This window comes from Phoenix dactylifera, chromosome 2 (genome assembly GCF_009389715.1).
Source record: "Phoenix dactylifera cultivar Barhee BC4 chromosome 2, palm_55x_up_171113_PBpolish2nd_filt_p, whole genome shotgun sequence".
In the NCBI taxonomy this organism is placed as follows: Eukaryota; Viridiplantae; Streptophyta; class Magnoliopsida; order Arecales; family Arecaceae; genus Phoenix; species Phoenix dactylifera.
The window spans coordinates 6,005,546-6,066,493 of record NC_052393.1 but is presented as its reverse complement, the minus strand read 5'-3'; the positions used below and the strand labels follow the sequence as shown (position 1 = coordinate 6,066,493).

The 60,948-nt window shown below is 38.5% G+C and overlaps 5 protein-coding genes and 1 long non-coding RNA gene across 7 annotated transcripts; 4 read left to right on the top strand and 2 right to left on the bottom strand.

Moving 5' to 3' along the window:
- Positions 1–2,235: 2,235 nt before the first annotated feature.
- Positions 2,236–12,964, top strand: LOC103711763. The gene is made up of 7 exons (XM_008798030.4): positions 2,236–2,563; positions 2,656–2,757; positions 2,840–2,954; positions 4,617–4,732; positions 5,642–5,830; positions 7,885–8,027; positions 12,528–12,964. Exons 1-7 carry the CDS (start codon positions 2,439–2,441, stop codon positions 12,707–12,709), a joined length of 972 nt encoding a protein of 323 aa, XP_008796252.2. The 5' UTR covers positions 2,236–2,438; the 3' UTR covers positions 12,710–12,964.
- A 1,548-nt stretch (positions 12,965–14,512) lies between these two features.
- On the bottom strand, positions 14,513–18,771 carry LOC103711762 (cinnamoyl-CoA reductase-like SNL6). Of its 2 annotated transcripts, none has more exons than XM_008798029.4 (5): positions 18,449–18,771; positions 18,181–18,341; positions 17,019–17,207; positions 15,137–15,471; positions 14,513–15,045 (listed from the first exon to the last, which is right to left on the bottom strand). In XM_008798029.4, the coding sequence occupies exons 1-5, from the start codon at positions 18,579–18,581 to the stop codon at positions 14,952–14,954; spliced, it is 912 nt and encodes a 303-aa protein (XP_008796251.1). In that variant the 5' UTR covers positions 18,582–18,771; the 3' UTR covers positions 14,513–14,951. The 2 variants fall into 2 exon arrangements, with proteins under 2 accessions (XP_008796251.1, XP_026662261.1); XM_026806460.2 differs by having other exon boundaries at positions 18,181–18,367; positions 18,449–18,542.
- Positions 18,741–23,569, top strand: LOC103711761. Its single transcript, XR_604833.4, has 3 exons — positions 18,741–18,752; positions 19,544–19,546; positions 23,490–23,569. It is a non-coding gene; the product is annotated as an uncharacterized LOC103711761 (long non-coding RNA).
- Positions 23,570–27,448: 3,879 nt separating this feature from the next.
- On the top strand, positions 27,449–32,270 carry LOC103711760. The gene is made up of 4 exons (XM_008798028.4): positions 27,449–27,787; positions 27,879–28,017; positions 31,699–31,784; positions 31,916–32,270. The coding sequence occupies exons 1-4, from the start codon at positions 27,497–27,499 to the stop codon at positions 32,042–32,044; spliced, it is 645 nt and encodes a 214-aa protein (XP_008796250.2). The 5' UTR covers positions 27,449–27,496; the 3' UTR covers positions 32,045–32,270.
- An 11,053-nt stretch (positions 32,271–43,323) lies between these two features.
- LOC103711759 lies at positions 43,324–44,870 on the top strand. The gene is made up of 3 exons (XM_008798026.4): positions 43,324–43,966; positions 44,095–44,267; positions 44,419–44,870. Exons 1-3 carry the CDS (start codon positions 43,415–43,417, stop codon positions 44,522–44,524), a joined length of 831 nt encoding a protein of 276 aa, XP_008796248.2. The 5' UTR covers positions 43,324–43,414; the 3' UTR covers positions 44,525–44,870.
- An 8,537-nt stretch (positions 44,871–53,407) lies between these two features.
- Positions 53,408–56,514, bottom strand: LOC103711757 (uncharacterized membrane protein At4g09580). The gene is made up of 4 exons (XM_008798025.3): positions 56,144–56,514; positions 54,749–55,019; positions 54,065–54,235; positions 53,408–53,852 (listed from the first exon to the last, which is right to left on the bottom strand). Exons 1-4 carry the CDS (start codon positions 56,317–56,319, stop codon positions 53,688–53,690), a joined length of 783 nt encoding a protein of 260 aa, XP_008796247.2. The 5' UTR covers positions 56,320–56,514; the 3' UTR covers positions 53,408–53,687.
- Between the last annotated feature and the right edge of the window lie 4,434 nt (positions 56,515–60,948).

Here is a 60,948-nt window from a genome sequence, read left to right as displayed (position 1 = left end):
GAACCAATCCAATAGGTGTGCCGGAGCTGGTCCAAATATTTCCTAAATTAAAGTTCTGATTGTAGGTTGAATTGAAAATGTATTGCTAATTCATAGGCTTTGTAACCACGAAGCCTAGCCTCAATGCAAATTACTCACAAGTTACAAGCCTCGACATCAAGCTCATTAGGTTCAAAATGCCAATCACAAAGCACCTTGATGGGACTCGAAACCCTAACTACTTTAGCTATGCCCGGTGGGGCGTGCTACTTGACTTTGAAACAAATGTCGGGCACCCCTAGATTTTGTTGCCAATTTTTTTTTTAACCAAGATAAATTATTTTATTTATTTATTTTTGGAGAAGAATCAAGTGCATGTATGGAGAAATGATCAATATCATAATATCAAAAATAGTAGGGATTAAGCAAAAAAGAAAGAAAAAATGATGTAGAAAAGAAGAAAATAGAAGATATCCTGAGAAATTCATCACCAGATTCAAAGATAAATAACTTAAACAACTCGATTCGTAGTTCTCTCTATTCATTCTTTATTACATGACTTTGTACAGATTTATACAACTTTTCTTATGTTTTATTTAATTACGACTAATTTCTAAAAAATACATGAATGAATTATAAATAATGGTGTAAAAAAAAAATGAAAGACATATTCCACATTTATAAATGTATACCAATTATCAAATATTTAAGAATATTATTTGGCTAAACTTTAACTTCTTGGCTTACACTGCCAAATGGACCAGGCATATGAACTCTCTAGAATAAGCTAATATAATTTGATAGGTCTGTCACACTTGCATCAAATTAACCATTGGTTTAAGATGCTCGCTTGCTGCCCAAGTCTTCTGGCGGTTGTAGCAATCCATAGACCTTTGTTCCATTAACCTCCTCGCCTCCTCCTAACCGGGGGTCAAAAAAATTCATACAAAAAGAGCTCTTGTTGTTGGTCGCATACATGTATAAAAACAATGTCAGTGTGGCCCAAAAACAATCAGCCCAGTAAGTATTCACGGCCCCTTGGGCCCTGCCAGCCTGCTTCCATTCACAGCCCACACCCACAATCCCTTCTACTTTTTTAATGTGAAAACCTTAAAGACCAAATATACACTTCATTTTCTTTAATTTTTCATCAGGATTAGGATCCTAGTGGAAGCAAGGGGACAGAAAAGGCAATCTGAGTAGCAAATTTGTTTCTTTTATGCGTTTTCGAACGCAGTATGGTCTTATGGTCTCAGAAATTCTTTGAAAAATCTCACATCCAAATGACTGACATGTCACAAAATTTGTAGCAGCAAATTGTATCATTGCTCGATGTTATAGAGTTACATCAAGGACAGCCAGTTTTTCAGACAGTGGATTGATGCCCAACTCAAAGTAGAACAGGTTAAGGGTTTTATGGAACCAGAAAGCTTATATAGTATCCAAATTTAGGTGCTTGATTAGATAGGCTCCTGAAACCTAGTTGGAGTCGGTTGTGGTCTTCTGGTAATTGAAATTGTATCGTCATATGCATCCTAAATAAATTTTGTAATAACTTGGTCACCTTGATGGAACAAATCAATCACATTCATAGCTCCAGCCAAAAAAAAAATCGTTCTAAGTAAAATTTTATCAAATAGACTCCCCTAAAATCTTCTTGATGAATTTCCAGCTCCAATAAATTAACATTTTTAGTGGCCACATTCAACACCAACAGCAACATCAAACATCACCTCTCTTTGGAGGAATCCGTCAATCCAAACTAACATTGCAAGCTATACTACCGCTTCATAAGTATTCAAATAAGATAATTATTAAATTCAAAGATATATATATTTAAATCAAAATTAAAAATATATATATTTTATATACACTTGCTCAGTATCTCAATGCATATCTTTAAGTCTTAATCTGTTTTTTTGGGCCGCTGAGGGTACAATATTTAAACTACGAAGGGCCCATCAGAGCCGATTATAGGCCAAATCTCAGGTCTAAGCTATATTTATTTTTAGCCGAGCTTCGGATGGGTCTAATTAAATTTGATATTTTCTATTCTTAGACATATTTGAGGTAACTATTGAGTGCACAAAAGTTACTTAATAAAAAAATATTATAATTACTAAAATTATTTCAATTGATAATATTATAATTATTTTCAAATTATTGTAAGTTGCAGCGCTAGCCCGGTGCTCGGACGCGGTTCGGATGCGGGCCTTTCTATCTTCTTGGACAAGGCCCAAGTACTCTCGCTTCGCTTTCTTCCCTCTTAAGTCTTGAGCATGTCTCGGCCCCTAATCTTCCTCGCTACGTCAGGGCTGATCTCACTTGTTCCAATATTTTCTCGCAACCAAAAGAATATGTTCGGTTGCTCGTCTCCGAGATTCACTTCCCACTCCCCGGCATCATTAAACGATCGAACCGGAATCCAAAAAGATCTGTAGGGAGAGTCGGCGATCGCCATGTGGGTGGAGATCGTCTGCGGTCTGGTCGTTTACAAGCTTCTCCGGCGAGTCTTCTACGGCGACGACGCCGTCCCGGACGTCGATAGCTCCGACTCCGACGCGAGCTTCGCCGTCGCCAAAAGGTCCCCAAATCCCTATCGGTCGCCCCCCCCCCCCTTCGAAACCCTAACCCTAAAATAGCTGCATAGCTCATTTGATCATTTATTTCTCCCAGGTTGGAGAGGCTTTACGGTGGGAAGACATTCGTTGGGCTTCGAATTCCCGATCCTGACACCGGCGTCCGGCAGCATATTGATGTAGTTCTTGTCACCAAAAGGCTAGTTCTTGCTCTTTATTGCAATTTATAACTTGTAATTTCTTTGGTGGAGGGAGGAAAGAGACTAATTTTATGGTTGCAGGGAAGTGATGGTGGTGGCAGTGAGGAACTTTTCTGGGTTCGTGGAGGTTGGAAAGGATGGGAGCTGGGTTTGTACCGGTGACAAGAAACATAAGCCGGAAACCCATCCGGATCCTGTACGTGTTACGTGTTCTTGAATTTTTACCTCATCTGTTGTAGTTATTTGATTCTTATGGCTAATTCTGTTAGATTTTACAAGAGTTATGCAACAAACTTCAATTGAAATATGAATGGATACTTCAAGTGTCATGTGACGAGGTGAAGATTTCAATGCGTATTATTTTGGAATTTAGAGCTACTGGAGGATATCCATATTCGCTCTCACTTTTTCCCATGCACTTGCTTCGCTAGTAGAAATTAACTCTATTCATATAATTGTACAACTCTATTGAAAGCATTTTCTACATCTATGTCGACGACAGTCATAAGGTTGCTGGCTGCATGTGATGGCAGTATATAAAGCTGGAAACAAATCTATGTGGTATATGCCTTTTATTTTTTTTTGAAAAGAATATATGGTATATACATTTGAGAACTGATTGGTAACAGACCAGCCAACGAATTCTTGGCGATAGTTGAAGAGGCTTTTAAGTTGTACACTATGTTGCATGGTTGTTGGTAGAACATCTCTAAACTTTAGAGTGGGGATGGATGACAAGGCAACAGATGAATAATTACATTTCCATTCCCCTCATAATTGCAAAATCCAAGTGCAATGAATAAAAAAAATAGTAAGAATAACTTCGTAGTCCATGACCATCCTTGTCCCAACTATCATAATCCACTACCTGATACTCCTTCGCCATTCATTCATTAAAATGCATCATTCTCCATCTGCATGAACTATTCACAACTCCTTTTGCACAAGTTCCATCGATATCATCTCAACTCGTCCTGTCCTTTTTTCTAACCTTTTTTATAAAACTAAGCTCTATCCTTGCTGGTTCCTTCTCAGATATTTGTTGAAAATGCCATTACCATCTCAGATGCTTTTCAACCTTTTTAACTCACATAATTATAAGGAACTATTTCATAGTTTGAGATTCTTACTATGAAGGACTACCAACCTATAATCAACCATCTACGTTAAACGGCATCTTCAGCTTTACCATTTTGTCTCTCTTATCAGATAAATGGCACCTATCTAAGGTAGCGCAGCTACTGCAAAGTCTCTGGTCGACTAAATTTCAATTGCTTTGAAATACATCTAGATCAAGCTTTATTGCAACCATACTTAATTGAACAACCTTTGTACGGTTAGCAATATATCAATTATTTCTATTTATTTCTTTCATCCTTGTATTTTTTACTTACAAAAATTACCAAGTAACTAACTGAATTAAAAAAAATCACCAGATAAACAAAATAGCCTTTATGAAATTTTCAGGCCTTTTAATCAATGGAACGAATAAGTTATATTTGTTTGGATCTAAAACTGATAAACCTCAAACCTTGAAAAGCAATATTTGCCATTTCTTAGCTTCTTTTAATGCCAAGAATTGAAGAAGAATCAAAATGTTTGCAACATTCTTGTTTTTTTTCCTGATGCTTTTCCAACTTCTATATTACTCCCTAAACATTGTAATATTTTAGTTTCCGATAATATGAAACAAAATTATTGAAATGGTAAGAATCTTGCATGCTTCACATGGTCATGGTTGATTTTACATGTTTGTAAGTCTTTCAGGTGTTGGAAATTAGAATACAAATTGCTGTTCTTTGATTAAGCTTTCTTTTACGCTCTTGTTGATTCAGTCTAAAATAACTCTGTATTTCAGATGCTTGAAATCAGCAGACAAGTTGGAATTCTTCAATTGTACTTGGAACAAAGGGGGGTACCTTTGCCCAAGGGGCACATAATTGGCAGAATAGTGCTGCCAAATCCAAACTGCAGGTGTGGATGAACATGTATCAGCACTATTATTGTTATGGCATCACATGTGTAATTTCTCTTTTCCACATGTATCTTTTTAAATGGTTCTGCCAGTTGAGTGGAGCTGGAATTTTTTACATGATATGCTTCATGAAGAAACATTTTTTTATGTCATATGGTGCCCAAATATTCAAAACTAGTGTAACAACCTATGGTTTTATGTGCACACTCTGCAGCGCATACTTTTCTATTCTAATGAGCTTTTATTGACTAGATGTTCTCAATTTATCAGGTCAAAATGACCATTAACAACTGTATTTAAGCATTCCCCTTATAACCTTTACAAATATTACAGAAGTGTATTATTGCATATATGTGCAAGGTTGCCCCTTTCTCTGCACTTTAATTGTTCAGGCATCTTTTTTAAACCCAAATCTAGTTTAGAGTTTTTGTCTTGCAAGTTCCAATCTGTTAACTTTAACTGTCATTTTATATTGCAAAGTTTGACCAGTTTTGTGTCTTTCGGGGGAACCATGAGATGTGGGTAAAAAAATGTTTTAAAGACCCTGCTAGGGTTGGTGTGATATTAAATGCTTATGATATGGATATGACTTGATGTACACAGTTGTAATTTTTTAGTAATTGGGTCTTTTAGAGCTTAGATTTTTTTGGGTTGCGGGAGGGGGCGTGGAGTGCGGTTGAACTCTTGAATTGTATGTGTGCTTGGTGACCAAGCTGCTTAGGTTTATAGCTTCTCAATAATGTATGCTTGTATGACTTAAAACTGAGAGAATTAGGTATAAAAATTAAATAAATTTACTTGGCTATACATTTTCTCCATTCTTAAGTCAATTATAAGTTAATAGTTGCCCTTATATATTATCCTTTAATTTACTCAAGCTCATGCTTCGTGTTATGTTAATTCTGTAGGCCTACCTATTCTATTGCTTTTCAACCGGAGGTTATTTCTTTTGACAAATGGAGAGAGCTCAAGCCAGAATGGAAAGGTGGAGTTACCAGCTGGATTAAAGATGCATTTCATGGAAGCAAGGGTGAAATGCAGGATGGGTCATATCAGAAACTTAGTTTTATTCTCAGTACATCACCAATGTGGGATTGGTATGTTCCTAATGACATGCCTGATCCATTTTCTATTTCTGTTAATGTTGTAAAAGGAGCTTGGAGATGCATTTTGCCGGGTATCGTGATGCTTATTCTGCTTTTCTCTTGGATTGATGCATTCTAGCTAATTATCTGTTTTAATTGTTATATTTAATAGTTATATGTCACATTTGAGCATTAGAATCTATGTCAGTGTGTCAATGTGCTGTTACTTCTTCAATTCCTCTGACCGCATCTATTTGTAATGAGAGATCCTGCCCATGCACAGTTCCTTAATGTGCTGACAGGACACCATGTGATTAGAAGAAATGGACAAAGTCTGGAAACCACTTTGCTTTGGAGACTGCTGCTTCTCTCATACTAGCATGCCAGTGCATAAAGGTTGCATAAAAAAGTGTGCCTGCAGTATTTATGTTAATCTATGAATGTTAGGAATTTATGAATGTGTGCAGATTGGAACATATCAATTTAAACTGTTGAGACAGAAAGGATTTGGGTCTGCCAATTTGATCATTGTCAAAGATGAGGGCTTTAGGTAGTGGAAACAGCAACTGATTTCACTGATAACAGCCCACCCTGATTTGCATAAGATATCCAGAAAAACTGATTAACTAAATGAACACGAGATACATGATCGTTTTAGATGTGCTTCACATAGAAACGACAGTGATTTACTTAAAATTACTTCATACCCATGTATCGTTGTCACTAGCTTAGTGGTCCAGCCATTAGGTACCCATCTTCTTAAGAAAAGGGGTTGGATTGAATGTTAGTACGGGCTGGATTGTTCTTTTTCTTGAGAACTTACTCCACATTGTAGTAAATCTATACGAAATTCGAAGTTGAGATTAGTACTATGAAGTAAATTGATTATTTATTATTTCACTCTCAAGAACATGGTGAACTACAATAATAGAACCCCTAGAAATATGTATTGCAAGACTTATTGATTTGGGTTTTCAAAACCTTGAACCCACAGCCACAATATGTCCAATGCTCCAAGCCCCTGACTGAAAATGCAATGAGCTTGTTGTAGGAATTTTTCCATCTATGCTAATACTAAAATAAGTTAAGATGTGACAAAATGTTTATAACTAAAGATCAATTGTAGTAGATTTTTTTCCTTTTTAGATGGCCGGCATCATCGTACTCAGAAAGACAGTTTCCTGTGCATCTTTCATCTAGGTAAAGAAGTCAGTTACAGTAAAACGGGCAAATTTTTAACCTAACTAGGAATCTTGTACTCAAATTTCTTTACTTAGAGGTTTTGATAACTCTATAGTTATTTATAGCTTATTCTTCTCGAACATTCTCAGATATCTCACCTCATCTCATGAGATTTCAGGCTTTAAAATATGAAAGCTTTATATCTTTCTTGCTCAGCAAATTTTGCGACCAAAGAGAAATCATATCTATGAAACTTATTGTAGAATTGCTTACAAAGAACAAGACATATAGGATCTCTTGCTTTATTCCCAATCTGATTCAATCTTATTTTATAACTTAATTGTATCTGACAACAAAGTCCCCACAAGTCATCAATGTATTTAGCCATCAGAGATTGTTCAACTATTCTTTCTTTCTTTTTTTTTGGTTCTAGAAGTCCTTGTTATATGATCGATCAAATAAATTTATGTCATTTCCTCACCAAAAAAATATTAATCATTGAAAAATAACAGTGGGACTTGACATTATCTTAGAGACTAATATGTTTTGAGGAATGGCAAGCATCAAAATATTTTATTTGTTGTACTTTCCAAATGGACGTCTGGTCATAAATTACCTAATTTATTGTTCATTATTATTGATTTACTTATATATTTGTATGGGAAGATAGTCCATGTATGTATTAAATGTGCTACTGCAGGTGCATTTGTATCTGATGTCTTCATTTGTTTTGAGCATTTGGAAATTTTAAATGTCTCATCTTAGTTTCATTTCTCTTCCTGTTGGCATATAGCTTAACTCCATATACATCTGGTTATTTCTATCTGCCAATGCCATGTATGGAGGAAACAAATTAATTAGATTGTATTCCATGTATTGTGCAGCTTAAAACTTAAAGGTGACAGAAACATTCTTGGCGAGTTCATTGAATTTAAAGGAAATCAAGATGACATGCAAGCTTTGAGAAATTTGAAGAGATCAAAAGTTAGCCGATTCATCATCCAAAAGCCATCAATGTTAGGGTTTGGTAATTTCTCAACGATCTTTCATGCCATTATATTTATATAAAGAACTAGATTATCAGGCAGTTAGGAGGCATATGTGACCATAATTGACAAGCATAATCTAAACTCTTTGGTCTCAAAAATCACGCATACATAACATGCAAAAAAAAAAAACAGCAGTAAGAATAAGTCATTAAAAATTTCACTAGAAATTGTCGGCATTTCTGCCTGTTATGAAAAAAAAATTTAAAACATTGTGTACCTTCCCCATGCCAAACCGGACCCAGCAATGCGCACATCAATGTTGTACTCATGTCAGTTCAAATGCACTCCCACAAGCATATTCATATATTTTCCAAAGGATACAATTTCTTGTTTAATTTCCTTTTAACTCACACCAATATTAACTACTTGATATAATGTATAATGTGTTACATATAAAGTTAATTTTAAACTTATACAGAGAATTCCAGTGTCATTAATTATTGTCACAACCTTTACTAATTGATATTCAACATGTGCTCATGGTATGAAACTATTATAACAAGTTATCAATACAGACAATCTTTAAATTCATAGTTGGAGGTATGAATATGTTTCTCATAAAGAATACATAGTCCGTGCACTCATCAGTATTGTGGGAGTTTCTTAATATCACTAGTTCTGTAACTGAACATGTAGAACTACCATCTATTAAGTACAGCAACCCTTACTTCATGATAGCAACAGACATAGCTGGTTTAGGCTATGCATATCTATTAAGCATATACTAGGCATAAGGTTTTGTAACTGTTGACCATAAGAATCATCAGTATCCATGGGATGTTGGATTTGACTAATCATCAGATACATGGGCGGGCAAACCACAGACATATATAGTATTACATGTCAATTAGAAAACCATGATGAAATGATGGTAGAAATGTGTGCAAAAACTTATTGCAACCTGTGGGTTGTCACTGTTAATGGATCTCATTTTACCTAAGTCATCCAATGGCCTTTCACGATAGGTTGTCCTTTGGGTACTTCTAGAATACCTAGAGGATCTGGAGCTATTGTGCCCCCCATGACATGCTTCATTTTCCTAGTGCAATTTGATTTTAGACAAACATGATTTAATTTTTGAAAAGTACACAACATTAGGATAATATGGGTTTATTTGGTTAATAGCTTTTGGTCTATATAATGAGAACTTTGCACTGAACACTTAACTAGGTCACTTCTAAAGAAAGCTACCTCGAGGCCCAACAGTTGTTGCTAGGCTGGCTTTAGAAGTTGGTTAACATTTAATGTTTAACTTGCTTGGGCCTATGAAACTCATGGGGCTTTGGTATCCAGAGCTGAACAAGGCTATTCTCATGGGCCTAGTGTTAATCCTGATATATTGTTGATCCTTTCTTTTTCAGTTTAAGCTTTTGGGTTCAATTGATTGCTAAATATGCTATCAAAGCTCAGATTTGCTGGAGGTCATCAATTTAAATCCTCTCCATGCTAATTATTTATTTAGTTATCCTTGTTATTGTCTTAACTCATTTCAGTCATTAACATCCCTCCATGTGCATGGTCCGGGTCACACGCGAGGGTATGTCAAGCCTGATATACATTGTGATATACATTGTTGACCCTTTTCCTATCAGCTCAAGCTTTTGGGGTCAATTGGTCACTCAACAACTACATCAAATATATCATTTAATTAAATTTCATGTATTATTTTCTATCTCCAAAGCATCCTTACTTTCTATTACAGTAAATAATATCTCATGTCAGTTTGTGTGTTAGGCTAAGTTGATGGTATTTAATGCATTTTAAGCAGCAGTCAACAAGTGTCTTTAACGGTGTGCAAGATAGTATTTTAATTATGTTAGTTATAAAACATGTTGGAGAACTGAGAATAATATGGGAATCCTAGCACATCTTAATCTTTTTGTGATGCGTATTTCTGCAATGTTGTTTAATCCTTTCTTTCGGTGCATGTTTATCCTTGGCAGGATGTTGTAGGGTATGTATACCATGCAGCCCTTTGGCTGAATTACAATAATATTGTAAACTTTAAGCCTTTGTCTTTTAACACCTTAGAGGAAATGTTGCCTTCACAGGTCGAATACTAGGTAAATGGAATTGTGACTAGGTTGTACAACTTTCCGCAATCTTCTTTACCTCTTCTTTCACTGCATGTCTAGCTTTGACATAACTTTACAAGGCACGCATAGCATGTATTCTTTGACCAGAATTGTGATGATATCTGATACTTTGAGCCTCGCCTTTAACACCTTAAGTTTTCAAAGGTTTGGAGAATGGTTACTTCACAAGCAGAAGACTAGGTATATGAAATTTTTATTATGTTTCGATGATGTTAATTTGCATCCTTGTGTTGAATAGTAGTGCACAGCTGAAAAGAGTCTATGCATGCCTTTGACAAGAATTGTGATGATATTTGATACTTTTAGCCTCACCTTTAACACCTTGAGTTTTCAATGGTTTGACAAATGGTTACCTCACAAGCAGAAGGTAAATGAAATTATTATTATGTTTCAATGGTGTTAATTTGCATCCTTGAATTAAATAGTAGTCTGCAGCTGAAAAGAGTTTGATGTGGCATCACACCAAAACTTTCTTACAAGCATGTAACATAAAATCATAGTCATCCAACTTTTTTTTTGAACTATTTAGGATCGGTTTTATGGTTCTTCATTTGCCAAGTTTTCCTATCTAAAGCCATCTTGGTTATTATTCTAGGTCTCTTCATATCATTCCTTGCAAACTCCAGCCATTTTAATTTAGGTCTTCCTCTTCTTTTCTCACAACCTTCAACACAAAGTAAGAACCTCTCGCGGAATAAGGAAAAGGATTCATATAGCCTGCCCCGACTAGTTTAGGATTACAACTTAGTTGAGTTGAGTTGTATGTCCATACTATCTTGATCTATTTTCTATTTCTTTGTCCTTAATATGTGCAACTCCTATAACTCCTTTAATATATTCATTTCTTAATCTATTTTTCTAGTTTGACTACACATCTATTTTGATTTTCTCATTTCTATCACTCTTAGCCATACAACATTGCAAGTCTTATTGTTGTTCTATAAAATTCTCACTTAAGCATTCGAGGAATGCACCTATCATATAATATTGGGGTACATCTATATTTTACCCAACTAACTCCAACTCTATTACATATATTTTCATCTATCTCTCCATTACTTTGTCTATTAAATCCTAAATGACGAACTTGGTCACTCTGTAGTATCTCTTATCCATCAATCTTAATTGATATTACATGTTCATTTCATTCTCATTAAATTTATATTTCATGTACTTTATCTTTGTTCTCCTAATTTTTAAGCCTTTGTCCTCTAATTTTTTTTTCATGATTCCATTTAGTATTTAATCTAGTTTTATTTTCACCAATTAATACTAAATCATCCGCAAATAATATACATCATGGTACATTTTCTTGAATATTAGATATGAGTTCATCCATAATTAATACAAAAAGATATAAGCTTAGCATCAATCCTTGATATAAGCCTATTGTGACCGGAAGAAAACTTGTATCACAAACACTTTTTAATACCTCAACATACATGCTCTCAATTATTTTAATATACCGTTTATGTATATCCTTCCTTCCTAAAGTCCACTTAGTACCCTATCATAAGCTTTCTCTAAATTAATAAAGAGCATATGTAGACTTTTCTCTTTTTCTGTATTTTGCGATCTTTTGTTTAAGCAAAAAGAGAGCCTCCATTTTGGTCTTTTAGGGACAAGTCCAAATGGTGTAAATTAAATTTAGTGAAAACTATTTGTGGAAAATGCTCTTACCTTCTTACATTGGTCATAATTTTAATATCACCATGGATCATAAATTATGATATGTTGTCTTCTAGATTGAATGGATAAGGATGGTTAAGTTTACTTCTGTAGGTACTTTCGCATTAAGCAAATAATTTTAATATCACCATGGATCATAAATTATGATATGTTGTCTTCTAGATTGAATGGATAAGGATGGTTAAGTTTACTTCTGTAGGTACTTTCACTTCATGACTCCCTCTCCTCTCGCACTCCCTCTCTCTCCACCCTTCCCCTGCTGCCCCCTTTTTCATCTTCTTCTTCTTGCAAGAAGGACAAGAGCAAGCGTGGCCAAAATTGGGTGAAGGTGGCATTCGAACCTAGTTAACAGTATCCACACCCAGTGATTTTATACTAAGCTAGTTGGCACCCTCAATCATTTCATGACATTCAACAAGAAGTTTGTATATGTCATAAATAACTGTATCAAGGAATGATGATCCAACCACAACCTTAACCCTTGAGATGAGTTGAAGTGCCTGTAAAGATAGCGTTACTAGAGTATTTCATTAGAAGAATCGCATATTATTCATGTCAATGTGCTAATCATCAAATCACAAATTTAAATATAGAGAACAGTTATCAATTTTAATAGTAGGTTTAGTGGAGAATCGTGGACTAGTATTATTGTTGCTTTTACCATCTTTAAGTTATATTGCAATATGAATGCAGGTAGATCAAGAATCGAGCTCTTGTATTCACACCGTGATTATCGGAGTGAAGGGGCTTCAGCTTCAGAATGGGATGAGGTTGCGGTGAAGCCAAATACCGAGTTTTTGTTTCAGCCATTGAACTCCAAAAAACCTCGGAAGTTCAAGCTTTCAAGTGCTGTCTCTTTGACACTTAGCGTCTAGTAACAGTGAAATTTTAGGCGGCAAAGAGTGCTGGATTGAAGAACCCCCAGTTTTCGGTTGTTTCTGTATACGTATATCCTCAGAATTGAAGCAGTTCAAAAAAAATGTGCCTATAATATTGTGCTAGATGTTCTTGTAAAGAATAAGTCATTGACCGCATTGGGCAAGATGTGCTTGTAAAAAAGACCAATATTGTGCCTATAATATTTTCGCTCTCGTAAAGCGCATATTTTGAAATAATCTTTTTCTCGTGTCCTTAATATGTGAAGCTAACACAAAAAATTTGAAGCAGTTCAGGGAACTACTACTACTACCGTTCACAATAAATTGTATTAATCGTAGGGGATCCAGTGTTCGTGTGATGTGGTCATTATGGATAAAGAAATGACTCTCTTCATGGTGCTAGTGCCGATCTTGAGCGTGAGGTAGGGATGGAGTTAAATACTCTTTAGTGAACAAAAATTGCCAGCTGGGGACGGAACTTCTATGGATGGAGTACGTTAATTTCATAATAAATAAAAAAAAGCAAATTACATGTGTTAAGAAAAATCATCCATGAAGAGAGATTTTTTTTTTCGTTAAGCCTCTTCATCTATTTTTTTTTCTTATCAAGTTGTTTATCTCATTCAAGAGATTTTTTCTTTTATAATTCTTATGTTAGATAAAGCTAGTGGACCAATATTAATGTACACCATGTTCTTAAAACTATGTATCGATTTACCTAGAAATGTGTATTAGTTTGTTAAATGACTAATTTGCTTAGTATGTATAGCTTGACTATATAATGTGTATTGATAAAAAAACATGTTCGGAAAACTATATATCAATTTATCTGGAGTTGTTTATTGAACCACTACTGGTTGCGTATTAAATAAGCTTGCAGTATATATCAAAAAGTTGAGCGTGTATTATCGATCATACAGTGTATATTAGTGAATATGATATTTTAGAAACTATGTATCAATTTATCTGAAGGAGCGTATTGGGTTATTAAATGACTAATTTGTTAGGTATGTATCATCTAGCCATGTATTGTGTACTAATGTATATATATTTTAGAAGTTATATATCGATCTACTCAAATATGTATATTGACTTGCTAGATGATCAATTTGCTTGGTGTGTATTACTTTATCATGCATATATATCGGTAAAAAGTATGTTTTAGAAAATGAGGAAAAAAAAGATACCGCAAGTGATCTTTTTTTTTTTTGGTTTTTTTAAATCATGGGACTGAGCCTATAGTTTTTAGATTTCTTCTTTAAAACGAGTACTACAAAAATGATAAAATAAGAAGCTCATTATATATATATATTTTTAAGATGAGTACTAAAATAAGAAGCTAGTTCTTTAAGGTGTGTATCAAATATTGTTTTTCTATATTTTTTGTGTTTTTTTAAGAGTCTATATTTACATGATTTTTATTCCTCTAGCTGGTTCTGGCCGCTAATTTGTATATACTGTGCGGGTAGATATGGAGTTAAATACTTTTCTACGCTCCTCAAGTTTATCAACTTAAGAATCATTTGACCATTATGATTTCCTTAGTCTTTTTTATCTTGACCATTTCAGCACTTGCAAATAATTTTTCATAATTTGGGCACAATAGACCATCTAGACCATGCTCGTGACCAGATGAAGGAAACTGCCGCGAGTCGGGATCCGCTATTTCCATATTTACGATTATGAGCCTACTCCACGCTTGATTCCTCTTAGGGCTTCGGTCCTCCAAAATGAAAGTCTTTTTCAGATGGCTAGCCTTACAACCACAGAGTTCTTGGAACTGCGGACAAAATAATTAAATGAGTGGCAAATTGTTTCTAGTCAAGTTTGGTTAAATTTCGCAATCATATGATACATGATAATCGTAAAAATTAATCGAACAAAGACAAGTCACAAAAGGAAAAATTTCCAGCCATTCTCATTTGTTCCGTCCAAGCCTGCCTCTGATTCATTTCGTACCAACAATCATGTTTTTTTTTTTTCCTGAAAAAAAAGGAATCAAAGAAACAAGCCACTTGGCTCAACCTTTCTCACACGCCACTAAATACAGGCAGCCATCTCCTCGGCCATTTCCAATATTGCACCGTTTATCCAATCAAATCAACCTTATACTGCACCACACTTCCTTTTCTTTAACCATCGATAACAATAGTGACAGAAGAACCTATTAACGTGATGTCTCCATCTATTATTAAATGGCCATCTATTAGTAATCGATCCCAACTCTAGTATACGGCTCCTATCCGTCCACCTGCCTCCCTGCGGCGACTTCCACCATCAACTTGTTCAGCTTCTTGTTCTGGATCCGCTGCTGGATCACCCTCAACTCGTCACTGCAGACAAATAGAATTACGATAAGTTTTAGCAAAAAATAGTCAACCTTCTGTGCTTGGTTACGAAAGTACCAGTGAAAGGGGCAAATACCTCGGGGAAGTGCAGGGCGAAGAGGGGGAAAGCAACTGGGCGAGCTTGACGGCGTCGTCGGGGCGACAGACGGCGCGGTTGAAGCAGAGGTAGCGGCCGTAGGCGGAGGGGGTCTCGAAGACGGCGATGTGGGCGTCGGCGAGTAAGTTGACGTCGACGGTGACCAGGACGCCGTCCTCGTACATCTCCGGGGCGCCCTTGAGGTGGGGGCTGGTCAACGATGTGTCCGGGCCCACCATCAGCCCGGCGTTGACCGACACCATGTCCACGCCCCGGTCCATCGCCAGCGCCCACGCCGTCTTCTCCGCTAGCGTCTTCGCCAGCCCGTGCCACAGCTGCCATCAAAAAATCATAAAAGCCACCGTGATGCGGTCCCACATATAAATTATTAATTCAAATTTTTTATTACTAAAGCAAACTATTAGTAACTACAATTAAATTTTTGAAAACCTTCAAATTGGACTAACGTATCCCTGTAGAGAAATACTCTATAGGGAATATTGGACGAAAATAAGAGAGAAAAGTATGGTAGGAAATAAAGAACGAAGTTTTGTCCGTTTGAAGTTTTCAAATAAGAAAAATAAAAAAATTCTATAAAAATAAATTTTTTATATTTTATTGGAAAAAATCATGACGAACATAAAAGAAACTACTTTCCTATTAGCTAAAAATTGAGATTTTTTTTTAAAATTATTTTTAAGCCATTAAAATTTATGAATAAATAATGAGACAGCTTTGCAAGTGTGGCCCAACACACCAGTTTTTGAGAAGCTGGACTCCAGAATTGGGACGAAGCAAAGGTCTTGCAGGCCTATTGAAAGCATAACATGCTTCACTAACTTGAAAGCAGGAATTAATCTTATAATATTAGAGTTGGTGCTTGTTTAGAGGGTTATAAAAATGGTGGGCTAAGGAAAAGTTTTTGGATGCTAATACTGATTCTTTAGAAATTATTGGTGTGTAGATGAAGGTGTTTATTTTTCATATATCCATTTGGTGTCGTTTTGTGCTTGCATTGAGGGCGACTATGAACCGCCTATAGATGTCATGGTCGTAAAGAATATTTTAAGTTGGTCTGATGAATCTTTCTCCAGTCCCAAACAAAAAAAAAACAGGAGCCAACTTTGAACATTGAGCAGGTCAATTGTCCAAGAAGCCGGGCAGTCTTCAAATATGAGGTTCAAGTAGAGATAGAGGCATTTGCATTTAACTAATATTTCACTCTAGAAATTTAGGAGGTTTCAATGGTTAGCGAGTACTTTTCGTTCCTAGATTTTGGAATATTACCTGCTAGTTGAACAACAGAGGGTGTTTCCCTTCCTTGTCCAATAAGTTATTAAGGAAAGAGGCTTCTCGAAGATCCCAATTAATTTAATTCATTATTTAAACTGCTAAAAAAGAGTCCATAAACCATCAGTACCTTAGTAGTCCCTTACTGGTGGTTTTAGGTAAACTAATTTGTAACACCTATGTTACGCAAGGAGATATTTTAACATAGAAAGGTAGCAAGGAAATTGATCATTGTAGAATGCTTAGTTCATATATTAAACTGTAAGTCAAAACCTGGCCGCCTATATAAACTTTTTTGTTCTCTCTTACAAAAGATTGGATATAAAGTTGAACATAAGCTTCTCATTTTTCATAAGAGACAAGACAAATGGGAGTTAACCTCAGACATACTAACAAGACAAATGGAAGTGCAAATCTTTGGGTTTGAATAGTATTTAAATCTCATCAATCCATCTATACCACCTGCTAATAAGTCCAAGTCCTTATTATGGCTTCCATGAGTTTGCACCAATAAGAGATTCCTTATCTTTCTTTTTGATATTAGAATAACATTAGAAGGGCAGAATGGAAGATCGGTAAACTGACATCATACCTTGAATTTTCGACAGAAATTAGGCTCGCTCCAATCCCTCTCATCAAAGTCTGCAGCTAATTTGCGATTCTCTTTCCATACAACTGCAGTCACAGATGATGTGAACACCACCCGTTCTATGGTCTCCGTTTGAGCGCAGGCTTCCAACACATTGTGTGCTGCTCTCACCTCCTCCTCCACCATGAATTCCTGCATATCACATACAAATCTAGAGTCTCCTTCTAATTGAAAGTGGCGTATGACTTTCTTGGCTGTACTCATCTACGTTTGGTATGAGAAGCCAATGTACCCAAAAAAAAAAAAAAAGTTGGCACTACCATTAAAAGAGATCGGCTAACAAGGGGCTGTAATACTTTGGAAAAAGAAAGTGAAACATACAATCGCGGAAACGTTGAATAATATGTCTAAATAATTGAGTGTTCCATCAGCTTTCATGAATTGTCCCTCTCAAGCATTTTTTTTGATGTCATCGATTTCCCCCCATCCTTTTCCAGTAAAACATTAATTCCTTATACCAAGCAGAAATAAGTAGAATCGGGATCCTTTCCAATCCCCACTTGGGCTAGAGAGATGCCTATGATTAAAAGACCGATCTCCTCCGGTCCCAAGCAAAGCATATTTACTACTGTACGTTGGATAATTTATAAAGCGAAGACCTTCGAGTGTTTTAGGACAAGACTAGCAAAAGCTACGCTTTGTTAAAGAGCAAATTAAAGGTGCCTGCAAGAGTCATGAAAAAGCTGTCGGCATTTGATTTTGATCACCATCCGATAAATCCTGCCCAGGTTGTAACACTCTTTAAACCACCCCCCACCCCCCAACCACCAATTGGATAACATAAACAGGATTAGCTGCTTCACCTTGCGAACAAAAACCAGTACTCATAACAGTTCAGCACGAGACACTTGGCATGGAGCTAGATGCTTCGTGTCAAGAGAGAGCTGGATTCTTTTGGCTGTTTGGCGTAACAATGAATGCTTGGAGGCCGGCCATGGCTCACATGAATACGTACGAAAAGGTCCTCCCAAACATTAAAACAGCCGCGTCATCTAGAAGCCCAACTCGTGACTACTCCCTCAGCGTCCGAACTCCTCAAAAATTTAATGCAGCGCTACTTAAGAAGCAATAAAGTAAAGATTAAACGAGCTAATGGATCACTCACATCATAGTTAGATTGATCTTGCGGAGGCTCAAAGGTGTAGAAGAGGCCGGCGCATCCTTTCATGGCGTCGACGATGCTTTGGTAGTCGAAGGGGTCCGTTCGGAACACCTTGAGCCGCTTGTTATCGCACGACAACACCTTCGAGCCAAGCAATTCATCCCCTGGAGCGCCAGTTAACATCGAAAGCCCATCGATCAGTTTCACCATAACAATCGACTTTAGCCGAAGCGAAAGAATTAGAAAAGGGATCGAGGAGAGAATTAAAAACCATGATCGCAAGTCGCGGCGTGGACGATGTATCCTCTCTGCAGGAGCCTCTCGACGAGCGACACGCCGAGGCGGCCCGACGCGTCCATGACGCAGACGGCCTTCGAGCCGTGCTGGAAAGATTCCGGTGCCATTCTTGGAAGAGCTTTTGCAAACTTAATTTGGGAGCTTGAGAGAGGCGTAGAACGAGAAGAGGAAGAGGGTGAGGGGTTGGAGGAGGGTTAGGAGGGGTGGTGTTGGGATTTAAAAGGGGATGAGGGAGGGGCGGCGGGGAAAGGGATGGGGAGGGAGAGCATTCAAAGGGTGTGCGAAGAGACGGGTAGGGGGAGGTGGTTGTTAGCTGTCCGGTCACCGGTGAGGTAGAGAGACGCGGGCACATTGATGAGTGGTTTGGTAGGAAAGCGTGCGTATCGGCTACCCCCGCCACCCATGCGGATGTGTTCAATTCCACTTCAGCCACGGATCGAGTAAATATGAATACTTAAGTTATAAGTAGAAATTAAAAAAAAGCTTAATAATATATATTTTATTTTTTTTATAAAATTTTATATTTTTAGCATTGATGCCTTATTGGGTTCAAATTTAGTTAAATCTACTCACAAACATCACGATTGGTCTGTAGTCGGCCTCAATAAAACGATATCTCATAGTCTATATAGATTATAAATCGGATCCGCTCTGATACTATTTATAGCAACGTAGTACTTTACCCAAATGATTAGTCGAAAGATATTATTTGAATTTCTTGATTCTGTATAAATATCCAGAAGGATTCTCATATTTATAATTAGATTTGAATGTATTTGGATATCTGGTTTGGAGAGAATTTTGGAATTTAAATAAGAAAATAGGTGGGGACATGTGCTCGTAAATAGGAGCTCATCTCATTGTTGATAAGTTAATTATTTTATCTTGTGTATGAGTGGTGGGCTAAGTGTCTCTTTTCCAGAGTTCATAAACAGCACGGCACGGAATATGGAGCGTCATGCTATTAACTTATTTGACAAGATAATATCTGGAAGGTTGAAGTTTTTGGTTGGGCGAATTTAGTGCATCCTGAATTTTATATTTTATTTGAGATATATTGTGGGCCTAGTTGGTGGTTGCACTGGTGGTTTTCCTTTGGATCCTGTGTTAAAATTTTAATTTTTATGTGTGCGTACGTGTGTTTTTGAATGCAGCTAAGCTAACTTGTTAGAAAAGCATTTTTGAGCTGCCACAAATTATATGGGCAAGGCATGAATGCAGGCTTGTTGTTAACTGATGTAGGGCCGTGATGAATCAACACCTATGCCAATAGGGGTGGCAATCAAGTTGGATCAAGTCATAAACGGACTGGGTCAGAAAATTTCAAATATGAACTTGATCTATTTATTAAATAGGTCAGGATTTGAAATCTGAATCTATCTTGTTTAATGACTAGGTGATCCAACCCGACCTATTTAACTAGTTTAATTTATACCTCACAACAACAACCAATATTGAGAAAAATTAAAGAAAGAAGAGAACCAACAAAAAAAAAAAGTTAATAACTATCCATCCATTCACCACTCTAGCACAAGAGGAATAAAAGTTAATAATGATATTGATAAGCTTAGCTTATAGCCTTTCATTATAGAAAGCAACGAAAGAAAAGAAGCGTCACTTATTTGACTCAAAAAAAAAAAAAAAACACAAAGAGTGCTACAATCCTAAATGCACTCCTCATTCAGTTTTCCATCATGTCTCAGCAAGGAATTGGTGCGTGTAGTTTCCTCTTGACCGAATCAATTCTTTGAATTACTCTTCGTGATGAATTAATCCAAGATCTATTCAATTGTTCTGAAGTTTTACACAAGTTTTGTGATTTATTCATAAATTATTTCTAACTAATCCAGGAAATCTATGCGGTGAGGCTGAGCCTCATCAACCTATGCCTAAGAAAAGTTACAACGCAGCTCCAAGTTTTCATGATATAAGACACTATCCAGACCAATTCCATTCTCCTTGGGAAACCAGTCCATAATTTGCACCTTGACTCTGTTCTCAGACTTGTTCCATGCTTCGAAGGACTGGAGTTAATAAACCAAGACGTATCCACCAGGAGAAAGGCATAAATCCACTACGGTGCATTGCTTTAATTTTTCAGCATAAATGCTTTGCTTTGCCAGCTCAGCACCGACGTCGGCATTTTCTTCTTTTGGTTTTTTTTTTTTTAATACAGAAGGGGCCAAACGCCTCAAACAAAAATACTAAATAAAAATATAAAAAAATGGAGATGGAAAAATTGAACACCGGCTTTATCAGTCTAGGCCAGAACTCTTATTCTCCGAGGTAATGCAGCAGTCGGCATTCAACCTTAGGATCATTTCATGTTAGGTTGCCTTTAATAAGCGGGGGAAGAGCCCATTAAACGGATCGGCCCTCATCAAACGTAACGATGGCCCCGCACATTAAAAGCCTCTCAGGTTTGCATGAACGTCGAGAACCCTCCAGTCTTCTTTTTTTTTTTTTTTTTGGTACACCAGCTCTTCATACGTATGTAAGTATCGCCATTTACACCAGACAAGAAATGCTGACTAAATGAATAGTAAACATCCGCTGATGCATCTAAAAAAAATTCTTTGAGTGATGCGCTGCAGGTCATATAGTCGGCCGCTATGTTAGTCTTTCGGTAAACATGAGCGGCCTCAAAGGAGCCAGACTCTCCAACCATTCGTCAAATATCAAAGAGCAAGAATTATTTGTCTGACTCAGAATGTCGTATACGGACTTCCTCAATCACAGTAGTCGAATCACTTTTTAGATTGATACACGCCGCACCTAAAATAGGTTTCCAATAGAAAATGCTCTTCCATGCTGTCCATAGCTCCTCTCTGATTATGGGACACCAAAAATACGTCACGCCGTGGAAATTTATCTTAAGAAAGTAGGAGGATCCTGGAAGCCTTCCTCCCATCGAGACACAATCCCAGGGCTCACACGGTGCATGGCCGTCCCATCACAGGCAACACCGTGCCCCCCCGGACGGCTAGCTGTGTTCGGAATTAAATGCCAATCAATAAGTGTTTGATGCCGCGTGGTGGGTGCATGATGTTCGCTAATCAAATACCGTATAAATTTTAATGGGATCAGGTCCACCGCTGAATTGGTGACCAATCCAACCTTAAAGCAGTACGCATAAAAAATACGTATTTCATGCTTTTTATTTCTTTTTTTTTTTCATTTCAACTTCGGTGACTGCTGGTTCATGGAACCACGATAGACCATGACTCTTGGTTTTAGTTTCCATGAGCTTTAAACAAGGTTAGTTGGTTGGTTGGTTGAACAGGTCATAAAGGATTTAGAGCTGGAATGCAACCGAGCCAAATCAGGATTTTATGCAGCTTGGACCCCGTCTGAAAAAAATTCAGGCTTTGAGCAAAGTCAAGTCCGAGATTTCTTTCAAAATTCCGGCCCAAGCATGAGGCCAGGCCAAACCCTCGCTCAACCCTCAGATGGGGCCAGTCTGGAACCAGGCCCAAGCTTCTCCTCCATGCAATTCAAGAGGCGAAGAGAGTACGTGGGGTAAGAAGAGAGGAAAGAGAGAGATTGGGAGGGAGAGAAGGAGAGAGAGGAGAGGGAGAGAATGGATGGGAAAGAGAGGCGAAAGGGAAGAGAGATCAGGAGAGAGAGAGAGAATGAGAGGGAGAGAGAGCGAAGACGGGAGAAAGATCGAGATTGGGTGGGAGAGAGAGGAGAGAAGGGAGAAAGATAGGGACGGAGAGAGAGAGAAGAGAGAGGATAGTGAGAACGGAGGGAGAGAGAGAGATTGGGTGGGCGACGGAAGAGAGAGATCGGTTGGGAGAGAGGAGAGAGGGAAGAGAGAGATTGGGAGAGAGAGAGGAGAGAAGAGAGAGCGGAGAGTGGAGAGAGATCGAGTGAGTGATGGAGGATTAGGAGGGAAATAGTTGAGGAGAGAGAGCGAAGAGGAGACGGAATGGAGAGGGCAGAGAATGAAGAGATAGGCCAATTGGGTCGCCTCTTTTGCTACTCATCATTCTGTAGAGATCTTCTGAACTGAGCATGCTTATGTTCCTTTGCCACTGTGTAGTTCTAGTGATTCAGTTAGCTATGCTCATGTGAGATTAGTATGAGCAGTCGATGTACCAAAAAAAGCGGGCATATTATCAGGCTTAGATATCGGGCTGGGCTCAAGCTAAGGCAAGCATCACCTTGAGCCCAACTTAAGATTTACTCAGGCACTATTTTTAAACTCGAGCCTGACCCAAACAGTCCGACTTGCTCCTAAGCTCGATCTAAAGTTCGCCCAGTCTGAGTCCATTTTTATTATATGTAACTTTTTAAAATTTACTATTTTTGTGTATATCTTTATAAATTATTTTTTTACATATATATACTTATAAATATATTTATACTTTTTAAAGTAAAAAAAAAAGTGTTATATAAGTATTTAGTAACATTATTCAAAAAAATATTTTTATGAGAAGAAAAATGTACTTTTAGAAGAAGCTAGAAAATTTGAACTTCTTACTACTACTATTCTTCTAAACGAGAAGCAACATGAAATATATTGTTGACATTGCTTAAAAATATATTTTTATAACTTTTAAATAAATAATATTAATTAGAATGTTGTGCTTGAAAACGACTACCCGGATTTCCTTTCCATAGAACGAGTAAGAGAAAGTGATGATTGGCTCCACCTGGAAACCCTTCCCGCTTTTTCCTCTATCAATAGCCGAGCTAGCCCCCGGATCAGCCCGAAATCAATCAGTAGGTGACCCTGAAAGTCCTTTTCTTGAACTCCGCGAAAATACCTGTTGAGAAAACCACCTGGAACACGCTCTTTGGCTTATTGCGATTCTTTCTTCACGAATATCATAATTGGAATAGTCTTATTACTCCGAATAATTCTATTTTTCTTTTTTCAAAAGAAAATAAAAGAGTATTTCGGTTCCCATATAATTCTTATGTATCTGAATGCGAATTTGTATTAGTTTTTCTTCGTAAACAATCTTCTTATTTACGATTAACATCTTCTGGAGCTTTTCTTGAGCGAGGTTAAGATATGCCAAATTCCACCAAGTATACAAATGGAACCTAACTATACGTGTCCTCCAATTATATCTTCTAAATCGTCCACACTAACAATCCAACCTTTATACTATAAAATTTTGGAATGCTAGCAATTGAGTCAGCGAAATATGGATTACAGTAGATTGACGTAGGATGAATTTGGAGAATACAGGTTCACCCCCGAGTGGCCTTATTTATCTGGAAGGTGGTCTGGGATTGTTTGCTGACTAGAAGCATATTGGCTAGGAGGGGGTTAGGGTTCCCTCAGTGTGTGTGGATTGCCCTGATGTGGTAAAGTTTGTCAATCATGTTCTACTTGTTTGCCCATGGACCGCACAGATATGGAGAAGAGCCTCGATTCCACTACCGAGGTTCGTTGAGTCAGCTGAAGACCTTCTACGGCACATGAGGGTAGCCATGCAGTTGCTAAGCACTATTAGGTGGGGTATTACATGCGTCTATTTGGCTTATCATATCTAGTTGGACAAAAACGGCAAGATCTTCGAGAACAGGAGGGCACCCCTGAGGTCTATTATAGAAAGGGCTATCTATTAGGCTGTTGAAGTCACCAAGGCTAAAGCGGCGGTTTCATCTAGAAAAATTTGGGTCCCCCACTCTGCTGTTACAGCACCCAAGTCTATCTTTTTTTTTGGGAGCCCCTCTCCTTTGGCCATCTTAAGGTAAACTTTGATGGTAGCTTGCTCGGTAGTGGTGATGGAGCTAGAGTTGCGTTCATGATCAGAGATCAAAACTCTAGGTTGATTGCTGATGGGGGGTGTCGCTCTTTTAAGGTTTCAGTGTTAGGGGCGGAGCTCCGGGCAGCATGAGAGAGAATCTCCTATGTGAGACAGGGGTTAGAGGCCGGGCGCATCATTCTTGAGAGGGACTCCACAGTGGTGGCGGAGTGGATTTTACAAGAAGGGCGGAGGGGAGCAGAGCATCCGCTTCTCGACGACATCTGATGGTTGGTGAGGGAGTGTGATACCTTTCAGGGCATGCATGTGTACTAGGAGGCGAACAGGGCAGCTGACTAGGTCGTCTCTTACACCGTCCAGCATATCGGTGAGATCCTCTGGACACGGGAGTCGAATGTTCTTTTATCATTGAGTTGTCTACTTTCTCTTGATAGTGCTGGCTATGCTCACGCGAGATTAGTGTGAGCAGCCGATGTATAAAATAAACGGATTACGACAATTGGGTCCAAAAGGTGATATTGAACGAAACGAGAAAATCAGATAGATGGGGCTCAACATCTGCTTTTTAATGTCATGTGACCACGTATGATTATAAATTTGCTGACATGGCAAATTAAGGAGTAAAATAGTATTTTCATCTAGTAAATCAAACAAAATATTAAAAAAATTGTAGATTCAGGGAGAAGGCAGAGCCAAGGGAGAAGTCGAAGGGGTTGCGGAGCCAGGAGAGATGGTAGAGGGGTCACAGAGTTGGAGGAAGAAGGCGAAGAGGTCTCGAAGCTAGGGAAAGAAGGTGGAGGGGTCTCGGAGCTAGGAGAAGACGGAGGGGTCTTGGAGTCGGGGGAAGAAGGCGGAGGGGTCTCGAAGCTGGGGGAAGAAGGCGGAGGGGTCTTAGAGCTGGGGGAAGAAGGCGGAGGGTTCTTAGAGCTGGGGAAAGAAGGTGGAGGGGTCGTGGAGCCGAGGGAGCTCACTTCCAGCTCTCTCATGTATGTTCTTCATCACCTCCTCCGACCACGGACCACCCTTGCGCCATCTTCGTCTGCTGGCAAGCTTTTGTCACCATTTCGACGCTGCCCTCTGAAACACTGCCGACGCCCTCAAGAAGCCCCCTGAAACACTGCGCCGGCAGCATATTAGGCACCGGAGGAGGTCGCGGGAGAGGGAGTCAGACCGGTGGTGAGGGATCGGGTTCCGCAAATCTAGATTCTAGGGCACATGGCGATGGGAGCGTTCGTGATGGAAGTTGAGGGAGAGGGGTTGAGGGGGAGGGAGATATAGTGGACGGCGAGGGAGGTCGCAGTCGTGTCGAAGTTCGGTGAGGTCAAAGGGGGCGTTGCTGAGGGTGCTGGCTGAGGGCGCTGGTTGTGGCTTTGTATCGTTGGCATGGTTTACTGCTGATTCGGTACACTAGATGTAGAATATAATTAGGAGTTGAATTAGTGGCAGATCCGAATCTAGATTTTTTTTAAAAAAAATGATTTACTGGATATTTTAATCTTTAATTTGTCATATTAGTAAATTTAAAAATCATATGCAATCACATGATGCCAAAGGGCAAATGGTGTTGAGCTCCATATGTCCGACTTTTTGATTTCGCATGATTTTTTAATTTTTTAAATAAATTACGATTGGCTACATTTCATTGACTCGACTGCTAGTATTTTAAAATTTCATTGTACGAAAATATATATTTTTTCCTAATTTTAAAGATCAAATGTTCATTAATATTGTCCGCAAAAGTGCTTGTAAAAGAGAAAAGCGTCGATGGCTAGACATGGTGGGACATCCATGCTGGTTTGTAAGAAAATATAAAATACCAGGTCGGTCACTTGTTCGGGAGCACCTAGCGGGACAACATGTAGGTATGCGATCATGCGATCTCCTTATACTCGGGGAGAGGAGTTGGGACAACTACCAGGTCGGTCACTTGTTCGGGAGCACCTAGCGGAGAGGATGCACTCTGTAGTTGTTTCGGAATGCAGTGTTTCGAATGTGCGAGTTTGGACATCCCCTTGCAGTTTGAGAGTCAGAGCTAGGGATCTCTATGGCTTTTTCAGGGGAGGGCAAACTCAGAGTCATGACTGTGCCTGGGTCTGGAGGCTGGGAGTCCACCCAACGGTTGTGCCCTCTTTTAGTGCGAGAGAGCAGTGTGAATCTGGAGTCCGACAGATATCCCTTTGGAGGTGCTCTATTCGATGATCCTGGGGACTTCTTCCTTTAGTTTTTGAGGAGCCGATTGAGTAGGCCTCACCTTAGGTCGGGAGGTGTTTTTGCGGTTTATGTTGTATACCATATTTGTCTTACTAGGAACATTTAGATTTTTGGGAGAGTGGCTAGTCTTCGAGTATAGTTTTGGAGAGGGCTCGAGTGCAGGCTGCACAGATCATCTACCTCAACCCTTATGAGAACTCTTGATAGCTCGGGGCACTTGGGACTTTACCCTTGCTTGTGTAGCGTCTTGAACGATGTTCATCATCTGGGAGCCTCCACTTCCGAGTTTTCTCAAGATGAACCTTGACAGATGTGTGTTGGATAGTAGCAGGAGGAGAGGAGCGAACTTTATTATTAGATGTCCGGATTACAAATCGAATGCGACGGATGGATGCCAGATCTACACCTGCTCAGTACTTGGTGCGGAGCTGAGGGTCTCGTAGGAACCATGTGCGACACAAATTGAGGGTCGATGCTATTTTGCTGGAGGGTGACTCAACGATGGTGATTAGTTGGATTCATGGTCAAGCTAGGAAGATAGGGTCACATCCCTAATTTAGGACATCTAGCACTTGGCGAGAGATTGCATCTACTTTAGGGCGAGGTATGTTTATCGAGCGGTGAATAAAAATTGCAGATTGAATTGACCTTTTATGTGGCTGATCATTCCGGCGGATTTTTTTAGGCATGCGTCCCTAGAGCCTTTTTTTTTTTTTTTTTTTTGGAGCTTTTGTTTTTTTTTTTGCTGAAATCCCTAGAGCTTTTAAAGATATCTTATTTTCTAACATATTGATATTAGAACTGCGTAAAATGCCCGCCTTAGCGGGAAGGAGGAGGAGGAGGAGGAGGAGGAGGAGCGATGTAGGATATGTTCGCGCACAAGGGGCACCTTAAGCCTTGCCTGCTACCTTTAAGGCGGTCCGAACCCAAATTCGCCATGGCTCAACATAAGCCGTTCCACGTGGACGTGGTACTTTCCAAGTCCATCCGACGCATGACACGGCATCTAAACGATAAGTTAATCTTCCCAGGCTTCTCCATATGTAGATTTGGCCTTTACCCGATAGCTTCAAAAGCCGAATCCGATGCCCGAGGAGCCACCGCACTCTGGCGGCCCCGCCGGCGACGGCGGTACCGGGCTAGTCATGGCGAACAACGAGACCGTCCGATCCTTTCTCCTGTCCGCTGCGGAGGACCGGCAGCACCTCACCGACGAGCTACGGGAACTGGCTTCGTCTCTCTCCTCCCGGAGCTCGGTCCCTTATAGATCCCTCAGGAGCATCTGGTCCGCCCTCCCCCCGGACGGCCGTCCCGCCCTCCGCCGTCTCTTCGCCGGCGTTGAATTCGTCTTCTCCCGACCCAAACGCCGGGAAAAGGTGCGAACCCCACTCGAGAGCATCAATTTTTCATTTTTTTTCTCGGAAACTTTTTTAGGGTTAGGTTTTGGTGTTTGGATGGGATTGGTAGAGCGAGGAGTTGAAGGCGAGACTGAGAAAGCTTGCGGAACTGGCAGAGAGGAGAGAGTACGAGGAGCTTGTGAAGGACATCGCGCCGAAGAAGAAGACCGTGGAGCCCTTCTCTTCTTACAAAGATCAAATAGGTTTTGGTAAAGATCTCTTCTTTGTTCTTCTGTTGTCTTGAAATAGAGATAGTAGCTGTGTGTGGTTTCTTGAAAATGTTTGGAGACTTAAGAAATCAGATTAAAATGCTACACAATCGGAAGTGGGAGTTAAGCCTCAACCCTAAACGAAACTCCTTTGCATAAAACATGAAACCCCAAGGCCTCCTGTTTCGAAGAAATGCGAGTGACTTATAGGAAGGCATACCATATGAAGGATGCAAAGCACCAAGGTTTAGACTTTCGCATGAACGTAGCCAAAAAAAAGAAAAGGTTACTGTAGATGTCCAATTAACCACAGAACTCCTCTTACCGAGTATAGATCTGGTCTACTAGATTATGTGTCCTATTAAATTCTCTTCCCGAGTTTAGAGTAGTGTGGATTTATATTTGTTCATCATAATTCAATTATCATCATTTCACAACGATGTAATCCTTTGCCCCCTTTCAGATATACCTGAGACCATGTGACCCATATTTTTGATGATTGGTCGAAGATTGGCCAAACATTTTGTTTTATGGGATTCCATCTGAAAATGACTTGGGATGGAACCCAGATGCCACAAGCTTTATTTTAGAACCTTCATGCATAAGCACATTGAAACACCAGACTGATATTATCAACCTCATTAGGATATTAGTGGATTCCTTGAACTTAAGCAATAATGATCCAGCAAAGTTTGATACTTTAGTTGTTGGTTCCTGATTTGATGTTGTCCCTTTGAATTAGTTCTAGGACAGAGCAACTTGGAGGAAGAGAAGACCCTTCCATGAAGCTTAGTTTTTCTTCTTTTTGGTGTTCTGTTAAAGAAGGACCGGGAAGAAGCCCTATAATGTAAATCTATAAGCTGGGAACTTGCAGCTTTAGCTTATGCAGGTAGAGAGCAGCTCTGGAAGTTCCTTTAACCTTAGAAAAGGGAAAAGGCACTGTTCATAGGGAACCATATTTATCTCTGAGACAAAAAAATAAATGAAACATAGTCCCCATCTGCCTTGTAAATTCTAGATGCCAGCTTTAATCATATGTTGAACTTTCATACAAGTTAAGTTATCCATACCCACTTAAATCTCTATATCTTGAAAATGGAAAAAAAAAAGAAGCCAAGCTAACCTCAATGAACCATCATTCTCAAGTCTGTGGCCAAGCTGAACTGCAACTATTCCAAGTTTCCTCTATTACACAAGAAAGTAAAATATTGAAAAAAAATTTTATTGACAAATGAACAAGCTTGCCAATCTAAATTTCTTTTTAGTGTCTCTTGAGTTAAAGCATTTATCCCTCATTACGCCGACAATAGGTGTGCTAAAACGATTTTTATTGTTGCCAATATATTCCCGATTTAGTCACTTTAACATCTCTATTCCACAAAACTAAGGATATTGATATATGAGGGGAATGTTAGGGCATTACATGTGCTCACAAGAGCACTTTTGTTGCCCTCTAACTTTATGAACTATACACAAAGAGAACATATTTTCAACCTTGAAAAAGCCCTTATAAACATGAGATATATATATATATATATATATAATATAATGTCCCATTTTAATGGTCTTCCATAACATTCCAGTTCCGGTCAACTTGAGCTAAGTGCCTCGTCCTACTCCATAGCCATTTGTTTAAGAAAATAATATATGTGAAATTCCAGAATTAAAGACTAATGCCTTCACTATACCTGTATTTGTAATAGTTCTTTTATTTCTTATCCTCTCTTTCAGTACTATACCAATCCTGGATATTTTGATCAGATATAGAATACATTTGTGCATTCGAAAAAGTGCCTCTTTAGTCAGTTTTGTTTTGCCCAAAGCTTGACCTCTCTCCACTTAATCAACTTCCTTTCAGATCTCTCAGCAAGCAAACCTGGTCATGTATATCAGTTTATTATGTCTAAGAGGAAATCTCAGATGCATTACCACTTTGTTACCCTCAATTGATTTATCATTTATCCTATTGTTAGTGGCCAGAAACTTTGTTCAGGGTGGTGCACCAGTTTTGGAAACTTGTGGTTGCACCCCGCTTCCTTAGTGTTTCCTTATTTTTTCAATTTTTATGAGAGACCCGCTTCCTGCACTATTCCTAATTTCGGCAACTAAGATTCTATTTCGTTCCAATTCTCATTAAGGAGCTTTTTGAGTGACTAATTGACATTACAATTTCTAGTACGAAGGACCTGAAGATGGAGTTCTAAATTCACAATATGAGCTCTCCCCTCTTGTCACATCCGTGGAATTCGAATATAATCCTGTAAGGCAACTATTCGCTTGAAGTTGGCCCTTAGAAATGCAACATGATTTCCAGGGAATAATTTCTCCAGCATCCTCTAGGTTGCAGAAACCTCAAAAGACTCTTGTGTTTCAGTTTGGATGAAAGATATTTCGGGATCTTTAAGTTATTTCTTTTTGTACATTTTTTTTAATATTTTGGTGTCTAATTTGATGCATCTTACTCCTCTTATTCGCATGTATCATGTATAAATGTCTTACAAGAGAAAAACTTTATATGAGTGCATATAATGGTGGTCGTGGTGGTGATTGCTTAAATATCTGGAGGCAACTGCCCATAACAACACAGTGCAAAGACTACGACTATTTTGAAGTTTTTCAGCATTGTGTAACTCAGATTCTGTCCTCTTCTGCTTACACATGACCTTACAGAGATGTGTCTAGGGTGGGTTTGTTCTATCTAGGGTTGTTCAGAGTCGTGATGGATTCTTCCTACGATTCATTGTTATCAGGATTAAAAAAACAAAGATCAAACTTGAACTGAACTGAAATTGTAGCCTAAATGCCAGACTATAAAAAATTGTCGAACATATAGTGAAGATTCATAAAAGATTTCAAATGGAGGCATTAAGGGACCAGGGTTTGTCAGTTTTCTCTTTGGCTAGCAATGGGAGTCTAAATTAATTCTTGGCAAACATATGGTCAAGATTTCGTAAAGATGACCACAGACTGACGTATTAAACCATTGTTGGTTCCATTTATGGTTATTGGCGGGAGTCTAGATTATTTCTTCTCACTAATTATCCGGATTTTACAAAAATCCCCAGCCCTGATTATAAAATATTGTCACACTTTATAGCCAGTGGTAAGTGATTGGTATCTATCAAAGTAATCCTGGTCTCGAGCATGTTAACCTGTTCTTCAAATACAAGAAGTTATTTGAAAATGTTAAGAGGATCTGTAGAACTTTAACATGGCTTTATATGAGTGAATTGTGAGATAAGGTTCACACAGCTGGGCCATAGGTGCATGTGGTTTTCTAGATACCAGTCTCATATATCACCATGTCTGTACGTATCCTATAGCTGTACCTTATTAGTCTTATAAAACTGACCTCACCAACTAGACTTGATTCACTAAATCAAAATACAATTTTATATGCACTATGTGACCTATAAAATTCAAACTGTGCTCAACTATGGCCCTAAATTGAATCCAGTCTGACCTGAACCGGTTGCAAGTAAAAAAACATGATTGGTTCCAAAGAAACCGATTTGAGTTTTACGAAGGATGATATTCACAGCCTGACAGACCAATTTGCTAAGATATGGAATTTGATTAGCCTTTGTCAGATAAGTTTATCTTGGTGCATACTTCTTGTTTCAGTCATTACCCAGATTGATATATTAAGCATTAAAGGCAAGCAACCTTTTTCTTTGACAGGTCTGCATGTTGTGCTGATAATGTTTACGGGGTATTTGGTTGGATTTGCTGCTTTCAGAGCCCTGTTCAATCATAGTTCTGTGATGGTAACTACTGAGAGCACTTCATTATTTAAACCGTACTGTTCCACTGTAATAATAGCTTGTCAAAGGTTTTCAAAGGAAATGCACATTTTGCGGCAGACGTCTAACCATGGCAGTACTGACAAACTTTGCAGAATACTGCTGGAGGCATCTTTGGATTGGTCTGTGGTATGCTACTTGAAACAGTTCTCTTTATAATTAGAACTTCAAATCAAGAAATGGTCTCTTCCAGGTCAGCATCTAATCTGAAAAAACATCTGTAGTCCTGTGGTTGCACTGAAACGGGGAATCTGGTGGCTGTTCTTGTTTTCTTACATACGCTTGTCAAATTGTTAGATTGTTTTCTTGTATATTTTAAGGAGAGATCCTCAAACCGTTGTTTTTGATGTCTGCTGTAGTTGAGAATTACATAATGTATGATACAAAAAGAAAACCTTTTCAACCAAAAAATATCAAGCTCCAGCAGTTCTTTGATTATCATAAGTTGAATTTGCCCCTCACAAAATTGCTTATACTTTGTTCATGCTAAGTGAAACGTAAGCTTAATCATCTGAGAATCTGAGATTGTTCTCCTGTGATGTCTTTTACAACATAAGTAATGGATGCTCATGAAGTGTGTAAAATTCCCATGGGTTTCAGCTCTCTCTTTTACGGAAATTCCATCGAGTGGTTTTATTGCTGGCTGTTAGAGGATAAGAAACAATGAACAGGATAACATTGTGGAGGGGGGTTATTGCTTTTAAGAAACAATGGTAGAATACTTATTTAAATTGTTACCATATCCAATGCAGAGGTCATCCACAGAATCTAAAATCCATTTAGATGATGTTACTTGCTGAATATGATGTCGTGCATCATGGTGCCTTTTTATTAGTCTGATGCAGATAAAAGTAGAACTTTATTGGTAATGTACAGAATATGTTAATAAAAATTTGCTTTTATCCCATGTTCCTAAGAGATTAGTTTGGCATCTGATTACTGTTAGTGAATAGAATCGATCTTGGCTTTTATCCCATACAAGACAAACAGTAAAATGCATCCGCAGGCAGACAACTTGAAAAAAGTAAAGGATGGCAAAGGTGCTTTGTCTTGCTTATCTTTTCGTTGGGTGCTACACTTGTTTATTATGTTGATACCTTAGGATGAAGCTAGATCCTGTGAAATATGATTGCCAAATACCTACACAGGGGCAATATGTTGATCTTCAATGCTGGACATCCAAGCTAAAGTTAGACGTAGAAATGATCATGGATTTTTTTTTTTATTCGAAGGATAAGAATTTTCAGCCTGTGTAAGTCAATAATTGATTTGCTTTACCTGGAAGTTAATAACCATTTTGTAGATTCCGGCATTAGTTGTTTGGTTCGATACGCGCGATTGCATTACTCAAGTCTTCTAGTCATTACCATTTTGCAGCTTCTGAGGTTAGTCCTTTGTAGTGGTTCAAACTACTGACCAGTTTTGTTCAAGTGCTGTCGTGGTAAGCTCTTGTTTGCTTTCACAAAAAATGGATCATTTATAAAAAAAATACAAAAAATTAATAAAATTAACTTAAATAAGAAACCATATAAATATAAACTTATATTAGTGAAGTACACCTATAAAAAGCCCCAGAATACAGTTTCAGAAAAATATGGAATAAAATAGCAAAATGCAAAAAGTCTAAACGAAGGATACATAAAGGAGATGTTTATAAGTAATGTCAAGTAATATAAAAGATTAGAACATAGAAGAAATTTGATAGAAATATAATGATATATTAAAATTGATGTGCTCTTAGGGTAAATAATGAACTGGAAATATGAAATAGAATATAAAAAAAATAAAAATGCATAGAAAACATAACAAAATTCTGATAAAAATAAGCTGAAACACGAGAATACATTGCAAAAGAAAAATGATCAATTTGAAAGAGATAGCAAATGATGTAAAACAAAGATAGAAGAAATATATAGTATCTAAAATAAAATGAACAAAAAATAAAATTTTAAAAAATAAATCTGAGAATAAATATAAACATATAAACATATTTAAGAAAACCAAAAACACAAATTATTAGAGAAATATATATTAAAAAATATAGAAATATATAATCAAATAATAAAGTATCATCGTATTGAACTAAAAATATATCAAAATGATAGTCTAAAATAAAATCAGATATAAAAAATAAGTTGATGGGATGATGTTGGGGCACGGAGAGGGGAGAGGTAGGGGAGAGGAGAGGAGGGGGTCGGTAGGGGGTGGTCGGCTTGTAAGATTGGGGTGAGGGTGTGAGCACGGAAAAGGATGGCAGACAACGGGCAGGGGTGTGTATACATATATGTATGTATGTATGTATGTATGTATGTATATTCAGGTCTTCTGACGTAGTTTTACACTTTCCATCTTAATGTGCATTTCACTTATATGTATCCACTTATCTCAGGTTGAAAATCCATATCAATGGTTTAGATATGCAAATTATATAGATGTATGTATATATACACACATGTATACACATAGAGACATATTTAGGGCGTTACTTTACATATTGCACTTAATATTTTGCCAATATTGTGCATTAAACCTTCGTTTATATCTATTTATGAATACTAACCATGATCTTTGGCTAAGTTAATCAGGGATAAAGAATAACTATGTTACCCTTGGGTACTCTAAACTAAAATCTTCGATCCTCCTATCTTGTCATGCCCTTATGTCACGATTGTAGTTGCACCTTATTCCATTTCTTGCCCTTCTTTTTTTTTTTTTGCTAAAAAAAAAAGAAGAAGGGGGGAGGAAGGGACAAGCCCAACCTCGCGTAGCAGCCCCCACTGGGCCTCCCACCCCGCCAGGAGAATGTTCGATGCGGGCAAACCGGGTCGTGTGTTGGGCACGCCGACCTATTTTACTTATACCCTCCCCACCCGTGAGCCGGCTCGGTTACCCGACCCGACCCTCCGTGTGAGTACGTCACACCTGGCACCACCCAGGCTACCAGCCGACCAGTAGCACTTCCAGACCCCGTGTCCAGGCGTGGAGCATTCGGTCCCCAAATTTAATCGACGCCCGTGCATTTCGAACCTGAAACCACTTGGTTGGAAGTAAACGCCCCGTTCCAACTGAGCTACCACCTTGGTGGCTATTTCTTGCCCTTTTTCACCGGTCGATCCAACCTCAGTCTTGCTCTTCTGCATTGACCAGTCTCACTAGTTCTTTCTAGACCCTGCCCTCTATTCGTACCCTCCCCACATCTTAATCCCTTTTGTACATACATACTTTCAAGTTTAGGGCCTATTTGGAAGACCATGTAGATTATATATCCTTCACATATTGGCATTAGCTTTGTCTTATAATTTTCTTCTAAAAAAGACATGTTTATTTTTTAAGAAAAACTGTTATAGTCCACCAGCCATTTCATTGGGGGGAATAAAATGGAGTTTTTTTCTCTCCTTTTGATAAGGGTTAAATATCTAGTTACATACATAGTCTATCAGCCACAAGCCCCTCAGCCTGCAGCTCGAAGGCAATGTCTCTATCTACCATCATGATCCGAATATTTTGGAGCAAAAGGCGGTAACCATCCACACCACTGGTATACCCCTTTTTCGGAGGAGCAAATGTCATTTTCTATAGCCCGATTGGAGCAAGTAGAAGGTAGGTAAATATACGATCCGGTGACGGTACCGGGGTTAAGCTCCCATTTTCCAATTCCCGTTGCTTTCCTGGGGCCCGTTCGAGGTGACGGCTAGAGTCCACGGGAATGCGAGTCTTGGGGCTCTGTCACGTGAACGCCGCTGCTTCACGCCCACCTATTTGCTATTGCCACGTGAGCACGGCGGTTTATCACGTGAGCGCTGCATAACTGGAACCCTTCTCCTGCCACCTCTCTCTCTTGAGCCTTGGCTGATGAGAGAGGAAGAGGCGGCTCTCTCTCTCTCTCTCTCTCTCTCTCTCTCTCTCTCTCTAAAAAAAAAAGAGAAAAAAAATCTGTGGGCTGATCTTGACCCGGACATCTTACCTACTACGAAAGTACTGAATACGATGAAGTGCCCAAACATATTACCTGCTCTTAGTCTTAGAATAGCATCGGAGACGAACTTGGAAGTCCTGTTCTAATTAATGCTGGTTTCTCCATATGTTAATATATTATTCATTATTCTAGAGAATGGTGGAGGCTACTTATGGGATAATATAGGGTTTGGTATGACTCCTAAGGCTCGTTTGGTTCGTGTAAAGTATTTTCTCTCCGAAAAATATGATTTTTGAAAAATAAATTTCTAAAAAGATGATGCCTAGAAAAGTACTTTTGGCATGTTTTGTTGACCATAGAAAAGTGACAAATTTCCAAAATACTTATTTTTGGTTGGCCATCCACTTTCCTGTAAAAGTTATGTATAATTCCTATTATACCCTTAATAAAAATTAGGTCTTTAATGCCTTTTTAATTCTTCTTTAATGCTAAAGGACCTTTTTGGGAAAAAATAAAAATAAAGTGATTCCCGCCTTATGAAAAAGTAACTTTTCTATTTTTCTCATGGGAAAGACTTTCCCATGAAATGTAGGAATCATATTCTCATCGGAATATAACTTTTCCATCTCTCTCCTTTGAAAACTCCAACTAAACGAAAGGCATTTCATTACTTTCCCGTTGACCACACTTTTCCCTTTTCTTTTCCCGCAAACCAAACGAGCCCCTAGTGCGTTATATCTATAACCATCCGATATCGTAGAAATTTCCTTGTGACTAAATGCTAGATTAAAGTTTGGGTGAAAAATAAATCAATGTTAGATTCTTATTTTATTTACTAACATTGTTGGTGAATTCAACGCACGCCTAGAATTGCAGAAATAAAAATTTGCGGCATGTCTTAGTTGTTATAAATATCCTCGCGGAGTACTTATAGTTGAAGATTGTATCATTGATGCCATTTTAGTTTGCCCCATCAAATTCTTATTATGCACTAAATTCGTAAACATTTTGGGGTATAGGAGATGCAAATATTGCCACGGCTTGCCTGAGAATCCAACCTAAGACCAATTTACTACAAAGACAACCTTTATTTTCTTTCGTTAAAGTTAGGCATGATAAGAGGATACGAGATGTAAATTAGAGTTGCTATAGTGGTCACAGGTCACATGCTTTTGCTTAAAAATCGATGATTTTAAGCTCAAATTCTAGATGGTATATGCGTAGAAATTCGTATCTGAGTTTAATTATAGTATGGGTATATCTCCCTTCTGCCTCTCTCTCTCTCAAAGAAAGGGTTTTAAAGGGGCAATAGAAGGATGAGCTTTCTGTAATTCAGAAACATTATTCAATCCGTTAGTATTGTCTCCTTCTTCAACTAACACCACACAAGTTGTCCATGTAAAGCACGCACATAAAAATCTATATAAATTGACTGAGTTATCTAAATTACCAAATCATCTCCTAGTAAATTTTTTTTTATGCCATAAAAGAGTTTGGTCTCATATTTGATATCAAATGTAGGTCCAAACTAGCTAGTTGGGCAATGAATATGGGTAAATTGTATCCTGGCATCCACCAACATGGCCATCTACCATACCAATGAGATCGTCTTATTTCTATAGACTTCATTCATCGTGTGCCTATCTCGGTGATTAGCCCATAGAAATGAGACAATCTGATGCATGGCTATGTGATGCATGCGGGGGAGAAAATAATTTCTCATAAATATGAGTCTGCATTAAATTATCTATGGTGTAGGTTGCATGAGCTTCAACCAAGATCGATGGCTCCAAATGGTGTTTTCAGATTAATTGATTTGTTTCGGACAACCATTGGCCTTCGATACGAGACAACCAACTGTAAGAGACGAAGATTCATACAGTTGGTGCCCTCAAGCAATTGTCTTTTTTTGAGATGAACTGTCGAACAAATGTCAAGTGGTTATCCTCAAGCTTGAGGGCGGCGTCCCAGATGAGACAATAAGTGCAGCTTTAGGGAAGCCTGGCTTTCATTTCAAAGGATGTATCTCACAATGATCTAAACAAGCATCCAAAAAGGAAATCTGAGTGCGTTCAAGGCAAGGGATATGATAAAAATAGGCTTTTGTACATATATTACGGAATTAGCTAAGAGAAGCAACATCATGATGATAAAAATCCTGGCTGGATAAAACTAAATCTCCATAAAAATATTAACTAAGGTAGCTTTCTTGAGCATCTCCTTCAACTGCATGCATCTGCTAACTTATGATCTTCAAAAGTATCATTATTAGGTTGCTACTTTATCTTATTAGGGTTGGGAGTCATGCTACCTTCATTGAGATTAGGAGTCCTAGGGATGTCAGATGACGTACCTTGTTGCATCTCTTTCAATGATACGCATATACATACATATACAAAAATAGTTGTAGATATTTATGTGCATGCATATATGCCTGTGCGCCCGCCTGTGTGCGCGTGTGTGCTGCTTAATTAGATCATCTCTATATGCTTTCCATATTCTAAAAGTCAAAAGTGCCAACAATATAGTTGCTAAAGTCATTGAGCATTAATACCTCTTTGAGTCCTATTTTTAGCTTTACATCCTTGTGAGTGTTAAAAGAAAGAGAAAAATCAAAGTAACATCTTCCATGACATTGAATCTATAAGCTTGATTAGTCAACCGTAATTATCATATCCAAACTCATCACATGGAAGCATGACCTACTATTGAATTAAAGAATCATGTGTTTTTCTAATTGATTATTTTATTTATTGCTATACTAGAACGGCCTAATTCTTATCTACTGCTCATCCTCATTTCACATCCCCATACATGTATGTGCGAGAGCCTAGGCTTCCAGAGAGATCAAGTTCAAGCTCACAGAATTAGAGTTGTGTTAATTAGAGGGTCGAGATGAGAGCTGAGTTCTCTCAGAATTAGACCCTCTGTCTTCTTGTCCAAGGTGATCATGCCGTCCCACGAAGTGTTGATCACACGGATGCATGCTATGACCATCTCTGAGGATTAAAAAAAGTTTGCGAAAGGCCAAAATAGCTTATTGTTAAATATTTTATTTTATGGATGTGACTCCACTTCACTAATTTAATTTATCAAATTTATCCACTCCTGGCGCGAATGTAGGTTGCTTGGGCGCATTGCACGTGAAAGCTTGGCGAGGAACAAGAAAAGTTGGCAAGGTGGGATGGGTCTTGAGATTGTGGTCATTATTTATGGCCTTAGAGATGGAACTGGCTGATTCTTCAGTCTTTATTTATTTATTTATTTCGCGTGGAATCAACATTTGTCCCAAAAACTTAAATCAATAGAATAAGATGAATTTATTTATATATTTTATATTTTTTTATATTCTTTCTCATATGTGGACCGAATTTTTTTTTAATTAGAGCAAAAATTCTGAGTTTGAATTCTGCCTCCGCACTTATTAATTTCATTATTAAAAAAAATTTCACATCTTGGACTCATCCATTAAAAAGAAATCCGGCCCATATATAAAGCAGAGTGTAAGAAAATATAAAATATATAAATAAATTTATTTTATTGTATTAGCTTAAATTTTTGAAATAAGTAATGATTTTAACAAAGAGTAATGATCGGCTAGCTCTGATTTTTTGTTTTGGTCGAACAAGGACTCTTCTCTTGTCGTAAAACGATCTTCGTCTGGTGTGGTCCAACCCATAGGCGGAGCCGCCCTCATCCCTCTATTGCTCTGTGCTCCTTGCGGCTTCGCTCGGCTTTTACCTGCCGACGGCAAATTGGCAATAGCGACAAACCTTCTGGTCTCTGTCATTCATGCTAGAGGACCTGAGTACCATGCAGCGCCCACCAAACCAACCCCTTGTTTTGAGATAAATTATTCCACACACTGCATGCACCATCAACTATCTGATACTAGAGCACCATCACAAGTTAAAATGAGACGTTACGTAGGACCCTTAGGCCATATGAATGAGAGTTGAGTCACATTGGTTTGGGACACATTTAACGTATTTATCCATCGTATATATTCTCCAGTAGGGGTTTGCTATGTCGTAATGTCGGAAGCCCTCTTTCTTACAGAAGGAAAGATAAAAAGAACGAACCATGCCCATCCTGCTGATTGTGGCATTCGCATTTACCTATATATAAAGAGATCGATGCATAGATTAGCGAACGATTCCAATATTTCCTCTCGAGTCAATGACATGGCTCAGGTGATGTGGTTCAAGTAGGACTATGTTACATTGATTAGTATTACTTTGTGTGTTGAAAGTGTCGTTGTAAAGTATATTTTTTATTATATAAAAGATATCCTAAGATTTCCCTCTCACATGATGGGGCAACCTTGGCGGTGCATTTTCAAGAACTTCAGCCGTACGCGTCGGCGGATGACGAGAAATTATTAGGCGGACCGGCCCGCCTTTGATCTTGGATGAGATCGCTCCATTTTTCCACCTCTCTCTTTTTTTATATATGTAATAGCAACATGCGTTAGACTAATTTGATCATGGATCCATATTAGATTTTAGATCTGATCCATCTACAAATTTCTCTTCTATGACCCTAGGTCTGAAATGAGAGACCAACGCCATGCCACTATGCGTGCATCTGCCTTATATCCCTGTTCGAACATATTGTTACATGCATCATACATTCCTCAATGAATGAAATTTGCTAAGATCTAGTATTTCTTTGCGGTGCGCTATTTGCACCAGCTTAATTGGCACCATTAGGAGATAGACGATCATCAAATAAGGCACACCATAAATAACATGTAAGATGCCTTATTTGATTGTCATCCATTTTTCGATGGCAATCATTATATGATGCCCAGCACTCTGTGATGCAAACTAAAGATCCAAGCTCATTTAATGAATATTTTTCTTTTAGGCCCGACAATATAACACCGTACGCCTGCACTCTGGTGTGGCTGTGCCGGCTTCCACCGCATGCTCCACATCAACTGCAGTGTGATCATCATTGCTACCACCTTTGCTGCCATGAAGACCAGCCGCTATCAACATCTCCGGGACCTTAGTGTTGGAAGCGTAAGAGGAAGATCTTAATGCAGTGCAGGCAATATTAGAGGCGATGCAAGCGTTGTTTAGGAGATATTCTCTTTTACTTTTTATTTGGAGGGGAACTTGCGTTAGATCTAAGGTAAATCCCATTCATGGAAGGAACTTAGAGGTTGCCACCAAGGTGGTAGCTCAGTGGAGCTGGGTGTTGTCTTTTAACCGCATGGTTACAAGTTCAAATCGCCCTGCGTGTCGATTAAAATGTGGTGATACTGCTTGGACATGGGGTCTAGGAGCGCTTATTGGTTCGCCGGAAACTTTGGTGGTGTCAGATGTGATATACTCACCTTTGGGTGGGAAGGGTATGAGTAAAACTTATCTGCCCGCATCGAACATTCTCCTAGTGGGGCGGGGGCCCAGTGAGGGCTGCTATGTGGGGGTGAGCTTGTCCCTTCCTCCTCCTACCCCTCCTTTCAGCCAAAAAAAAAAAAAAAGAACTTAGTGGTTGAAAATTTGAAATGCATCTGGACGGGAAGATCGACAGATGCCCGCATGATGGCTCGGGGTGAAACGGGCTTCTGCGCATGAGACCGTCGAGGTAAAAATGTTCAAATTAAGTAATTTATGGAGGGTGAACATGAAAAAAAAAAAAAGCAAATGATAACATACCATGAGAAGGGCAACTTTTGAAGAATTTTCTTGTACCCTACCCTATTTCCTATCATTGGTGCATTTATTGAGAGATCAACTAAAATACTGCCATCTCTTGAATATTCAATCTCAAATGTCAGGTCCAGTGAGATATTTTCAAAACTGAGCTAATAGAATATTTTGCAGAATAATGTTTCAATTACAAAATTTTTGTTGAGTAATGTCTCAATTACAAAAAAAAAAATATTTTTTTTTGAACCAATTAGGATTTAGTCTTAACCTAGTGTGGGCAACATGATAAACTTAACTCCAGATATGGACATAGAAAATTTCCAAACTCTTATAGCTCATTCAACTCTTGCTCCCCAGACCATAGTTTTGGTAGTTTTGCAGGTTTGCTATCATTAAGCAAAATAGCAGGTCCCTACCTTTTAAATTTTGGCACCTTTATTGAGTTCTAAATACTTTGGCATTTGGATCATTCGTTTCCAACTCCTTGGTTTTATGTGCTAAATTGCTAATTCTGATCAAGTACTCAAGACCTTCCTATGTATCGTATGAGCACGTATCAAACTAGGTCATGGTAGTAGTCTTCCATTGAAGCAGAGGATGTTGCTTGTCTCAAGACAAAAGCTTGCTCTCAAAGTAGGAACTTGTTTGGTTTGTGGAAAAAAAAACTCACTACAATATATTTCGTGAAGGCCAATATCTAGATATATCATACATGAAAAAATATTTTTGGTATATTTGGTTGATATAGAAAGCACACTTTTCAGAATATATTATATTTGCTTGAGCATCTATATATTTTCATTGGAAAGTTGTGTAAAATATCTTTTACGTCTTTAACAAATTAACTACAAGAAGAAAAAAAAAAAAGGAGATATAAGCCATTGAAATTAAAGGCATTTTTGGAAAAAAAAATTACCTTGATTCTTAGACTCTCAATCCATGAAAAAGTTGATTTTCTATGTTCTACATAAATTTCTATTGCTCCTAAGAAGTAAAAAATTTAGTCTCATAAAAAAATTATTTTTTCATCTCTCTCATTTGAAACTTCCAATCAAGCATAAGCCATTGTCATTTTCAGTTTGATCATGCTCCCCTCTTTGCCTTTTCGCAAACCAAATGAGTTTTAAAAAATCTTCATATCGCATCATGTCCTATAATTGGAACTGCATTAACGTGTGTTTCGCATGTGATTGATTTGACGAAGGTAGTAGATAAATAGAGCTTGCATGCCTGCCAGAATGCTCCCTTCTCATACTCCTGGGAACATCACTTTCCAAGATCAACCCTAGAACCAGTCTCCAGCTCAATATCTGGGAAAGAGATGCTACTTAATGAATCAAAGAACCAATTAGCAACACACTATGTCCTTTCGTCACCTGACAATGAGACACCGCTCAATAAAGAACTAATTACAACTTGATACGATCTCAAGAAGTAAAAGGTAAGATGGAAAAGTTAAGCATCAACTCATACAGGTCTTAATGTGTGAGATTGCCATAATACTACTTGTATTTGTGAACAATAAATTAGTGTTAATTGGATAGAAATATATTTATACGATTTTGATCTCATCTAGTTTGGCAGCCAAAAAAAAAAGAGGTAGAGCAACAGGAAACCCGACGCCCGGGACGTGGGACCCAGCGCGCTCGCCCCACGAGCCCAGACGCATACAACGAACCTTTACGTGGCGCTGCCTCCACCGTCCTTCCGAGGACGGCTCGTGACTTCCCCTGGTGCCCACGTGCCGGACGCCGCCATGTGTCCGATGACAGCTCACGCTGGAAGAGAGAGCCAACGCCTAACGGAGCCGCCGTTACGGCTAACAACACGTGGCAACAGTTTGGTCGTCGGCTCCTAACGCCTTTTCCATCAATCTAACAGCGGGGAGCCAGAAGCAAGCGCCACTATAAATGGAAAACCCCAGCCCCGGCGCGAGAAAAAGATCAGTCAGTGGCATACCAGAAGCTTAGTTTCTATTATTTCTTCGGCTTCGGAGTTCTCTCGTGCTTCGATTTGCCATGAGAGCAGCGGTTCTGATCCGGACCAGCTCGGTCCCGGCCCGGCCCCAACTCGTCGCCGATCAGGACTCCGGCGCAGGGGTCTCCTTCCTCCGGCGGAGCCTCAGCGCCAGGTTCTACCCCCGCTCGGCCGCTCTGCACGTCGACGTAAAGGAGAGGAGGGAGTCCCCTTCATATCTCCACCGGCGGGCGAGATCGGAGGCGGATCTCACCGGATCAGACTGTCCGATCCCTATCATGCCGCGATCGCCGCTCCCGGAGGAGAAGCTGTTGGATCGGAAAGGAAGGGGGTTAGACTTTGGAGCGATCGGCACGGAGGCAGCGGTGGCGGCAGCGGTGCCGGAAGAGGAGGAGGAAGTGGTGGTGGAGTATTCGGGCGGTGGAGTAGGGAAGGGGAGCAAGATAGGAGGCGGGGGCGCCAGCGGTGGCAGAGGAAGTGAGGAGGGTGACCAGAGCGAGAACCGGAGGATCGGCGACTACTACCAGGAGATGCTCAGGGCCGATCCTGGGAATCCACTCCTCCTGCAGAATTACGGAAGGTTCCTGCACGAGGTACACAAAGACAAAATCCCCCAAAACTTATGATCAAATCCCTCCTATTTCTCCTCTGTTTTCCTTTCCTCGTTTTCATGCGAATTAGATCGATAAATTGATTTATTCCCTGTTTTTGTTGAATAAAGGTGGAGGGAGACGCGAAGAGGGCGGAGGAGTACTACGGGCGGGCGATACTGGCGAGCCCGGGGGACGGGGAGGTGCTGTCGCTCTACGGGAAGCTGGTGTGGGAGACGCACAGGGACGGGGAGAGAGCCGAAACTTACTTCGAGCGAGCCGTCGAGGCCTCGCCTGACGACTGGTATCCCTCTTCCCCTCTTCTTACTCTTTCTTTCGTACAAAAGAAAAGCAAAAAGAAACATCTCGGATCTTGATTCTTCTGATCCGTCTGATCATGCTAAACGTTCTTCGAGATTCGAAACTTGTTACTCACTAGTTGGTGTGACAAACAGCTACGTGCTGGGGTCGTATGCGAAGTTCCTGTGGGACGCGGAGGAGGAAGCAGACGAGGATGATGGTGAGAGGGGAGCGATCCCACCGTTGGTGGAAGCTTTCTGATCTGATCTTATCTTGATGGACGTCCGTTAATCTGACCGTAGATTACCGTTTCTCATGCGCGATGCATGTATCATATATCATGTGCAGTCTGTAAATAGTGACGAGATTTTTATTAGAGTGAGTAATTAATGAATAAAGCAAAGCAGCCGGAATAATAACAGGAACAAGGGATGAAGCAGTAGAAGGACGGAAGAGGGCTATTGATGTGTATGGCAACTTTATTGTGCTGCCCAGGGGAGTGAGTGGGAGTGGGGACGGTATTTGTTGCTGCTTCGTTTTGTCTTCTTTCTTCTCTCTTTTTCAAGTAATTTTTAAAGTAAAAGTTTGTGAAAAAGAAGGAAAACAACTTGGGTGTTGGTCTTGTCAGAGATTAATTTCGTGCGAATTTGCAGCGCAAGAAAGTACGTTAGGCTACTACCTCCATAACTGTAGTTGTACGGGATCGGAATTTTATTTAGAAGATAAAGCTGGACTGTTGGCAAAAGCCTCATGCATTGGTCGCACTTTTTTAGTATGCCACGCCCACTTGGGTTTTGGGAATCTATCTATTCGCTTCACAAAGCTGCCTCCTCCCTACACAAATATAAATGGGAAAACAAAGCTTCAATTAGCCACGGTTGTGATGATACAATAATTGAAAAGTGAGGGGGTTTGATTTAAAAGGATAATTATACTAAGCTTTTATTTTGAGAGTAGTGAATTTGTCTCCTCAGGCTTGGGCTCTTAGGTGGAGCAAGTGGTTGCAAGAAAGTGGATAAAGAAATAAATTCAGATCTTCTGCAGTGCATATTTTGCACTATAGAGAGCTATTCATCATTGGATAGCTATTGTGTCATCTATTTTAGAAATGGATGGCCATCATTTATCTCCAAAATAAAGATCATCGTGTTGCATGCCAAATATGTGGCTTTGGATGCCAAACATGATGCATGGGGAGATGACCCGTAGCTTCCTATTTTGGAGATGGACGATATGGTGGCTATTCAAGGATGTATTGTACTCTGCGTTACATGTTATATATTGCAAATTTAAGTAGAATGAACTTAATGAATATTTTTTTTGCCCAAACACATAAATATACTAATCTACGTAGACGAGAGCATGTCGGACATGATGGATACATATCCACCAACTATAATGCATATGTGGAACTTTGCAAAGAATTCTCTGTGGCTTATTTAGAACCTAAAAATGCATAATCACTCTATCTATAATCATAATTCTTTAGATATCGGCATGATTGATGATGTGATGTCAACTTGAGCACCTCATTGCGCAATCCAGGTCAATATTTTTTAAACTCCAAATACAGGGAATAAAATTCTCACTAAAAACTTAATTATCTTCAGTATATATTTAAATTTAATGAAACAAACACTTTTAATCAAACAAGCTTTTGCTATGACATGTATCCATCTTTGCTTCTTCCACGAAAAGGTGCATACTTTATAATCCTATATTTTTCAGCACCAATGACCTAAAATATCGCATTGATTCGTTCCAAGTTCGGTGCATGTTCGAAAAAAATTCAGTTCAACTCTCATTTATTGCATTTACAAGTCTACGTATGGAGGATATTTTGATATTTTAACCAATGTCATCGTCGCAGATTTTCTCTTCCCCCCCCCCCCCCCCCCCCCCCCCCCCCACTTTTTCCTGTGAAAATCTCTTTCAATCTTATCTTTTCTTGTCTTCTTCTTCTTCTTGTTTTTTTTTCGAGAGGACACTTCTAGAGTAATCTGGATCGGTTGAAAGACAAAACTACTCCTATTTGCTTAATAAAGTTGATCTGGGGGGTTAAAGCAACAACTTCCGCTAGGTCAAAGCACCAAACTAGCTCTAAGCCTCTAACTGCATCAATACAACGAACACCTATAATCTATAAACATCTATCGTTCAAGTTTTGGATACTCCTGAAATACCTCACATTTGGCCCTTGTTAGTCAACTAACTCTCGTCAATTTAGGAACTGCGTTAGTAGTCCCAAGTCCCAAGCCACTCTAATCATAATAAAAGGTGTCTCAAAAGAATCTCTCAGTTAAAATCTCTATTTTCTTAATGATTTGTAGCATCCTTGAACTGTGCTGAACAAATATTTCTTAAAATTTCTAACAGTATAACAACCCACTTCGATTACTTTACCTCTTGCTTCTCCACCATGTATGTTTTATAATCAATGTATCTACATTGTCTTACCTGAAAAACGAAGAATACTAACAGCATAGGGATAAGCATGGGAGTCATGTTCCTTCAAATAAAATAGTTCCTTAACCCTTGTCTCAACTTGGCCGTAAGCTTGATCAATAAGAAATAATATATAAATTTTCTCCACATCTGATACTTGTCCTTAAATTAAGCCTACATGCCAGAAAAGTTAAGGTTACTACAAAACACAATGGATATTTAATTTTGGTGTACCGTTTCTCCGTGTTAAAAAAAAAAAAAATCATTAGTAGATTCTGTTGCAAATGATTGTGATACCTGAAACTTTTTATGCAGTGAATGTTAATCATAAATAATAATATGCTAAGATTTAAAACCACAATAATAATGTATTCAAGTTTGAGAGATGTATCTGTAAAAGACATATTGAATACGATTCATCAATCATCTAGAATAATAGCAGCTGGATCTTCCCTTCCTTGCTCCTCACAAAAGATAGCCATCAAATGGGCAATCTATGAACCATATGGAGAGGAGAGGGGGATCTAACAGTGATCCATACCTATACATCCAAGGTGCACCAAAATTCATAAAATAAAATGATCACACATTATATTGGACTTAACCATAGTACCATTATAAACCATACGTCTAACCTGTTTTATAAAATAAAAAATATGCAATCAATAAAAGCTTATATTTTGAAATTATTCTAATAGTAAAGCTTTAAAGGCTCAGGTCGTTTAGGAAGTTCCTGAAGGTGTTATTTGGTCTACCATGTAATTCTACATTGCCGATGTCATCAGTTAGCAATACTCTGCCAAGCTATATGTTGTTAATGTCATAAAACTATTTATTTTTCCAGTTATCATAATGATGTGTCATGATAGCTTAGGCACGCATAGGAATCAGCCTTAGACATGATGAGGCACACATAGAAGTTACCATTCCATTGCAGTCACGTTCCGTGTAAATGCTTACATGTTTGATGTTTCAAGCGTCCATTGCCCTATCAAATTTTATATCGCTCTTAAATGTCAAGCCATCAACAGGGAATAATTATGACTCTGATGTGACATATTGGAATAAAAGGTCACCGTCCATAGACATTCCAGACATTCTGTATAAAATTAAACCACATTCTGATGTAATTACCCTCTGATTCAATGTCGTCCTCAAGGAGACTAGATGGCATGAGTTAGTTTGGAAAACAAACATAAAACAATGAAATGAAGATATCTTCCAAGCCCCAAATAAATTATTGCATTCATTATGGTTTGTGTATATAAACTGTTTGGATACCAAAAATTGGTAAATTGAAATCTGCTTTACTGGTGATTATGCATTATTCTGATACAACTGCTTGAGAATTACTGCTTCAAGGGAATCTCAGAAGGAGAATTCTTCAGGTAATTCCTGAAATATAGCTGTTATAAAGCTCTTGTACTTCCCTTGTGGATCTCCGACTGCAGAAATATAATATTCACATAGTTTTGCAGGAAAAAAAAACCATCTTAAAGTAGGAGGAAATGAAAAGCACAATGAGCAAAATTACCTTTAGAATCAGCAGGTGCTAGTTTGCCCTCTGGCAAGTTACGGGATAAGGTTGACACCACCAGTTCAACAAGCTTCTTGCCTGAAATCCACAAAATTTGGATGATTGAGATTGTACTCAAGTGCCGTCATCTATTCCAGAAGTCAAATTGAGTTGAAATCCAAGAGAAAAAAATCATCTCCAGCTTACCAGTGATGTGCTTTCCACCATCTTTTACATTTATTAGGAAAGATGGGATCTCATTTTCTTTTAACTACAGAGATATGAAACAGCAAAAGTAGTTTTTTTTTTTCTAAAAAAAAAAAGGGAAAGGGAAGAGGGGAGAAAGAGACAAGCCCACCTCCGTGTAGCAGCCCCCACTGAGCCCCCATCCCGCCAGGAGAATGTTCGATGCGGGCAGAAATGACCGTGTGTTGGGCACTCCGGCCGTTTTTACTCATACCTTTTCCACCCGTGGGCCCGACTCAGTTATCCTTCTGGGCTCCGGCACAAATACCACGTGTGAGTACGTCACATCTGGCATACCTTCCCCACCCGTGGGCCCGGTTCAGTTATCCTTCTGGGCTCCGGCATGAATACCACGTGTGAGTACGTCACATCTGGCACCACCGAGACTACCAGCAGAGCAATATGCCCTTTCAGATCTCGTGTCCGAGCAGGAAGCATCCGGTCTCCATAATTTAATCGACGTCCGTGTGTTTCGAACTTGAAACTAGTTGGTTAGAAGTAAGGCCATGCTTCTACTAAGCTATCACCTTAGTGGTGCAAAAGTAGTTTTTTCGTTAGGTAAATGTCACCCGTGACCAAAGGTTAGCATGTAAATGTATCTGGGAAAACAACAAATAGGTCTCTGTCCAGACCTGTGAAAGCAGTGCCATCGAGAGTTCAAGTGGATGAACAGGTGAGGGGCCCTTGCTGTAAGCACGTACAAATTTTCCATCCTGATAGCCTTCCAAAAAGTAATAGGCAGCTTGACCTGGAGAGAGTTTTGATACGGAAGGAATACACACTGCAATTTTACGGACAACAACTAGTTGATAGTAAGAAGTTCACCAGCAGAAAAATTGTAGAAAAATGAACTGGATAGTCCAATACGACTTGCTTGACGAAGACAACGATTATTTTTACCATATCAGTTTGGTATTATATATTAAAAAAAATAAAAAGAAGAAAATTGTATTTTTATTTGTCTATTACAATATATAGAAGCAGCTTTTATATAGATTAGGAGGATGACAAAGTTTAATAAGGTCGACTAAGTTTGGTACAACCAATCACAAATCAATCAAAGTAAAATTTGGTAAGACAGACTAAATTTGGTACAATCAATCATAATCCTAATCATTCATATGATTTTAACACCAGCAAAGTGATCAAATGTACCCTTGCTCCTACAATGTTATAATACGAGAGATGACAAATAGAACAACCTTTGCATATTCAAAGTCACATTGATCAATGACCCATAAAGTGACCCATGGACCCAGTACTAACCAGGGCCCAATTTTCGATCCTGCAATATATATTCAAGTAATATTCCAGGTCAGGCACAAGTGTGGTATTGATATACCAAAGTCGAATCAACAAGGTTCAATGGTACATTCGGTAGAATCATAGCGTGTCATTTTGCAAACCTGATGTGACCCTTATCCACTCAGACTCCCCTGTACCTTAAGAGGAAGGAGGACAAAAAAAAAAATAAATAAAAAATCCAGCATATTGAGAAAGATCAAAAATTCTCACTATTTCTTAGATTCATAGATCAAATTCTCACTATTTCAAGAATTCCCAACCCCAAGAATCATGAAGGAAACTAGCAGGCTTTCCATTAGCTCTATTTCTTCTACCATCCTTCGATCTATGGAGCAACCCACCTACTGCCATCTACCTCTCCCTTCCTTCTTTCCTCTCTTTCCTTCTCCTTCCTCCCCTCCATATTTGATCTTATCATGTTCACCCAAGGAGCCACTGCCATGACACTTCTGTGTCTTCATATAAAATTTAAACATTCCATTGGAGGCGTCAATGCCAGCATCTTATATCCACAGAGTTTTAACGTCAGCATCAACATTCAACCTGCTTCAAGGCCCCTCGGAGACCCTGTGCTATCAACCCTAAATCAACCGCCTTCGTATTTAGGCAAGAAGCCTTCCATATAACCTAACACAAAAACTCAAGCTAAAACAAAACCAATGGTAGATATCTGGCATGATAGCAGTCAGGTCAGATTCACATGGAACCCATCATCAACATTCAACAGGACCAATTCCAAAGTTAAATTATTCATAGCCCAGATTGCATAAAAGTGCCTTGCTACCATTGTTTAACACTTCAGGCAAATCTCTTTTTTGAAATTGGAGCATTCTGGCCTCATCAAATTCTATTAGGAAACATGGCATGGGTTGAAGTTTTTGCATGGAAAACTGGTTTGGATTAATGTAGTTGCATGACAACACATAGGTTAGAATCTTTGTTTAACATGGACATTTTGAATATGCAGATTTCCAGGTAAAACAATAGCATTTTTATCTATCTGAATGTATAAATGGTCCTCTGATATTACCAGTAGAAACACATAATCATAATTTGACATTTTGCATTGTGACATCAATTAATTTCTACTAATTGGTGATGGTAATGATGTTGACTATCATTGCTACAAACAGCATTATCCACATAATTTCTCAGTAGTGTTAATTAAATCAAAAGAGAGAGTTGTTTTGCATCTTTCATGTTATCGACATAGTCCTGACAGCTTCTCATAAAAGAACCAACCATCCTAGGCCTTTAACAAAGTGTTTTTAGGTTAAAAACATGCCTTTGGGTACATTCACATTTTAAATCCATTCACTGTAATTGGCCTGAAATTTAAACTGTGTATTTCATGACAATGGCATTTTCTTTTGCGAGTTACGCTCACTTTTTTTCTGTTCGATGAGTTGACTCCCATGTATGATGAGGAATGTTATTCCAACGAGGTATATGTGATAAGCCCATTTGGTAGCCTCTAATACTTACAACTTGTCAACCATCTTCTGGCCATCTTGGATCCCATCTCTTGCTGACCCAATAAAAGCTTCGCCTCTGGTAACCAAGTCAGTAACAACATCGCAAACTGGATGTAATCACATTCTTCTGGCACACCTGACAAGAAGCCATTAGTTGTGAATGGGATGTCACAATCTTGTAGAAATTGATTCATCGCTTAGTTTTCAGCTTACAGTTCAAATGTTCAATGGTTCCTTGTTCAGACAACTTCATAAAGAACCTTCTTGGGTTTACGAAAGTTGACGTGATTTGATATGTTTGCCAGCCTGGATGGACTCTATAGAATATCATTGCTTTCACAAATAGCTGGCTGTGAACATTCATTAGAGCACCGCTTTCATGTCTTCACATATTCTCCTCTTTGGTGTCATATAATAACTATCTGACCCCCGCAAAGCCTGAAATTTCTCTAGAAAAGATCAAATTCAACCTTAATTTTGCACCAAAGATCTTGAACTTCTGTGATATAATGCAGTGCTTCACTGTTGTACCTGGTTTTGTAGGATACTGGCTGTATATCTGTTAGTTTCTAACATGATCATCAGTGGGACTTGTGATGTTTTAAGTCTTACTTTATGTTCTTGCCAGAATAAAATGTATGTTTTGATTCTCTCCAAGCAACAACAGTGCAGCAGATCGCATAGCAATATATATAGCTAATCACACTAGATCTATGCTGTGGACGACTGTGATAAATATTCCTTATGAGTTTTTAAATATTTTATTTTCTGATTTCGATGGATGTATTTATTCTAGATTGGTGTAATAAATCCGGTTTACCTAAAAAAATGTTCTGCTTTTATCAGTCCATTCTATAACACCCAAAACCCTAGCAAGATGAACCTGCCCTTCAGAACTGTTTCATGTCCCTATGGAGGGCAAGGTTATGTCGCAGTAAGGATTCATTTCAAGTTTTTGTATGGATCCAAAATTTCTGTCCCCTGCTATATAAAACCATCCCATCTATCGTTATGTATCACCTGAATTTATTGTGTTTCAAAAGTGAGAACTACACATAGGAATGTGAATATGGAGCATGTCTACAAGGGACTACCTTTCTTAGTTGTCACCGAAAATTTTGAGTTTTATCCATTTTAGCCTTGAGGTCTCCAGAAATCCTTTGCAAAAAAACAAAAAGAAAAAAAATAAAAAAAGATACAATGAGATACTCTAGCCCCTTGACAAGTAGCTTTACCACCATCAAATTTAGATCTAGCATGAGGTATAATTGTTAATTAGAATGCAATTGCCTACCTGAAATCTTCAAGTCTCACTCTGGCGAAAGCTATTTACTACCAATGAAGCTTAAAATGTGATGCATCTTGCTGTTGAATGATTTCTTAAAACTAAGGTTCTAGTCATCTCAATATGATCACATGAATACTCATATGCTGGACAAAGCATCTTTACACTTCATGTTAGAAGCAGCCGTAGTTAAATTTTTGGCCTGACAGCCATTCTTAACGTGTTAAGAATATCAACCATGGTTCGCTGCATCATTGAAGGCAAAGCAAGCCATTTTAATGATTAGGGACAATCACATATATTCTCCCCGAAACGTCCATTGACCATCCTCATACCTCTCATCGTCGACTAGAAGCATATCCATGCTTTCCTCATCTTCTCATCCCCTTAACCATCATATTCACCCTGAAACGTCCATTAACCGTGGAGGAAGCAGTGGCGGTCTCCGAAGCCGACGGCAACTACGTCGACACCCTCTTCAGCTTCCTGACCCACCCTTCTCTTGGGCACCATTGCCCAATTCCTTGACAAGCTATACAAGAATGCCTCAAGGCTATCGATGCCCAGAATCTGCAACCAAAGGCTCGTCAGCCAATGCTGCGAATGGCTGATCAACCAACCTGGTTCTCTGATATTTTTGGCGAATGGACTGCTAATGAGCTGCTATGATTAGGCCGGCAGTGGAAGCTGACTGCAGGGATGGATTTTCTGGGAAGAAGCTATTATGAACTATGCCGTAAAGCCGGCTACCATAAAGAATAAGCTTTCCTATGCTCGAGTGGTTGGAGATTAAAGATGGAAACGACCGGCGTCGCCCATCATTAACACAAAAGAGAACAAAAGTCCCAAATGCATGAAACACGGGGAAAGCATTAACCAATCAAACTTAATTTCATTAGGCTAGAATAAGGGGGGGCATGTACAATGAATTGGGACCTTGAACAAATATTAATATAAATCTGGAGCTCGCTTACATAATGTGTTTCTGCTTCCTGCTTTCCTGTGTTACAATAAAACAGAAGAGGGATATCAGCAGCATGGAATCTGTAGCCTGTGGCCAGACCCCAGCGACCTGCTGGTCTTGCCATGAGGAAGAACTGCACCAGTGATGAAGCTGATTATGTACAATAAGCACGGCTCCATATTCAGCAATCAGCTGCTGTTACAGAGTGTTTTCTCAGATCCAGTATCTTGAGCCTGACTCTTGCTCACCAGTGTTGGTGTCACCGAAACGATCCCAATGAAGAACAGCGTGGCTATTGCTTGGAAATCATAGAGGTCGGACAATGATCTCAACTCTCCTAGAGCAATCCCAGCCTGCTTCAACCAAGAGCAATGAATGTTACCTACCCAAGTAGCTGGCATGCCGTACTCATAATAGGAAAATGATACACTGACTTCATGAAGAAATCTGGGTATACTGTAGAATGATCAGACCTCTGTAGCTGAAATCTCTCGTAAGTTCAGTTACTTTAGCAGGTTACATGGAAGTTTATCGGTGTTTCATATGCAACAAAGAAGAACAGTACCTTGACTGTCACATAAGCAGCTGGGATGAGTCCAACAAATGTTGCCAGCAAGAAAATATGGTAGGGCACATCCACTATTGGTGAAGCCATGTTAATGAAAGTGTTTGGCAATGTAGGGGTGACTCTGAGGAAAAGCATGTAGTTCAACAGCTTTTCTCTTCTTTTAGCTACCTGAAATAGAAATTTATTACTCAATTAGCAGAAAGTAAGGATGCTAGGGGAAATAATTAAAAATTCAAGGTTAACCTAGAACAGAACAAAAATCAGGTTAATAGCCCAATATGATTATAATATTGAGTCTGATATGTCCCAATGGAGCTTAATGCACAGAAAACATCTTGGAAAAACTTGCAGCACAACTAAGCAAAAATAAATGCACATCAACTGGGAAAGAAAAGAAAGAACGAAAAAAGGAAACAAAGCAAGAAAGAAAGATTTGGTCTTCTCCATCCTTTTGACACTAAGAAGGCTCCACTGACTCCATAACAAGATGTTTCACTCCCATAAAGCTTCATAATGGATTGCAATAAACTTCTCAAAAATTATCACAAGGTGCAATTTAGAGCATATGACTGACAGTATGCATGCATAAGCCTGGAGCAAAAACTGTGCTCAGTGAGTCATCAGCTAAGCACATCTTTAAAATAGCAGTCTACTAATAGATCACTAAATAGAGAAAGTCACCTGTTCTTGGAAGAAGCCCAGTTTGTCTGGCCACAATGAGAAGACAATGGGCCTTCCTATCAATTTCGATAGGAAATAGCAGGAAGAAGCACCAGCTGTGGCAGCAAAGACTACCAAAGCTACACCATGGAAAACTCCAAAAAGCGACCCAGCAAGCAAAGACATGAAAATGGTCCCTGGAATCATGAAAGTCTGCATAAATATGTAGACTGCACAATAACCCACCAGGACCTGGATGGTGTAGTCACTTGTGTAGCTCTCAAGATGATCCCTACATATAAAAGTGTTTGACGCCACAGAAGGGTAAGCACTAATCTGGAGGCAATCAAGATGCAAAGTTACAGTTGCATGCAATGACAATGAAATAAAACAGATATATAGCCCAAAGGGAATGGGACAAAATCACATAAATAATTGACATAACCTAGACAAAATTAAGATTGATGCTAATGATCTAGAAAGATCACACAGCAATTTATTAAGTTAACTGTTTTTTTTTTAAAAAAAAAAGGAGCAAAATTGAAGGTTATGGATCTTACCCAAACATGAGCATGACTAATTGCCAGTTCGGTGAATTATTTGCAGCATGTGATGCTTGGTTTTAGGTGATGACAATTTATTAAAAAGAATAAATATCGTTTCCAATGCAAAGGTGATTAGAGGACAGTAGTGGTGATTCCATAGAGCATAGATATGAAGGAGATTGGTCTGTCAAGACATGCAAGTGGCACCTTGTTTCAGTTCATCATGCTTCGGAAAAAATAGGTTGCTAACCAACAAATTACATTTGCATTCTAAAAGGATTTCGTTAATGAAAAACATGTCCATCCGAAGACAGAGATAAAAAAGAATACGCTCTTAAAATCATTTGGCAGCATCTGGGAAGCAGGATTTCAGATCAAAAGGATGCTTTGAAGCCAAAGCAGTGAATAAAAGGAATTTATAGGACCAGCTACTAGGAGAAAACAAAAATGTTTCAGAGATTACGGAATGGCTTTTCTGAGGGATTCTAAAACTAGCACAAGAGATTCCTCCAGAATTATCGAATATAAATTCCTGGTTATTGTTCTTCTCCCAGAATATCTATTCCAATTTGGAAATGTGTTCGACCATCTTCCCCCAGGTCTCTAACAACAATGATGCAGTTGGAAAAAAAGCTCCTATTCCCCAAGAAAACCGCAAAATTTCAGAATATCCATGAGGTTACACAGGCAAGCACTATTCCATCCATTCCCAGATCAAGCCTCAAACAGCAAATCCAACAGCGAGACAAAGCATAATCAAATCAAATCAAAACCTAGATCCCCAAATCGCCCCAACCCCTCAAAATCTCTCATAGAGGAGGCAATTTTCAGCACCAAAAAGCCAAAAAAAACAGAAAAATCCAAAAGTCACCTCAAAATTTGGACCTCGTCGAGCGTGCGAGGCAACTTGAGGAAGCTGTAGTCGGAGGCGGGCATCGAGACGTAGACGCCAACAAGCCCCACCCCAAAGCCCACCACCACGATGGCCGCTGCCGCCAACTCGCACCCCGACAGCGGGAAATTGGAGGCCAGTTTCCCCTTCCCCATCTCCTCTCAAAAGATAAATTAGGGTTTCGCAAAGAGAGAAGGAGAAGGGAGAAGAGACGAAGAAGAGAGAAGGGAAATCCAAAAGCAAGGGAAACCCCAACCTTTTTCCCCCCCTTTCTCTCTCCTCCACGTCTCTCGCCCTGACTCCTCTGAGGGAAGGAATATTTGGGAGGTTGATGAGTGGTGACTTCTAAACTCTCTCTCTCTCTCTCTCTCTTCTAATGATGAGGAAGGCCTGGTGGGAGGAGGGTATCGTATGTGGTTCCGCAGGTGCAGCAGAACGAGGGCGGTAGCGAATACGAACAAGAGCTGCTGCTGGCCCCCTGAGAACGACACGTGGCTCGAGGAGGGAAACGTATAAAAAATTGTCATGGCACTTGCCCATCGATTGTTTTCTTTGTTAATTATTTTTTTATTTTTTTTACATGAATGCCGTTCTAAAATTCAAAGATATGTAAATATCTTCATAAATTTATATTTATTCCTATGCTCTCCTATTCTTCTAACACCATTAATAAAAATTATATTTATTTTAATTAAAAATAAAATAAAATAAAATTTTGAAATTACTTTTTTGACCTCCATCACAATCGTCTTATAAATATTTTTTTTTGCACATCTACCTATTAAAAATATTTTAGTCATTTTAATTTGAAACCATTAATTTTTTAATAATATTAGATGGCATTAGTATATATGCAAAAATAAGAATAAAAAAGAGGTAGAATAGCAAAATAAGTGTTTTACGAATGTATACATGTAAATATCAATTTTGGAAGGATATTCATGTAAAATTCGATATTTAGGAGAATATTCATGTAAAAAAACACTTTTTTTTTCTGTTATGATGGTTAATAGGTTAATTATTTTTGTGATTCGGAAGATCACAGCTACTTATTTTTATGATGGTGATGAAATTCTTTCAACAACAACTTTTTGGATTGTGTTTGATTTCAATCGAATACTTATTTAAGTATGAGAAAAATGTGTTTGTGAAAAAATAGCGGATGTTAGATACTTCAATTGTTCTCCTAAAAAATTTACTCTACTTTAAAAAAAATAAATACATCAAAATAATAGAACCTAAGTTGTAAGTGGTATCAATGCATCGTGGAGTATTGTGTTTAGCATTTCTTGACCTAGTGAATCTTGCACATTTCAAATTTTATAATAACGGTCTTGAACCTAATTAACTCCAACTTTGTCAAAGACCTCACATGATAAATCCATGTTGCTTTCGAGGCCAGCTGCATTCCTTGGATGAGAATCTCAAGTTGAAATTTTCCATGAGAATAATGCTATGCTAACTTTGATAGATCTCTTTAAAAAATCACTTAGATGCCTTGCGCCAATCATATAGCTTCTTCGCTTAATAACACACTTTACAATACCAATTAAAAGGGAACAATGGCGATACACCATGCCAGTTGAGTGTTGTCTGAGTTACTTAAGCATTTTGTTTCCATAGATTGTTAATATTCCTAGATTTCAGGTATCTATAATATCCTAGTAATATTCTAATTACAATTGTCTTTTCAGATGTGCATCATAAGGAAAGCTTCTTGACGATCATCTTCTTCTTCTTCTTCTTTATTTTTTTAAGAGATTTATTTGTAATTCTAAGAGAGGAGGGGGTGTTTTGGTCAAGTTATTCTTGAGTAACCCTATAAGAGACTAGAGATGTTATTTGATTATAAAAAATTCTTTATTTTTATTTTTTCTTATAGCATTTTTTATTTAAATAAAAACTATCCTTAAACGCATAATGTAAAAGAGATCAAGGTCTAATTTGGCACAACTCTTTTTTTCCTTCCGGTAAAACAAGATGCCCATTTTTTGTCCTAAAGTAAATAAAAAAAAAAAAACTTTAGTGAATCACGGAAAATAAGTCAACAACCTAAAAATTTGGCGCCTCATTTTCTATGAAAGTTACTTCTCTTTTCTGACTCCAAAAAGTATGGGTAGGCCAAAATCATTTATAGTTCAGTATGATTTCATAAAATATGATGTTAGTACATATACAAATATTGAATAAATTTGTTAAAAATGAGAAGTATTGACCAACAACACATCGATGGCAAATTGGGTTGCCATAATAAGATAAATGCAAGTGACCAGTCAAAATATAATCCAAGCCTTTGAAATTTAGGGGTATTAGTAACAATAGCAGCAATAATGATGATAAAGTGCACATAAAAAAATTTATAATATTTATTTTTTATGCACAAGGGGACGAACATTCACTTATTCACCCACAGCTTCAACGATTACTGTAAGCTAGCTGAAGTAAAACTGATTGACATAATATTATTATCAAATAATGAAAACCTATTTATGTAATACTATTTAGTATTGCAGTACAATGGTAAGTATTAAACAATGATGACAAAAATGAGAGGTAGTAACAAAAAAGATTTCAATGGCATTTTGGGATTTTTTCATCAACAGATACATATTTCTTTCAAATCCTAGATTGCTCTCACAATTTAATGGATGAACCAATGTAAAATAAAATCAAACTTTCATCGACAAAACTAAATAATGACTGATCTTGATTGTTGCTGCCAAAATCTTCCAAGTTGAAGAGGTTGGTAGGTGATAGTGGTTAGTTGTTGCTATACTTGGACAAAAAAGCTTGCCTAATACTGGTCATCCGACTTGAAAAAAAAAAGAGGTATGCTCGCTAGATTTTGTTTAGCAGAAATCCTCGGGTACCTAAATTAGGTAAAAAATTTGAAAAAAAAAAAAGATTTGAAAAAAAATGGTGATAAGTAGATGAGAAAATATAGAGAGAAAGCTAAAAGTTCCTTCAAGGGTCACTGCCTATTATTTGGTTTGGTCATCGTTCGTGTATTATGCATAACAGCTTAGCTATGCATGATCATGAGCTGAATTGTAGCTGTCATCCATCATAGAGGAATTAAATGGTTTTATGGTATTTTTATTAAAGACTATACGGGAAACTTCTATCAGTCGGTCTGATTACACCGATGGTCGGATCCCTGATTATTTTCCAAAAGATAGCATACCATTCAGAATTTATGCACAAGCTGTTGTTTGAGGGTTACGTATATATATATTACGACGAGGACCAAGATGCACATAATGTGAGAGAGAGCCGTGTTTGGAAATTATGCGCCCAATGTTAACTAGAATAAAGGAATGCAGGATGGCCCATATTCCCAGGCTTTTTGCACGCGGAGATTCATGGGGTGCAGAGAAAGCACCAGTCCATCATCCATCGAAACCATGATCACTTTATTATTCTTATGTCTTGGACCAGGAATGGAGACGAAGAGTACCGGACTGACGGCCACAGGTCAAGAGCCCAGACTGGCACACGACAGGCGTCTGCGGCCAGTGATGTGATGTCCTCAATGCCGCCAGAATTCATGGCTCGTTGCCAGCCTCAGCTGGCCCCTCAGACCGCCACCGCCAAGCTGATCTCCAATCAAATCACAACCCACCAAACCTAATACCAACCACCAAACCTCTTAAACTAGTTTATTATTATTATTATTATTTTTTATGCAGATATACGGAATAGAATCAGTAAATAAGTCACAATACTTTGAGCAATTCTTCCTCTCTAGCTCATAGAGTGTCTTCTGAGTGGCGGACTACATATACTTAGTCCGAAAGACCACTTCATCGCTCACCATCGTTACAATGTTCCGAAGCAAGGAGTATACCTCTCAACCTCCACACGGCCCTTTACACCTAGCTGATTACAATGGTTGAATCACCTTCTAGTATAATCGAGGTCGCTCGAAGTACTCACCGCGCATGACACAGGCCGGTCCAAGCTGCTTGCAGCTCTGCTCTAGAAACTGAGGTATCAAAGATCTGGCAGCCACCATCCTAGAGGTCGAATCTTTGAATTTTACAAAAGAGAATTGAATTTTACATCAAAAAAAATTACTTACTTTAACTATTGATTCTGAAAGAAACGAAATCTAGATGCTTTTATTATTGAATCCGAGTAAGATGGATGGAGCACGCTGATAAAATATCTAATGCATATCAGTTTAGACCATTGCTCATCTTATATATACTCATATCTGAAAGCAAAATTATTGGGGATCTCAAATCTCTCTTCATATTCTCAAATCTTATTTTTTTTTTTTATGAATTCATAGAAAAACTCTAGGATTGCAGTTATGTAGAAAATCTACAGAGGATCATGCATACCCATATATTTTGATTATAAAACAAATTTAATATGGTAAACTTGTTCAAAATAATATGTTTGTTCTATTATAATTATGTGCTCGTAAAGAAGAAACTACATATTCAACATGATGAAAACTTTGTTACATTTCTTCAGTTTTAATATATCTTGCTCGGATTTACTTCTCTGTTCTAATATAAGATTTTGAGAAAACAGAAAATATTTGTCTCTATACTGAAAATTTTAAGTTATATGGACTTGAAATATTTGGACAGCATGGCCGCATCACCCTGTGAACTGACAGCTTTTTATTGGTCAGGGCTCGTCAATGAACTATTTATAAGGCCACAAACCTTAAAACATAGGAAAGTCCCATTCCATAATGCCCATCGAGGACATAAATCTACCAAAATTGCTTACATGGCAGGCTCGGAGAGGTGGGCCCTTCACCGTAAGTA

What these genes read in the sequence shown, in the direction of transcription:
- LOC103711763 (XM_008798030.4), top strand. Translation starts at nt 2,439, where the DNA reads ATGTGGGTGGAGATCGTCTGCGGTCTGGTCGTTTACAAGCTTCTCCGG. An exon ending in AGCTTCGCCGTCGCCAAAAG is followed by an intron (nt 2,564 to 2,655) that starts GTCCCCAAATCC and finishes TATTTCTCCCAG; the next exon opens with GTTGGAGAGGCTTTACGGTG. An exon ending in ACATCACCAATGTGGGATTG is followed by an intron (nt 5,831 to 7,884) that starts GTATGTTCCTAA and finishes TGTATTGTGCAG; the next exon opens with CTTAAAACTTAAAGGTGACA.
- LOC103711762 (XM_008798029.4), bottom strand. Translation starts at nt 18,581, where the DNA reads ATGGCACCGGAATCTTTCCAGCACGGCTCGAAGGCCGTCTGCGTCATG. An exon ending in CGCCGCGACTTGCGATCATG is followed by an intron (nt 18,342 to 18,448) that starts GTTTTTAATTCT and finishes CTGGCGCTCCAG; the next exon opens with GGGATGAATTGCTTGGCTCG. An exon ending in TCGCCCTGCACTTCCCCGAG is followed by an intron (nt 15,046 to 15,136) that starts GTATTTGCCCCT and finishes ATTTGTCTGCAG; the next exon opens with TGACGAGTTGAGGGTGATCC.
- LOC103711760 (XM_008798028.4), top strand. Translation starts at nt 27,497, where the DNA reads ATGCCCGAGGAGCCACCGCACTCTGGCGGCCCCGCCGGCGACGGCGGT. An exon ending in GACCCAAACGCCGGGAAAAG is followed by an intron (nt 27,788 to 27,878) that starts GTGCGAACCCCA and finishes TGGGATTGGTAG; the next exon opens with AGCGAGGAGTTGAAGGCGAG. An exon ending in TCAATCATAGTTCTGTGATG is followed by an intron (nt 31,785 to 31,915) that starts GTAACTACTGAG and finishes CAAACTTTGCAG; the next exon opens with AATACTGCTGGAGGCATCTT.
- LOC103711759 (XM_008798026.4), top strand. Translation starts at nt 43,415, where the DNA reads ATGAGAGCAGCGGTTCTGATCCGGACCAGCTCGGTCCCGGCCCGGCCC. An exon ending in ACGGAAGGTTCCTGCACGAG is followed by an intron (nt 43,967 to 44,094) that starts GTACACAAAGAC and finishes TGTTGAATAAAG; the next exon opens with GTGGAGGGAGACGCGAAGAG. An exon ending in GAGGCCTCGCCTGACGACTG is followed by an intron (nt 44,268 to 44,418) that starts GTATCCCTCTTC and finishes TGTGACAAACAG; the next exon opens with CTACGTGCTGGGGTCGTATG.
- LOC103711757 (XM_008798025.3), bottom strand. Translation starts at nt 56,319, where the DNA reads ATGGGGAAGGGGAAACTGGCCTCCAATTTCCCGCTGTCGGGGTGCGAG. An exon ending in TGGGCTTCTTCCAAGAACAG is followed by an intron (nt 54,236 to 54,748) that starts GTGACTTTCTCT and finishes TTTCTATTTCAG; the next exon opens with GTAGCTAAAAGAAGAGAAAA. An exon ending in CTGCTTATGTGACAGTCAAG is followed by an intron (nt 53,853 to 54,064) that starts GTACTGTTCTTC and finishes TGGTTGAAGCAG; the next exon opens with GCTGGGATTGCTCTAGGAGA.